The 72,089-nt window shown below is 37.7% G+C and overlaps 2 protein-coding genes across 5 annotated transcripts; both read right to left on the reverse strand.

Annotated features, from left to right (window-relative positions):
- Positions 1–408: 408 nt before the first annotated feature.
- On the reverse strand, positions 409–10,110 carry Gr58b (Gustatory receptor 58b). Of its 2 annotated transcripts, none has more exons than XM_072300267.1 (4): positions 9,709–10,110; positions 8,971–9,060; positions 8,199–8,286; positions 409–5,974 (listed from the first exon to the last, which is right to left on the reverse strand). In XM_072300267.1, the coding sequence occupies exons 1-3, from the start codon at positions 9,745–9,747 to the stop codon at positions 8,215–8,217; spliced, it is 201 nt and encodes a 66-aa protein (XP_072156368.1). In that variant the 5' UTR covers positions 9,748–10,110; the 3' UTR covers positions 409–5,974; positions 8,199–8,214. The 2 variants fall into 2 exon arrangements, with proteins under 2 accessions (XP_072156368.1, XP_072156369.1); XM_072300268.1 differs by lacking the exon at positions 409–5,974 and adding an exon at positions 7,108–7,254.
- A 25,132-nt stretch (positions 10,111–35,242) lies between these two features.
- resilin lies at positions 35,243–44,422 on the reverse strand. Of its 3 annotated transcripts, XM_072300265.1 has the most exons (5): positions 44,148–44,422; positions 37,786–39,441; positions 36,253–36,667; positions 36,057–36,222; positions 35,243–35,707 (listed from the first exon to the last, which is right to left on the reverse strand). In XM_072300265.1, the coding sequence occupies exons 1-5, from the start codon at positions 44,151–44,153 to the stop codon at positions 35,362–35,364; spliced, it is 2,589 nt and encodes an 862-aa protein (XP_072156366.1). In that variant the 5' UTR covers positions 44,154–44,422; the 3' UTR covers positions 35,243–35,361. The 3 variants fall into 3 exon arrangements, with proteins under 3 accessions (XP_072156366.1, XP_018903315.2, XP_018903316.2); XM_019047770.2 differs by having other exon boundaries at positions 36,057–36,667; positions 44,148–44,421; XM_019047771.2 differs by having other exon boundaries at positions 36,057–36,649; positions 44,148–44,406.
- Between the last annotated feature and the right edge of the window lie 27,667 nt (positions 44,423–72,089).

The following is a 72,089-nucleotide window of genomic DNA, read 5'->3' on the forward strand; positions in this document are numbered from 1 at the left end:
AGAGTTCGAAAGTGACCTTTAGGTTTCTAGCTTTGCGTTAAAGTCTCCGTGGAGGTCAGCCGATAATTTGATTTTGTCCACACGTACCATTGATTTACCTTCTGCATGCAGATCATTTTGGGTACATTTTTTCTGTTTTATGACCACTGTGACTTGTTCATGCGAAATCACTACCATTTTGATTATTTTTTTTTAAAATTTGCTCAACTGTTTCTTTTGTGCTATATTCTAAACTAGTAGCACTCAAAAACTAATTACATTTCTATTATCTATGGAAAAAATATAAGGGGAGCTTTGTCTCCCTCTCTTATCTTCACACCACGCCACTGCCTGTGTCTAAGAGAATAGACTATGAAAAAAAAGAAAAGAAAAAAAAAAGATGATGAGCGAGGAAGTTTCTAAGACTGATCACAGTTAAGTAAGGTTCATTCCATTTATAATAAATGCCATTGAACACAAGTCCATCTTGATGCAGGTACAAACAGGATTGCCATGCAAATATTTATTCTAAAAATAAATACTAAGTATCAACGAAACATTTTTTTCAATAAACAACATTTTGTTTAAATAGGTAAAATACAATTTTTTTATGAAGCATTCTCATTTTGAACTTACGTTTGATAAGGCGTTGAGAAAGGTTGTGCGCACTCTGTATACGTTCCCTTATCTAATAACTCAATCTAACAGCTTTGATTGCTTTGAGTTTTCCTTTTTCCGTGTAATATGTATGGGCTTTTGCCTACGTAGATAAATGTATAACTTGTGACAATGTATATGTTTCACCTTTTAAACGGGGGATCATACGCCCAGTGAATTTTTGAACGATTAGTGATAAAAATGATAAAGTGACGGATACACGGCCTGATTTCCTGTCCGGTATGTAAATGCACGGTTCATTCAAAACAGACTGGAAACTAAGTTAGCCAGTGGAAACTCAAATTATTCTATGTCTCAATCATGGAGGAATAGTGCAACCTCTCCAGCACGGAGAAACAGCCTCCAAAAAGAGGCCACAGTCCCTTGTTCAGATACACAGGACAATGCCTCACACCGATCTGACTTTACGGTACTTATCTCTGTGTCTCCCGATAAGAAAATTAAAGAAATAAAATTTGATGACGTTTTCAACGAGATCAAGTATAAAACTAATCTCCGTAAAGGGCCCGGTTTTGACCTGATCTCGGGGATCATTGTAAAACAATTACCCGCAATTGCCATCAAGAAACTTGTTTTCCTGTACAATGCGGTCATCAAATTGCAGTATGTTCCTCTTCAGTGGAAAAAAGCTGAGATTATTGTGATTGCATAAAATCAAAGCACTTTGATCTTAATAAACCCACCAAAAAAAAAAAAAAAAAAAAAAAAAAAAAAAAAAAAAAAAAAAAAATATATATAGAAAGTTGAACCCAAAATGTATAGATATTCCGATGTGTAAATATTGCCTTAATTATGGACATACCAGGAGATTTTGTTTTGTAGGAATAACGTGTATAATTTGTAACGGACCTCATTTCAGCTCAGAATGCCCCATTTCCTTGAAAGCGAAAGAAGAAAAGACCAACATTACTCCAAAGTGTCTGCATTGTAAGGAGTCCCACTTCACCACATGGAAGGGATGTAAATTTTATAAAAAGTTAAGGAAAGAGAAATTAGAGAAATATAATCAACAAAAGGAATTAAAGCAACACCCTGTGAATGAGGAAGGGACCTCAAGTACTTACAATTTCTTTTACTTTAATAGTGAATAGCATTTTTAAGAAATTTTAAATTTTAAATTTTTTCCTATTTCTTAGGGGAAAGTAGATAAAAACTCTTATAGAGTTATATTTTTCTGAAGTCTCACTAGAGATAGTTGATTTGATCAAAAATTTACCTAAACAGGTAAATAGTAGCTTTAAGATAGGGGAATTTTCCCCAGTATAGTTACTGTACTGGTTTTTTAACCTACCACTTTAAAGTAGAATCAGAATATTGTAAATTTTATATTTCAAATATTAAGTAGTGTCTTTTTGTAGTTAAAGAAGTAGTATTACCACTGTGAGTGTTTTTTGTAGCTTACTTTATCTTGTGAAAGCTATACTCCCCGATGATATGTCAATTGGCGATTCCGGATCTTCATTAGATTAGTTTTCTTTATTATTATCTAATAATGTAACTAATTATCTAATGAAGAATTTAAAAAAAAAAAAAAAAACCTCAAATATTCCCACCGAAGTAATGCCAGAGGGCGGTTCCGGTGTCAGCAAACGAGTCCTCAAACAGAAAAAATCATATTATATTAGACCTTAGTAAAATGCTTATCTAGAGCAATAAATATTTATTGTAATCTAGTGCATTGTATTTTGTTTCTTATTATTGTTGTAACCAATTATGTAATAACTTGACTCGATAATAAAAAAAAATCCACGGCCCTGCCACAGGGTTCCTTCAAAATTAATGCTCTTGGCGACGTTACTCGATAATACCAGTATGCGCCTATTTAAGGACAACAACATTTAGTTCAACACCTACGAAAATAAAAACAAAAGACCCATCAGGGTCATGTTTAAAGGACTTCACCAATCTATTGACATAGGTCAACTTATGGATGGCCTTGAATCAAAAGATTTCAAACTCATCTTTATCTGTTGTGCATATTGTTAAGAAAGGATGAAAAACAAATGCTCAATCAGCCAAAACACATACTAACAAACACGAAAGACTAAATTTCGCCGCTGATGCAGCCTACTTCCACCTACGATGAAAATAGGTAAAGAAGAGAAACCCGACTAAGATGTTAGGGGCCGATAAATTTTATGAAAACTTTGATTATTCTGTGTGCAATATATACTCTATTCGCCAAAATATTTTAACCATTCAGGGTTTCTTCAAAATTCTGAAAAGTGCGGCTAGATAAATCCGTTTCTATGTTTTACAATAGGAATAAGTCAGCTCACCCTCTCCGAATTTTTCTCAGGGGCCACTTACGAAGTCGACTTAACGATGGACCCGGAGTGTGCGGGAATTCAAGGTTTCAATGAAAAATAAGTACGTCAATGGACCACTAGACAAGGTACGCATTTCAGCATTCTGATTCATGTGTCTTCACCAAAATTGTACGTAGAATACGATGCGCACTACGAAAATTACCTAAATTAACTCCTTACGAAGATATTTAATGATTCTCGATGCGTGAATTCAAACCACCCGCTCTTAAAAACTCAATGCTCTACGTGATTCACATCGCGCGCTAAACGGTATCATGGCAGTTTTAAAAATCTGGCAACCTCCATTTTGACGCTTTAGCTCAGCTATAGCAAATTGCTCATAGTTTGAGCAACACATGGTAGGAAATGAACATTGCTCGATTGAGAAGCTTGCTGAAACCGTTGTAGTGCGCGATTTGACTTACGTAGAGCTTTGAGTTTCTTGTGAGCGGGCAGTTCAAATTCCTCGTAACTAATGTGAAATAAAAATGTTAATATATTCGTTAGGAGTTAGTTTCAGTAATTGTCGTTGCGCGAATCGTGTTCTACGTGAAATTCTGATTAAGAAACATGCATCAGAATCCTTAAATTCGTAACATGTCTAGTGGTCCATTCTGGCAGCAACATCCCTTTTACGCGGATGTCTACGAGTGCACGGCGTATCTTACTCACCTATTAAAATCACAATACCTGTTTACCATACTTTTCGTGCGATGACTTAAGCAAGTTACCCTACATATTAGGTTTTTTTGCATTTTTGATTTTTTTACCTGAAGAGAAATATAGAACTATTGATTTTTACTCTCATGTGAACGAAGCAAAGAACAAAGATATGAATTCAGTATCTCATACATCTGCAATCCCACCCGCTCCTTTGATGGAGAGAGGGGAAGAAAAAAAAAAAAACCTGATTACTTTTTTCTGCCTCTGTTACATTTTTGTCAACTTGTCTTAGCATTAATCTCTATTAATCTACCTAGATTTAGAGAAGAGAAAATTAAGAGTGAGAAAGTCCTGAAAAAAGAAATTAATAACGACAATGCCATTGAAATAATGCTAGAAAACAAAGAGAATTGGAAAATAGTAGAAAAAATGGTAATTAATATTATGAAAGTCAAACAATCAGTATATAACTCCACCGAAGAAATGCCAGAGTGCGGTTCCGGTGTGTCAGCAACAGAATAGCAACAAAAGTCCCGAACAGTCCATATAATGAATCAAATTATATTTAAGTGCCTTTTGTTTGTTGTATATATTATATATTTACGATACTAACTAGTATCTGTATCTATGTAATTGTATATCTGAATTTATGAAATAGACTTGTTAAATAAAAAATAAAAAAAAATTAATCTACCTAAGTTTTTTTTTTATTGCAGTCCTAGATGCAGGTAATTTTGACTCACATCCTGATAGGAGGCGAATTGATTGACTATACTTCATGCTCATGTTTGTACTTGTAGCTAAACATGTACTCTTGATGACTAAAAAGTTTTAGTATTTCAATTATCCAAGGCAACTTCAACCACCTTATCATTTACAAACATCGTAACATTATGCCGGTCTGCTTCATGTTCTAAACTCGCCAACAAGTAGAACTTGAATTGAGAGGCTGAAGCATGTACATTCCCGTAACGCAACCATCTAGTCTAATCACAGGATTGTTTAATTTTTTGTTTCATAAAGGACAATTCAAAAAAAAGATGCTTTATGAATAAAAAATATCTGAATCAGTGTGGGTGAATTTGTGTATCTTCGAACAATTATTTCTCCCTTTTTAAAAACAATTAGTGTCGACGAGAAGAGTTTATATGCTGTTACCTGAACTCCTAAGATACAAAACAGGATTTGGATTTATCACTCCTTAAAATGGAGAAAATACTCAAAGAAACCAGGAAGAAAACAATTATAACGGGAGACTTTAACGGCAGAGCAACTTCTTGGGGTGATTTAGACACGAACGACAGAGGAAAAACAGCAGAGGACTGGATGATCAGCAATAACCTCCAATGTTTAAATGATCTTCAAAATTCCATCCCCACTTTTGTTTGACATAGAGGGAGTTCGGTCATAGATCTAATTTCGACGACGAGAAGAGTTCTCCCGGGCCGTCGAGGGCGTGATAGGAACCAAAACCGCGATCGAAGACTAAGGATCCATTTCAGCACTTGTTTTTCAAGTGCCAAAAATGGATTCAGAACGTTCTATTTGCGAGGTTAGGACTTTTCCGTTAACAATTGACCCAGAGTCTCTTTCGTCACAATGATAGTAGCCACCACTGATGAAGAACTGACGCTCACTGGACTATTTATCTTTAAAATCATGATTTAAGAGGAGGAAAAGCGCAGAATACGCAACGAACGGAAGAACGAATCCCACAGATGCTTTAAGGTACAGAGATTGACCAACCACCCACACAACAAAATTGAAGATTTCCTTAAAAAATAACAGACCGAGTGCCAGAAAGTTGACTTTTAGCCATTCCTATAATGTTTTTATCCACAGGCAGTTTAGCACAGAAAACTTTCAGTTAGATCCGTCCACGTTTTACATGAACACGCACTTTACAAAACAGCCTGCTTTACAAAAGATTTATCTTTGACACTTTGCATGATACTGCACTTGTAGCAGCTCTATTATCGTTGTATCAATATTTAGTGCGTTAACTGTTAACAGTCTGATATATCTCACTCTTATCGGATTGTGATAATTCCGGAACACTCGTTGACGGGATAGGAGATTATACTCATATTAGATTAATGGGTATGTTATGCACTCAAGAGAAAAAACCGTTTGAATAGACTATCTAGGGGTAAAATGGGTGAAAAAAACCAACTGTTGAGTTGATATAGCAATGCGATGTCCGAGGTCGAGTTCAGCCAATCAGCAAACGCCGTTTCTCCTGCCTGGCTACCTCATCAGAGCTCGCCGAAAAGAGCGTTTTAAACGGGTCCCAATTTTGGCAATTTTAAAATTGGATTCCTCGCCATTTAAGGTCTTAAAAAAATCTGAAAAAGTCCCAAAACGATTATGCCAATCCGCAAGATCAGAAAATGAATGTCAAAAAAATGAATTACAAATAAATGGGTGTGACTGACCAATTAGCCCCTTCGGATTTATGTTTTTAACCATGACAACCCGTTAGCATTTGAAGGGTTTGGATGACAAAGCGAATACATGTAGTTTTTGAAATAATTGAGTATTAACGATTTCAAGGAAAACTAGTCTGAATTCATATTCTATGAAAAATTCGTTCCCAAATTCTAGTTTTTTAGAATTAAAAAGTCAGTTTGAAGTTTTGAACTTTCTTTCTGCTACGAGGATCCATGTAATTTCGAAACCTCAAACACGTATTTCTCGAAATAGCAAAAACTACTCCTATGCGCCTTGTCCTCCAAGCCCCTCATTTCAAGTTGCGTAATTTTCTCTGTTATTATATTTCTTACCAGAGAACTAAGTCACTCTCTGTGAATTTACCTTATTATGAAAAATATACTGAACAATATCAGGTGTTAGTGATGTTTAGTTTTCTGTTTCAAAAATAAAATATTAGAGAGAACTGGGCAAAGTCGACACAGAGCCGAATTTGCCATAAGCTAGTTAAAAGTCAAAAATAAAGATGACGCGTATAAATTGTGCTCGCGATTTGATTAGTGTTAAATATTGGTATTCAGCTGATGAGTTGATCTTCGAACTTTCCGTTGCATTGAACGCTCTACTCTGAGTATTTTCAAGAGGAAACATGTAACGTGATGCTTTAATTCGTATCATGTTTAGTGACCTATTACTGTTTCATATGGACCTCGTTGAGCAGAAAGGAACCAAGCCACATCAGCTATTGCCAATTTAACAATGCAATTTAATTTTTGACCTGAAAACGGTTGTACGGATTTTTGTGAATTTTTTTTCTGCATTGCACGAAGCAAATCCCTTAAAATGTTCAAAAGAATCTGCACAAACATTCTCTCGTAAAATCATTTCAATAATCAGTCTGCGGGGTGATAATTGATATTGATAGACAAAAACTAAATTGCCCGGTTAGATTTGGCCCGGTAAAATATAAAATTGGTGATGTGGTTTGATTCCTTTCTGCTAAGTACGGTCCATTTATTCGTTTCATTTAATCTTATGTATTTCTTTCCTATCAGGAAGAACTTTTTTTCATTTTTGTTTTTCAAACTTAATTTATTGATTATAAGAGTGACAAACTAAACAGCTCATCAAATATATTGATTTTCTCCTTCCTGCTTCGAAAACGTTGAGCATTCTTCTCTTCTGTCAATTGTTTCTATTCGTAAATGTCACAAAAAACTCTAATTAATTTAAATTAGTCATTAGCACGAACCAGACAAAACAAAATATGTTATTCATTAATAAAAAAAGACCACATTCTCTCCGTTTCTCATGAGTCATTTCACAATCGTCTACAATCATCGGCAAAATTTAATGGTACAGTCATTTTTTATCTGATAGCATTTAAATCGACCATTTTTACTCCTTCAATGTAGCCAACGGCTCCCAGGTAACTCTGCATGCACAATTGCATACACAGCAAGTTTAAGGCAAACTGGCAACGCGACTATGAGTGAATCGAAAAATGCTGGCTGGATATATTCACGCTTTTTGTGACACATTGATGGCAAATTATTGAGTGATTATTCCAAATGAAATCACTCAATTCCTCCGTGAACACACTCTCCTGACTATTTCGAAAGCCTAATTCAAATTTTGCTGATCTCTAATTCCGACATGGTGAATCTTCGCTTATGTATATTATTTAGAAAAAGAAAGAAGAAAAAATTATTTGTGTTTTGTAATTCCCCTATTCATTGAGAGATATACGTGTGATTTTTGTCAATTCCCTACAATTGTTCAAATATTTTTTTAGAAAACAGGAAGGTATTTCAAAATTTCCCGTTAAGAAAACACGTTATTGGTGGTTTTGAAAGTATGCAACAATGTTAAAGTTATACATTCTTCAGCTATAGCCGTCGATTTGTAGCGTGATTCAGTAAATACTGAAGGTTTTTACAACGAATTGATTGCGATCATTGATACGGTCTACGAATTGAACTTTGACCAATATTCAATACGTATATTCAACTTTGACCATATGACTGTGGGCACTTGTTATACATACTAATATTAAAAACATAGCAATGAGACCGATTTAAGAAAGTAGATCTGGATCTAAATTTGAATACTGAACAATCAAATGGTTCCATTACCCACCTTACTATGCAAGACTTCATTCGTAGCTGTCACCAGGGTTTGAGAACTGCAGTAGAATCAGTAGATTTGTGAAAACGCCTTTCAGAAACTGGAACATGACAATTTTATAAGTAAATTTGCGTTCTCGTATTTCAGGGATGTACATTTTGAATTCTTTAAAAAATGAGGTGATGATAGTATAGTTCTTTCTGATGATTTAATTTAAGAGGTGTGTTCTTAAGAGTCAAAATTGGCTAAAAAACCGGGCCCCTAAAGAATGAATATCTGTGTATCTTAGTTTGTGGCGTTGAAAATGTAACACCATCTTTAATAGGTATTTTAGAGGATAAAACGTTTGCATTAATTTTTATTAGATTTGGTTCTCGCTCTCCGAGGAACATTCTATAAAAATGGCATGCAATGATATCAGACAGTATTCTTTTGAAAACAAATCGAATGAAAGGAAAAATGTGAAAGCAGTGCAATCATCATGTCTCTGTTTCTCGTTTAATCATCGATATATACTGAGTGGTTTGAAAAATGCAGCCATGCAAAATCGTGAATCCACATTTCATCAAAAGGCTCAGTTCGTTTACTATCAAGCTTACCGTCTGAGTAACTTTACTAGTTCCTCATCTTTGATCAAAATACGAGGACATTTCCTGAATTAAGAGTCCAATATATGGGCTGTAATAATGAATTATCTGATATTTCATTAAATTAGGAATATTTTATTGATTGCAGATCGTCTGAAAGTGGATCAATATTTTCGATACATTTTTCTAATACTCACAGAGACAAATGTTGGAAGTTCTAGTTTCAAAAACCCGCTGATGGTAAAAGATATTGTCTTGTCTCTTAGTTCCATCAAAAATAATTTTAACTGAAACATTCATGAAACTACCAATGAAATTTGAGTCATGAAAATCATTCCAAAGTTAAATGAATGCACCCCCTTCGAAGGTCAAAATTTCATTGCGTGCACTTTGATTAAACCTCACTCGATGTAACATTTTAATACTCTCAAAAACAAATCCCAGTTTTAGATCAAAATTAACATGACGCATATAATAAAAGTAAGTAAATTTTAATGAAGAGTTTTTCTTATTTATTTTTTCTTATTAAAATCCGTAATACATTTTTCTTTGAAAATTTATTTTTTATAAGAACCCTTCCTTTGCGGCTAAGATAAACACGTGCGCATTTCTTGAGCATCAGTACCTGTCCCTCGCATTGAATATTTTAAAATGGTTGTAGGATATCGTATATTTCCAAAATTGAATTAAGCATCAATCAGTAACTAGGATTTTGCATGTATTCTAAGAATACAACTTTGAAAGGAAAATACTTTGGCAAAAAGCGCATCAAAGTGCGACTTTCAGGTGATTCTCTCTTGCAATAACGTTTAGGCTTCAATGCGATAAAATTCATAGTAAAGCTCAAGGGGCCAACGTCATTATTTTTGTACGTAACTCAATATTTGGTCTTATCATTTCATTCACTTAAATCCTTTTTCATTTTAGGTACTTACTTGCTCTCTGACTGAAGTAGCGATGCCCGGTGAATTCATTAAGGCTTGAACATTGAGTACTAACGTCTGCGTCTATTTTATGCGAAAAAAATCAGAATTCTTGTGATATACTTCAATGTTAAAAAACAAGCATGAGGAAAACTGTCACGCATAAGCGCGAAATAAGAGGAGTTTTTGTTATTCGTGCACTAAAAGAAATGATGATAACTATAAAAGAACAAAGAATGATAAAAGAACGGAATTTAAGGACCGAAATGTTTGAATTGTATTGGAAATTTAGATTTGTAAGTTACATTAAGTTAAACGAAGAGAGATGCCAGAAGGGTGGACATGGCATACATGCGGGGCATGGGTCAAGATGGAGGAAGACCCCGAAAAACCTACAGCTTACGCTTTTATAGACTTTTTTACGTCACCGTTGAAGAGGCAACAAAGCTACACGTGATTGGCTGTCTGTAATCAATTGGAGCTATCATTTGTGAGTGTGGTCATTAGATTTATGGGTGATGGCTCGATGATAGCGCTAAAAACTGGAAATGAAACTGAAAAATACTTAAATCCAGCCATCACAAATGATCAGAGGAAAAATATGTGAACATGGGAATATGAATGAAAAATTAGTTGCGGTGCTTAAAGGACACGTGACTATAATATGCGGTTGGATCTTCGTTTCTGGAGGAGAATGTTGATCAGGATCTTGAAAGTGGATTTTAAACAAACCCACAGCGATAAAAATAGAAAAATCTCTCGAAATCTTGCCACGGTTATAGGACATTTCGTCAACGATTTTTTGTCCGCGCACCTGTTTTTTCCAATAATTTACGTCCACGCGTTTTTTCGGCACCGGAGTTTTGGTTCACGTGCCATTTGAGACCCAAAACAAAGTTAATTGGCCCACATGTAAATACAAACGACAATTGCTCACGACGTTTTTGGATGAAAATGTAAAGTGTCTTGGAAGAATGAGGGTTTGCTTGTTTTTTTGTTTTGTCTGTTTGGTCCAACGGAGAATAATATATACTTATGAGAGTTTTGGTAAAAATGGGGGTGCGTCAATTTCATGAGACAAAATTCACTAAAACTCTCTACACCTCTTTGGTGTAACAGGACTTAATTATCTTTCAGGATTTTCCTACCTTGTTATACCTGAACCGGATAAACCTCTATATTTCCCTCAGTTAAAGGCTCTTAGATTTTTCCAGTGTACGATAAGTATCTTGATTTATTTTGCGAGGAAAGATCTACATATACTTTTAAAGGATGCTTGTCATTCTTAATACGTTCAATTTCGTATAACACTGTGCAACACCTCTGTTGTGAAATGGTTGCTTCAGGCGCCGCCGCACGGCACGCGGGCGGCCAGCGCGAAACGCACATTGGCGCCTACAAACCTAAGTCGATACTTCAAGCATTGTGCAATGCGTGAAGTATCCACTTAGGTTTGTAGGCGCCAGTGAGCCTCTCGCGCTGGCAGCACGCCGCGCCGCTCCGCTCTGTTAGGCTTTAATATTTAAACTCGCGTTGGCAGCGTTTTTAACTCATGATTTTGAAATGGTTGCACACTCTGCATTGATTATTCTCATTTAAATTGATGGGGGAAAATAAAAAACGTATCAATTCATGAAAGGAGAATAATGATATAATGTGTGTTTTTTAGATATTGGTGGCTCCGTGTCAACTTTAATGATTTCCAAAGCACTTTAATTTTTTCTTTGGCTTAAAATTGCTCTCGAGACGTTCCACTTTTCAAAAATTTTCCGAGGCAGTCCCCTCAGACCCCCCCTTAACTCAAGTTTTATATCCTCCTGGGCCCCCTTCCCACATAAAATTCCTAGTTCCGCCCATGCTCACTGGAAGAAAAAAAACAAAAAAAAAACACACATTGAATCGTCTAGAGTCCAGACTCTTGGAAACATTGACAAGAAAAAATACTCTTGATTCAATCAGATTTAAGCTTAAATCAAAAAGAAATCCGCTCAAATTAAGAGGCTTGGTTCTTGATTTAAGCTTAAATCTGATTGAATCAAGAGTATTTTTTCTTGTCGATGTTTTTAAGAGTCTGGACTCTAGATCCAATGTGTTTTTTTTTCCAGTGCATGCCATACATTTTTCCGGTTCTCTGCCATTTGATAAACTGTACCTGAACATGCCTTTATTTTTAAGTAATTTAAAAATATTAAAATGCCTAATTTTAAATTTAAAAGGCATTTTTAGATATAATTTTGATATTCAATGGTGAAAATCGAAATATTCAGACTTGCATGTCCCAAAATCCAATGAAAATATATTCATGTATCTTTGAGCACTCTCGTTGGTGGACTCCATCTTAAAAATTATTACCTAGAGGCATACCCTTGAACAGAGCTACATGAACTTCGGCGAAAAAAAGTAAAATAAAATCTAAACTCTGCTAATTTTTTTCTAACTGAGTTAAGACAACTCTTTTTAAATGAAAATTCCTCGGGGTAAAGACTTTACTTTGCGTATATACTCCCAAGTAAGCTCATCTCGTTGACTCTTACAATGCATCTAAAGATATAGTTAGTTAGTTAGTATATATTAGAACATTTAGCGTCACAGGCTTTTAACGTCTTTACAGAGAATTTTGAAAATGGGAGTATGTACGAAAAATTAGATTTTTAAATTAAGAGAGGTGAAGAGTTTCAGAATTTTGGTAATAATCTAATTGAAAATGGATTCATTTCTCATGAGAACTGCCACCTGGTGGTGGAATTCGTGAACTAGCGGTTCGAATGTCACATCGAAGCGCCCATTAAACGAGACTCTTAAGTCTTAACCCGAGTTGATACGGACCTCCCACATTTGATCGGTGCCAGGAGTGCAGATCAGGAGCCAGCCCCCCCCCTGTAACGAAGAATCAAATTCTCCGTTTTAAGTTTTTTTTAAAAAAATGAACAGCTGTTTGTTTCACGCGAAGGAAGGAGTGAGTCATGCAGAGCGCGGCGGCGGAGTCGGGCCGAGACCGAGCGGCGCCCGGCGCGATCAGCTGATGGCGGTAAATAAAATTCAAAACAAATTGCCTCTCCTCTCTTGTCGTAGCTCACACACACATACACAAATTTCCTGTTTTTTGAACTTTCCAAAATTGTACGTTTTACTATGAAAAGGGGCATTTTTCCAAATTTTAAATATTTGAACGCCTGGGCAAAATTTTCCCAAGCTGAACTATGTAAATATCAGGTCAAACTTTAAATTTCATGTATCAAAATTTTCAGTACAAATGTGAAGATCGCGTTCCAAGAACTTGGAAGCGATTTGGTGGGCTTATGAGTCAAAATGTGATCCTACATCCTCGATCCTCCTCTCTCCTCTCTCTTCTATTCTACATCTTTTCGGCTGAGGTGCACGTTAGTGAGTCGCATCTCGCCGAGCGAACTGTCCACTTCATTTTCCTCTTTTTTCTTCTCCTGAGCTGAGGTGCACGTTAGTGAGTCGCATCTCGCCCAGTTTCACTCTTCCTCCCCTCTCACTTCGATCCTGTATCCTGTACTCCTGGAATCTAAAGCCTAGAGGTGCACGTTAGTGAGTAGCATTTCGGCTTCCCTTTTATTTTAATTTCATTTGTAAAATATTTCCTAACGTATAAGCCTAGAGGTGCACGTTAGTGAGTAGCATTTCGGCTTCCCTTTTATTTTGATTTCATTTCCAGGATTTTATCGTCATTTGTAAAATATTTCCTAACGCATAAGCCTAGAGGTGCACGTTAGTGAGTAGCATTTCGGCTTCCGTTTTATTTTGATTTCATTTTTAGGATTTTATCGTCGATTGTAAAGTATTTCCTAACGTATAAGCCTTGAGGTGCACGTTAGTGAGTGGCATTTCGGCTAAATTATTATCAACATTTCGAGTGTAGGTTGAGTAGGATCCTCACAAATTTAGCTAATAAACGGACATTCTTTTTGTAAATTTGAGACACAAGAGTTTGATCATTCTTCCCCTCTTTCAAACTCTCGCATTTTTAAAATTGGCGCCCGAATCCAGGATCCCGGCGAGCTCATTCCGGCAACTACAGTAACGTTGGCTTATCTTATACCAGAGGACGTATGTGCCTCTGAAGAAACGGGATTTGCCTCGTTACAAAGTGGCAGCCCGCGAACTGGGACTTCTTTTGAACCTTTTCTAAATTTGTACCCCTGAATGTCTTGTTAGCTAAACTTGTGAGTCTGGCATACGCGAATGTGTCATTACGAGAAATTTTAATTTTGAATTTTCTACGAATTTTGAAACTTAATTTTTGAAACCTTTGAATTTGAAATTTTTTGAAAAAATTTTGAAACCAATCATTTTATTTACGAACACTGCGCTTTCAAATTTTTGTTTTTGCTGGAGTATCATTTGTGCGAGGAAGTTTAAGTCGTTACATGATTTATTTCCTTAAATTTTCTTTACTGTCTTTTCGGGAATTTTGAAAGCCGCATTAACTTTTTTCCATTTTTCTCTCCTCGTGATTGCCGGTTGTGTTTTAAATTTTACAAACTACGATGGATGCTGAACGGAAACGCGTGAACGGTTTAAGAAGAAATGCTTTAATAGAAGAACTTGACGGCTACAATCTCGATACCACGGGCAATGTGAACATCTTAAGAAATCGATTGCTCCAATACTTAGCAGATCAGATAACCGCCGATGATGCAGGACCGCAAGTTCTTCCAAATTTAAACGATGTCCTCAACGCGATCGGTTCTCTCTCAGCTAACATTGACCAGCGATTCCAACACCGCGATGAGGAGTTGGAAGCCCGCATGAAAAGGATTGAAGATGCGATCAATGTACTTGAAGCTCACAGTACTTCTGATGAAAATACTCCCGTTCTCTCACCTTCGGATCCTCATCAGCTTAGCTCAGGGGAGAAAAGCAAATTGAATCAAGGTAAACTGTGCGACATGGCCAGGAAATGGAACTTGAAATTTGACGGCAAAGAAGGGGCTGTTTCTTTTCTTGAAAGACTGAAGGAGTTACAACGCGCTTATGGCATTGAGGACCAGAAGATGCTTAACCTGCTGCCAGAGCTTTTTACCGGAACGGCAACGCTGTGGTACCGCAATAACTTCGCACAATGGTCTACTTGGAAGGAATTTTTGGACCATTTTGTCGAGTACTTCTTCCCTGGGAACTTCCATCGCCATTTAATGACGGAAATCCAGAATCGCACTCAAGGACCGAATGAGAAGGTGCGCGAATATTTTGAAGCCCTAGGAACCTTGATGCGTCGACATGGCAAGTTGACCGAAGATGAGCGGTATGAGTGGTTCTTCCACAATCTGCAGCCGGAGTACAAGCTATACGTCCGACGCCAGAATATTACGGACAAGAACTCCTTGCTTAAACTAGCCGTTGAATTCGAGGAGACTCGGGAAGAAAATTTGAAGTTTAGACCTCCACCGGAAGCCTCCAATTCCTATATGCCAGAGACCGCGTTTGGTGCAACCACGGGAAAATCTGCAAGCAAAGGGAAAGTAATGGCTGTTAATGGTAACACCGCGGAGCAAGGAAAGAAACCCCGGTATTGTCCAAATTGCAAGACTGAAGGCCACAATTGGAGACAATGCAAGGAACCAAGAAGATTGTACTGTTATGGCTGCGGTAAAGATGGCGTAACTCGGCGAGTCTGCGGATGCAGCGAACCCAAAGAGAGAACTGGAAATGATTCGGGAAACGGAAATCAGGTTTAAATTTCGCGGGAAAATTTAAACCGAGCTGCCAACCCCCGCAGATTGAAAATCACCAAGTAGAAGAAGATCATCAAATTTATTTTGACGCTGAAGACCGCGAACCTGCTCATGAGAAGCCGAACTTAAGTACTCTTGAACCTAACGATGTGGAAAATTGCAAGTCCAGGATGGGACCTGACCGTCTTGGAGGTGGCTCGAAGCCAGGATTGAATCGGCTGAGAGGAATTGGTACCTCGTTTCATCGGGATGGCCCAGTTTTTAAGAAGATTTGCAATTTTATGAATTTTGGCTGCGGAGTTTTATGGTGCTTAATCATGATTGCAGCGTGTTGTTGGTACGCGCGGGCTCTTCATTCAGGTCAAACCAGTTTGACAAACCAAAATCTGCAAGAAGAGGACTGTTCTCAATGTTGGGTAACACCTGAGTACCCTCGATGTTTTGATTGCCTCAACGATTGTGAATGGCATGATTTTGGAGATCTTGAAGATGATCAGAATTTTTTTGAAGCTGAAACCTGGCTAGAAGAAGAAGAGGATTTTCAAACTGCCGATGGGGCCAACCTGAAAGTTCAAGCTGAAAATATTGACAATTTTAGAGTGGCAGTGAACATCGATGGAGAAACTTTCCCTGGATTGATTGACACAGGCTCGACTCATACTTTTCTGAACCTGAAAATGGCAGAAATTCTACGGAAGAGAGGCCGTCTTGCGAGTTTTGGGCCGCAATTAAATTTCTCCGTAGCAGATGGGAGTCGCCACTCCACGTCAGAAACTTATGAGGTAGAATGTCGAGTCCACGGTCGGAAAAGGTTTTTAAAGTTGTACCTAATTAATAATCTTAATGAAATGGTTCTCATCGGTATGGATTCCCTGGAAAATTGGGACGTGTTGATTGACCCTGCAGCGACATCTCTGATATTGAAGGACGAGCCATGGGACCCTGGTGGGATTTGCGCTACAGCGGAAATACAAGCTAAAGATCCTCAACTTCTGCCGGAAATGGAGGAAAAGCGCAAACATCCGTTTCCTTCCGATGAATGGGCACTTGGGCAGAATTCAACAAATTTTTGCGAGCCGAACTAAAGAATTTTTCGGAGTTTCCTCATTTCCGAGGAGGAAGTGACCTGTAACGAAGAATCAAATTCTCCGTTTTAAGTTTTTTTTAAAAAAATGAACAGCTGTTTGTTTCACGCGAAGGAAGGAGTGAGTCATGCAGAGCGCGGCGGCGGAGTCGGGCCGAGACCGAGCGGCGCCCGGCGCGATCAGCTGATGGCGGTAAATAAAATTCAAAACAAATTGCCTCTCCTCTCTTGTCGTAGCTCACACACACATACACAAATTTCCTGTTTTTTGAACTTTCCAAAATTGTACGTTTTACTATGAAAAGGGGCATTTTTCCAAATTTTAAATATTTGAACGCCTGGGCAAAATTTTCCCAAGCTGAACTATGTAAATATCAGGTCAAACTTTAAATTTCATGTATCAAAATTTTCAGTACAAATGTGAAGATCGCGTTCCAAGAACTTGGAAGCGATTTGGTGGGCTTATGAGTCAAAATGTGATCCTACATCCTCGATCCTCCTCTCTCCTCTCTCTTCTATTCTACATCTTTTCGGCTGAGGTGCACGTTAGTGAGTCGCATCTCGCCGAGCGAACTGTCCACTTCATTTTCCTCTTTTTTCTTCTCCTGAGCTGAGGTGCACGTTAGTGAGTCGCATCTCGCCCAGTTTCACTCTTCCTCCCCTCTCACTTCGATCCTGTATCCTGTACTCCTGGAATCTAAAGCCTAGAGGTGCACGTTAGTGAGTAGCATTTCGGCTTCCCTTTTATTTTAATTTCATTTGTAAAATATTTCCTAACGTATAAGCCTAGAGGTGCACGTTAGTGAGTAGCATTTCGGCTTCCCTTTTATTTTGATTTCATTTCCAGGATTTTATCGTCATTTGTAAAATATTTCCTAACGCATAAGCCTAGAGGTGCACGTTAGTGAGTAGCATTTCGGCTTCCGTTTTATTTTGATTTCATTTTTAGGATTTTATCGTCATTTGTAAAATATTTCCTAACGCATAAGCCTAGAGGTGCACGTTAGTGAGTAGCATTTCGGCTTCCGTTTTATTTTGATTTCATTTTTAGGATTTTATCGTCGATTGTAAAGTATTTCCTAACGTATAAGCCTTGAGGTGCACGTTAGTGAGTGGCATTTCGGCTAAATTATTATCAACATTTCGAGTGTAGGTTGAGTAGGATCCTCACAAATTTAGCTAATAAACGGACATTCTTTTTGTAAATTTGAGACACAAGAGTTTGATCATTCTTCCCCTCTTTCAAACTCTCGCATTTTTAAAATTGGCGCCCGAATCCAGGATCCCGGCGAGCTCATTCCGGCAACTACAGTAACGTTGGCTTATCTTATACCAGAGGACGTATGTGCCTCTGAAGAAACGGGATTTGCCTCGTTACACCCCCCTCCCCCCCCCGACCCTCCGAATGCAGAGGGAGAGGAGGGAAGATAAATGTGAGCATCAATTTGTGCTATCGGCATCCATCATTGCGGCTGAAAAACACTTTCACACAATGCACGCGGCGAATTGCAGTCGCGTTGCGTACAGTGCAAGTGCATCAAGGCGCCGTAAATGCACCACGCTGATTTTCCGGCCGTGCAGCCTGTGTTGCCAAATTTTGGGGGAATTAAGCGCTAGCATTACATCTGTAAACGTATTGATGGCATTTGCAGGTAGAATTTGGCAACTCTGCTTGCTAAATATGTCACGAGGGCATCGGGACAAGTGAGTGATCGGGACGAGCATACTGCAGTACTGAAAAGAACGACTTAAACGCTTAATTTTTGCCGATGAAGCATTAACTTTTTAAAACAGTTGGGAACGTGTCTCCCCAAAAATTTCAGATACGTGCGCAATTCAAATCTATTTGAAAATCAAATGTGAAAAGTTAGAGTAGAACCATTCATAAGTTTCCTTAAACATTTTTGAAGGCATTTGAGGGAAGTTTAGCAGTGTTTGAAGGATGTTTCAACTTCAGAAATGTAGTCTTGAAAAAGATTAGTTCAAGTTTTGATTTCTTTCGTAACCTATACCCAAAATTTCCGAATAAAGCTGCACCTTTACAAGCTTTTCATACCCTCCAAAAACTGTATGACTACGAGACCCATAAAAATTGGTTCGAAGATCTAATGTTTTGCTAGGTCTATCGGACCAGTCTCCTGTAAATTGCCTCCAGAGACACAGGTTGGGAATTTTGACTGCTGGGTTCCATCGCTCAACCACTAAAATGTTCTTTTAATTGGTTGTTGAGTGACGTGTTGAAATATTAATTTGCAAACAAGCTAATATTTTCTGGTTAACTCGTTGTATAATGTACTGATAACCAATTTATTTTATGGTCAATAAAAGGTTGAACAAAGTCGCATTCTTCATAAGAAATGTTGAATCGTCAAAAGTAAAAGTTTCCATCATTGCTGAGCTACAAGTAGAGGTGACTATTTGTCTTTATTTGGGAATTTAGGTGTCTCATTTTGCTTTCATTCTTTTTATCAGGTCATCAAACTATGTTTTTATTTTTAAAAATAAAATAGTAAGGTATAAACTTACCTGTTTTTGAATACCAGAGCAAGCAGCAACAATGACGAAAATTCGAATCAACCTCAGCGAGGCGTCGTAGAAATAGTAAACCGTCGAAAGGAGTGATTGTCCCGATTCAAAGGACTTGTAGGACTGGAGCAGTTCTAAGGTGATAACCATAAAATCGTTACTGAAATACATAAATATCTGGAACGAAAAGTCGGTCTTCAACCTAAAACCGATGGAGCGGATGAAATTGTAGATGAAGCTTACTTGAATGACTTTGTCTTCGCTCAACGAGGAGTCTCTTGGGTCTGAAATTTGACGGGAAAGTTTTCTTTAATATTTATTAATTTTAAACATTTATTTTTTGATGTATGAATTAACATATTATTTAAATCATATTCAACAAGATTCAACAGTGATCAAACGAGGAAGTTTTTTTTATTTTTTTTTATTTATTTTTTTTTCTTAAATTTTATCTGCGAGGTGTTTTCTTGTTAGTCAACATCGTGATTGTCACCACCATCCCCACCGCCAACTCCAAGTTCTTGCTGCTTGAGTGTGAGTAAAAAAAATGTTGACGCTCACCCGATTGCCCATTGATACACCTATACTTGATCGTTGACATCTTTTACGTTCCCCCAGTTTGAGAATGGCGTTGAATTTTTTGACGCCGTGCGTAGATTCTACGCTCAAAAAATGCACACCTTGATCGCCAAGTTGTACAATTTTGTAAACTTACTGTAATCAAGTTTGATTGAATGGAGTGAAATTGCAATATTTCTACAAAGTTTGGTCATTAAATGTCAATTTCAAACAACCAATCAGACAACCGTCATTAACCCTTTCTTGCATAGTGGTACAATTGTTGTACCACCCATTACATAATTTTTTTGGCGGATCCGAAACGTGGCAACAAGGCGGTGCCGACTTGTATAGGTCCAGTAAGTGCTTCTCTCTAGCGGTGATTTTTTGTTTCACTCAAATCGGATGGCTAGTCCTATTTTTGTTAGTTTGTTACCATGAAAATGAGGATAAAACGGTCAGCTGGTCAGAGCTCGGGATTTTGGTTGTTTCATGTCGTTCAAATAACTTTTGATAAGTAAATTTTATATTTTCTGGTTCCTCATGATGCAGGCTTTCAATTTTTATCAGTTACAAAAATATGAAATTTTTTTGTTTTTTTCAAAACCGCGAATTTGTGGTGGTACATATATGGCCCACTAAGCAGCAGGGGCTCATGTAAACAACGTAACCTCAAACATAACTTGTTTTGTTTATCATTTTCTGGGGGTAGGGGGAGGAAAGAGGGGGGAGGGGGGGGGCTAATAGGAACATCTTAGTAAGGTCTGAACAAGCATCAAGCAGAATTAGGAAAGAGTTCAAAAATTTGGAAATTATTCTAACCAAGAACTAATTTTTATCGATTTCTCAAGAAATTACCTATTTCTAGCAGTTTTGAGGGGTAAGAAAGGTGGGTTTTGACTTGGTAAAACTTATAGAATTTGACAAAACATGATGTATGGACATGTCAGCATGCTTTTACCATGTAACTACTCCAATTTTGAAAAAAAAATAAAAAAATTTCATGCATTTGAACCCAGATTTCATGAAAAAATCAAGTTTTTCGGGGTCAGCAAACAGCATAATTGATGCTAAATTAAAAAAAAAAATTAATTTTCTCTCAAATTTTTGGTAAAATATGAAAGTAAAAGTATCAAATGAAGCGCTAAATGAGTAAAAACTATGAAAATATTTTTTCTTAGGTATTCTGGAGTCAAAATTTGAAGAAAAACCTTCACGCTCCTCAGTTTCTCAGGTAAAAAAAACACATAAAAAATGAAAATTTCGGTATTACATTCAACATTTGCTTATAAATGTAGCAGGAAGTAGTATATGTAACTGTTACTCTTATAATTTATCAGCAAAAATTATCTAAATTGCATATTTTCATCATTTTTAACAATTTTTAGCAGTTTCGCTCTATTGCACATAAGGAGGTCCTTGCTGCTTAGTGGTACACTTGTTGTACCACCATTTTTTGGGCACTTCCGGTGATCGGATCAATATGAAAAAATTCATGTGTCTTCAGGGAGCCTAAAGGAACATAGATATCAAAAGAAAATTGAAAAAAATCTAAAATTAAAAATTGGTGCAAGAAAGGGTTAATAAAAAAGGTAGGCAATTTGCAATGCAAAAAATAATTCAGCTTTTTTTCAATCTCGTAGCATAAATCTCTACAAGAGGTGCCCCTTCAATTACTAGATAAGCAAAATTCACTACTTTTACAATTCAGTAGCAATAATTGAATCGCTGGGTGCAAAAAGGGCATTTCATGGTCGCGGTATCTCAGAGTCTTTGATAGCGTTTCATTTGCATTATAATTAAAGCAAATGTGTGGAATACGTTAAAACTTTTACTGACATTTCCTAATGATTTTACAATGTTGAAAGCGAAAAATTTCAGAAAATTTACCCAATAGTTTCCTATCTAAAATATAAATTCGCGGTAGAAATTCTTAGAAATCGCAACCAAATAATGCCCTTTCTGCATACCCAACCTTCAATTTTTGTATGTAATCGTAATTTATTGAAAATTGCGCTATTTGTTTTGCACGGAGAAGAATCTATGGCTTTATAAACCTCAGTGGTTCATCCAATGTGAACATGTATGTAATACCACTAATGGTCGTAAATGAACTAATGATTCTCGGTCTGTGAACCATACTAAGGTATATATACCACCACTACGGTATATGTGCTATTATTATATGTTGCCTTAAGTACTACAGTAGCCGCTCGATAATTCGAAGCTTGATAATTCGAAAAGCTCGATACTTCGAAAAGCTCGATGATCCGACGGCGACACTGATCCTCTGGGGAAATCACGTCAATTCGAAAAATTTAGTGCATTTGATCGCTCGGTAATTCGAATTTTTCGGTGGGAAAACGGCTTGTGAAAAGCTCTGTAATTCGAAATATTTGTGCCGGGCGCTCTATAATTCGAAGTCTCGAGGCGGTGGTTGTTTTGATGTAAGTGCATACATATGTCAATGCCTGACGGACGGAGAACTGAGGAATTTACGATTATTAGCTCTAATTATCTGATTCGAATTATAGAGCGTTTGGTTCCACCACTTCGAATTATAGAGCTTATTTTAAACTGTCTTTATTTCGAATTTTTTCGTAACCACTCTCCATAATTCGAAATCTCGCCAATTCGAAAACTCGTTATTTCGAAGAAAATTCCCGGTTCTAATAACTTCGAATTATCGAGCGGCTACTGTATTAGTCGGGTTTCATATAAACCGCAAATTGGCCAGTTGCGCTGGTCACAGAATCGTATTTTGATGCTTGATTCTTGAGATTAGCTAAAAATAAGAAGACCTGTCCAAACAGCAACTGTCTACGTTAAATGTTAAGCGAGATATCGTCCTATGAAAAGTCGGGTTTATGACATCATCCGCATCGCGATGGAAGAAGCGGATAAAAATCGGTAAAAGACACTTAACTTTAAATGATGAAGATTGTAGCACCGACATAGGAAAACCCTTTGGCACCATCAAAGTAAAAAACTCGAGGAATAAGGAAATGTTAGGTATAACTCAGAATTTTTTGCGTATTTTCCGAGAAAAGTTCATTTGCAACTAGCAACCTCGAATGAGCCCTATGTTAACAATGTAAAAGCAACGTTAAACACCCAAAATCATGAGCTGAAAAACGGTGACTCCGCGAGTTCAAATATTAGAGCCGAACACAGAGTGGAGCGGCACGCGCACTGGCGCCTACACACCTAACAGGGATACTTCACGCCTTGCGTAATGCGTGAGGTATTCCTGTTAGGTTTGTAGGCGTCAATGCCCGTGTAGCGCTGGTTACCCTCGCCCGACGCGCCGCACAGAGCGGCATCCTTACGGACGAAGCGGACAAAAATCGGTAAAAGACACTGAGCTTTAAATAATGAAGATTGTAGCACCGACGTAGGAAAACCCATTGGCACTATCAAAGCAAAACACTCGAGGAATATAAGAAAATGTTATATCTTAGGGTTTTTTCGTATAGTTTTCGAGAAAAGTTGATTTGAGGTTGGCAACCTCGAATTAGCCATATTATGTTCACAATGTAAAAACAACGTGAAACACCCAAACTTTAACTTCAAATATCTCTGATAGTTGCAAAAAGTCGCAAGATCTTTTTCGTAGAATTAAAGTTGGTTATATCTAAGGATTATGAAAATGACAACCGACCGGGGCATTTTGCGTTTCGAGCGAGAAATCTTAATTTGAAGTTGACGCCTTTTTTCCGTGTAATTTTTATGGACCAATGATTCTCGATCCATTTCCGGCTCAATTTCTAGCTAACTTTGAAGTAGTTTTGAGCAAAAAATTTGGAAATGAAGCATCTTTGTGAGTCAGAAATATCTTTAAGATGACAAACTCCAAAAAAAAAAAAAAAAAAAAAAAAATATTCAGATGTCGAGTTGTGAATTTTTAATTTTTGTCCACAGAGGGCCGCACAGTGCGGCGTCGCGCAGTAGTGCATAACTTAGTATGTACCAGTGGCGTGGCGTGAATTGCGAAGTATCGATTGTTTTGCAATTTAAACGTATGGTAAAGAATCGATTATTAAGGTGTTCGTAGCGAACACCCTGTTCATCGATCATTTTCCATAGGTGTCAATGGCATAACAATCGATATATCGCAAAGCACGCCACGCCACTGGTATGTACAACTGCGGTACATGACGTCATAAATCGAGTTTTTCAAGGCGCGATATCTCGGTGAATGTTCAACGTAGAAATTTGCTGTTTAGGCAGATCTTATTATTTTAAGTTGATCTGCAAGATAAAGCATCAAAACACGATTTTGTGTCCAGCGCAACTGACCCATTGGTTTATAAGCCATAAGCTATTTCTCAGTGTGTTACCTGAGATCATGAAAATATCTTTAGGACCCCTCGCATATTCCGACTCTGTGAGGAAACGGCGGGCTTGGCCGTTGAGGACATCGAGTCGGTTGTAGAGAATGCAGAAGCAGTTGACGATCTGCATGAGGATGAATATGTTGCACGCGAAGACACCGGTCCGCAGGAAGTATTTCAGCTTCAGCTCGGGGATGAACTGCGCGCTGTCCTCCAAGATTGTCACCACCAAATAGAGCACCGATGATACGCAAACTGGAATCAGCGTGGGTGCTTTGTAAATTATGTTCAGTTTCAAGTCCTCTGGGTGTAGTCCTGGTTCTAGGAGTGTGTACTGTGAGTCCTGCCGAGAGATTTGGGCCAAGTGCTGCACTACCTTTTAAACCGATGAAAGTAATGATTTTATCACATCCCAAGTGGCATTGTCATCTACTTTCTTGGTGGCGCTCATCAAGAAAATGTCTACTTTCTAGACAGAACAATAATCTCGAAAGAAAATAGATACAAATTAGATCTAGAAAATAGAAAGAAAATACATTTTTTCCTTGCATTTGCTTAAAAGAAAACATTAAGAAATTGGCTAGAAAATAATTCAACTTTCAATAAATTTTCTATCTTTTTCCCAAATGGGAAGTTGACAGAGAGTAGACCTATGAAATAGATCCATTTTCTTTGGTCAGACTTTTGACTCGCAATGTTTTTTCTTTCTATTTTCTGGAGGACTCTCATTTTCTTTGTTTTTTCTGGAAATGTTCTTAATATTTGTACTCTAGAAAACAATTCTATTTTGCTACTTGGGTCTCGACGGCAAAACAGGTAAAATGTGTAACTCGGTTCCGGCGTTTCGAAATATCCGCTCCTATTTTATTTTTCAAAAGGAGACCGAGCCAATATCATGGCTTGAAATTTTCATAGAATATTCTGTATTATGATAAGAAAATTCACTGAAATTTGCAAAGAATGTCGTTCCGTAGTTGTCCGCATAGAAAATAAAGCATGACAAGAGGTCCGCAACACCGCTAACCGAGATACGCATTTCTGCACTTTCATCAATGATCTATCCGTAAACAGCGGACTCTCGGAAAACTTTGGACAGCATTCTGTTCTAATTTAAAATCTTCCAAATTTTTCGTGTAAAATGGTAAATCGGTACAGGGCCGGATTTAACTACTTCCCGCCCATGGGCTGCCTGTATTTTGCCGCCCCCTTCTCATTCGTTTTGAAACATCAATAAAAACCATCTAATGAACGTGCCAGCGGGGGAAGAGTGCATAAAACGCGTTTACTCGGGTTGAATACATTTTTTGGGAAAGCCCTGGCAACACTATTTGCAAAAGTTCACGGAACTTTGCGCGAAAGTTAAGTTTCGTAAACCTATCTCTGTGTGGACGAGGCCCTCCATTCATAGGAGATGAACGAAAAAATTATGAAAGAACAAACATTAATGTGGATTAATGATTTTAACTTCCGCCGCCGCGCTGCGCAGACCGCACCGTGTTTGGCGCAATGCGTGAAGTATTCACGCAGTCTTGTAGGCGCTATGCGTTTCACGCTGATCGCACTGTGTTTGTTGAAATGCGTGAAGTATTTATGCATTCTTGTAAGCGCTATCCGTGTCACGCTGACCGCAATGACCGCACTGTGTTTGATGCAATGCGTGAAGTATTCGGGAGATGAAGATAAAGATTTGGATGCATTTAAATCAAAAGGATTTACCATTAATGTGACATGAGCCCTGACATCCATTTATCCTTATGCATCTCAGGGCTCATGCCTGAATGGACATAGCTCCTTTTGATTTTATATGTTCATTTGGTGTGGTACGTGACTATGATATTAACTTTTTTATGACCTTAATAAATAAAAAACAGACCATAAAAATATCAAAGACAGAAAAAGCATGTTACTTTTTCAATGAATGGACGCGGTTTTAAGTGTAAAATACGATAAAGCGCCATACCCCTCTCCTAGTGGACCTAAACCTCTGCTACAGAGATGATGCATGTACCATCAAATTTGACAGTTTGTCAAGGATCGTTATGCATTGTTGCAAATTAAAACCACAATTTTTGCCTCATCCCTAAAGTCACCTACCTGCATGAGTATTTTTATTGCATATTTTTTAATGACAAACTAATCAACATCCATTCCTAAAAGCTTCCTTGATTTGTTTTCTCTGCATGAGATAAATTCTGAAACAAACTTTAAGGAATGATGTTGATTTTTCAGTTCCGAAAAAATTGGAGTGAAGATTTTTAAATACCTTAAACGATATACGTAGTTTGAGAGTCTTTTACTGTCGATATGCTGTTTCTAGACTGAACTAGAATAAGTAAGTAGTTTCGTATTGCAAAATGTAGACAATCCGGTGCACGACGTTTGCGCACACTTTTCGTACCGATAACGTTTGCGCACAAAATTCCGAATTTTCATTTGCGCACAGTTTTACCGATAACGTTTGCGCACACTGCACTATGTGGCAACGCTGCATTATACGGAGCATATTTATACGCACGCATTGTTTAAAACCGAACAGAGGGGGCGAGTAAACGAGTGATGAAACAGAAGTGAGTGAGTTTGAGAGTGTGTGTGAGGTTCAATTTTTTTCAATTTTTTTCTAGCGCGATAACTGGACTGTGAAAGGGACGGTAGGTCAGAAAATGTTACCTTTTTTGAATTCTCAACCTCATGGCGTATCAATTTCAATGGTGGTTCATTTAGATTTTCGGTTGCTTTTCTCTTCAGACTGGTTCTTATAAGCTGCAGCTCGATTTCTTTATCACTTGGTGGAGCATGTTGCGGTCTGTGTTCCTTGTTGGTCGTTTCAAGCAAAGTAGTCATCGGTACATCTGTTTTGATCGTAGCCCGGCACTCTTTTTTCGAACACCGCCAATGTATATTTTTTTTTTTAACGCGAAATTGTCGGAATTTATAGCCTTCGACTAGTATCATTGGTTTGCCTTTATTGCTTCTCATTATCTGAAAGCCCGTATCAGAACTCATTTTATTAAATTTTAACTGAAATACACTCACACACACTTGCGAATAAAGGAATAAAAACGGTTTAAAATATGCTGTCAAACAACTCACGATTATTAAAAACGATTATTATCATTAAAACTGTTTAAAACTCGAGCTAAAACACGTTAAAAAGTTGCACATTAAAACAATTTAAAATTCGGCACTGTGTTGACAGCAACGGTCCGCAGGTTACTGAGTTACTCCTTTCCAGACACACCTCTTCCTCCTTTTGTCGTGGACCTTCCTTATCACAACACGATAATGCACCTCGCCGACAATAACAAACCCGGGCCCGGTGTCCGGGTGATTCGCGTTGCGTAGGTGCAGCGTTGCCACATAGTGCAGTGTGCGCAAACGTTATCGGTAAAACTGTGCGCAAATGAAAATTCGGAATTTTGTGCGCAACCGTTATCGGTACGAAAAGTGTGCGCAAGTGTCGTGCAGCCAGACAATCTGTAACTTATCATTAAATTTTACGTACCTTGTCATGCCCTCGAAAATATGCGATGTTCGTAAAAATATTGACACTGGTCCCTACGTATTTTAGATAGACATAGGAAAACGTCATCGGCATGCGATTCAAAACGTGATCGTACAGTCTGCTATACAAATAAATGAGGGTGTAGAGGTGTCCAATACATAGTAGAGTCATCAACCGATTTCCTCCCTTTCCGGTCAAAAATCTTATCAATTTTTCATGCCTCATTTTTTTTCTTTTTTTACCTCCAGAAAGCCATTTTAATAATCTAATACAAACGTGAAAGTTGCTCAAAAAGAATGAAATATTTTAAGTACTCCACTATCAGTAAGAAAATATCTACGTAAATTGCTTACGTTATTTTAAAACGGGGACCTGAAATTAAACGATGAAACGTGGCTTTTGAAAAACATACTCAAAATAACCACTCATTGTTTCAACTGAAAACTCGTATCTTACGGTTAAATGACTATTTCACCTATTGCAGGCGTTAAATAAGAACCACAATCATTTCAAATGTGTATTGCTTGTCACACTCACAAATAAAATTTACTAAGATGCCGGTTCTTTATTTTACGCGTATGACACTCAAAACGTAAGTTCTGGTCTGATTCACGCGAGCTTCAATGTCGCATCTACGTTCCTGACTTGTCGGTTTGTACGAATCCTCACATTTTTTCATTCGACAAAAGCGCTTCTCATTACTCGTAGATGAAAATTGGCAACACTCGCCTTCAAAAGAATGAAAATTGATTCGATGATGGATGACAAAGAGGCTTATGTAGTGTTAAATCCAACTTGTTGAAAGGGAGACAGGGCGTGGAGAATCGACGTTGTCATATCTGAATTTTCCGAGGAAAAAATGGTCGTTTTAAGGAGATTGATCATCTCTTGAAGCTTCAAGTATTAACTTGCAGTCATGAGATTTTAAATTAATGTGTTGCAGGTACGTAAGAGAGACCAACGGTCTCAAACCGTCTGATAGTAGGCTCGACTAAAAATTGAACTAAACCGCTTGCAATTCATTGTTCAGGACACTAAAAAATGTCTTGGATATTACATCGTCTAATTCAAAATTGTGAAGAGATGGACCTCTTTTTCATGTACAAAATAATATTTTGCGCCCGATTCATGTTAATTTTTGGCTAGATAAAAGTCGCGTAATGTTGCATTTTCAGCCGACAATTCAGTGACCTGTACATGACAGATTAGAAGTTAAGCTTATACAACCTCTCATATGTTAAAAAGGAAGAGATACTTGTGTGTTCGTTAAGTACTTTATGAAAGGACAAACCGTGTCGCTGATGAAAATTGTGGAATACAACTATTCGTGCTCAGGAGATGTCCGTGTTGCATAAACAAAAATTGAAGGCGCTTTTGACGCGCTCGCCTTTAACAAAACATCTATAGAAGGACCCGTCATTGGGTGATGTAATATTCCGATAAAGAATAATTATTTTAGCTAAACAAAAGAATTTAAAAAAACCCCACAAATTTCTCCATATGTCACATCTCTTATACGTTTGATTTAATTTGTCTCGAACCTTTTGCTTTTGCGATACAACGAGAAAAGAATGAATGGACGCTTGAAAACAGTTAAACTCATCCGAGAGATACAAACTGATAAATAGTTAGTTTATTTACGAGTTAAGTTTTTTTTTACGTCTCTTCCTGGGTAAACCTAAATGCCAAGTAACTGGAAAAATGCACCCATAAACGCGATAAATTTGAAAATGCACAAAAAAGCACACGTTTTAAGGAGTAGACTTTTGACAATTCAAAAGTTCTCAACGTGAATATTGAGCAATTTCATGACACCAAAGTCAATTCAGTTTTCTTTCTCTCGTAAGCAGTTAAAAGACCCATTAATTTATTGTGAAAAATAGTTATCATAGTATTTTGTTCTATTCTCTGTTCATTTTATTGGTAACACAAGCTCCATTAACATCAACATTTTTTACGTGCTGAACTTCAACGTTTATCATTAAAATAATATGTACCAATACGACCGCCACACTTGCAAAACATGTCTGCTTGTGCACTATGAGACATTCGTATATTTGTCGCACTCAAAAAGTTAAATCAGTCATTTTGCCCATGTCTGAGCAAAAAGAATTGCCCGACGAAAGTAATAATGCATGGTTCTAGCGTTTAGCGTGGGGTGAGACTGTGAAAGCAAGCTATGTTCTCGCCTCACAAAAATATGGAGGTGATTCCTTAGGTTTTCAAACCTTTCATTTCAGCACAAAAGGTTGAGTCATAAGCGGTCTCTTTACAGTCACGTACAGTTGTAATTAGCGTAGTGATGATTTCTTTGTGCCGTTATTTATCTCATTGTTTAGTCCTGACTATCCAATTAACTCGCGGGTAGTTTCTCTCGCATTTCCTCTCAAAATTTGAAGTAACTCTGTGGCTTTCTGCATGACATCGCAATCATTTCGTAGCCTCCCACACGAAGGATACTGAAAAAAAAAGGAATCTAAAATTTTCGGCCAAGATGTATTCTTCCTTAAATCAAGAATTTTGGTGCTTAGTAATAAACTACTTTTTTGCTTAACTTGCGAATTTTTTTTTTTTTGTATCAAAAAAAATTCAGCTTAAACCAAGATAAACAAAATTCTTGGCAGCAAATTCAAGAATCATCATGCTTGAGCCAAGCACATTTTTTTTCAGTGTCCATTCCAAGGTCGCCAAACTGACTCAAACCATAGTACATTAGTTATAAAGTTGTACCTAAAAAATCTATGAGCAATGACTTTCAGGAGAGTAATCCAAAAATTCTTAAAAGAAACCAGTTCAAAAATCGGAAACAAACGCAATCTAAAAGATTGGGAGCTGTATACGGTGTTTTCTTAATATATTCACGACTGAGCTTTAAAAGCACGGATGCATCTCGTGCAAAACGGCAGTGGGATGAAGAGATCAGTTCATGATTTTATTTGTTTCGTTTGTTCCTAGTTGAAGCTGAGCAGCCAGCTCCTGGCTGGATATTAGAGTGAATGAACCTTTTGACCCGTTCGCTCGGTGAACTCCTCACGATTTGGAGCAAAAAATGGGATTGCTTCTCATTTGACTTTACTCGTTGCCACTTCGTTGGTCAAACCATTGATTTTATAAAACTTCCATCTATCAGCCCTGGAGGATACAATATCTAAAACTCCAAATTATATAGCAAAGCAGTCAACTATGAAAGTGCATGTTTTTTTTGTTTTTTGTTTTATCGGAATAGATGAACCTATCGTTCTTAGAACATCGGATGAACAATTTCAGAAACACGACTCCAATGTGAATAACTGTAAAAGATGGTCTATAAAAGAAGTTTTGGAGAGATTGTTTTGAATTTTTAAAAATTTAAATATCCCTAGTTTTTAAATTTCAACCAAAATTAATTAGATTCTTTTCAACATTTGACGATTTTTTGCGTATCCGATGTACTCTTTTTTTGAAAAAAGATAAAATAAAATTTTGTGAATATTTTTGAAAAAGTACGGGAAATTTACATAAAATGTTGAGAAAAGTGTTGGAAAATTTTTTAAGAATAATATAAGATTATACAGGTACGCTACATAATCGGAAAAACGCATTTTCGACTGTAAGCAGCGATTAGTTCCCCAGAAAATTCAGTTCCGAATTCCTGGCATGTCATAACCTTCCTGGAACAGTATACTGCGGTTACTGGGTTACCTGAGGATCACATGAACTACATGTCGCTTTAAGGGGCCAGTATTTCTGGCTTATTTTGGGAACATCATAGCATTTTGCATTGGTTCCACTTCGTAGGCCAATGGTTTCAGATAAGTCAATAATTGTGGTATTTATATACAAAATGTAGCTCATGTTTAGTCAGCTCCGTAATCGCATCTCAGCTAAAATATACTCAGCTACTAAATCAGCTCAGTAATCACTATTGTCCTTATTTATGAATGATTAATTATCCTTACTATTAAATTAGGATGTTTTTAACTTAAATGCTGCACATTAAAATGCAGCTAAGATTTCAATATTTCGTTTAAATTGCAAGAGAGTTTGAAAGTTATAGTAAAAAATCTGACATTACGGCCTAATTACGGTATACAACATGATTGTAGAATGGTGCTAGGCCCGAAAAGGTGAATAATTACTACAATTGAAGTTCCAAAGAACTACTTCGATACGTTTCAGCGCAAAAATGAGACGGTGCTATGAAAATGATATTTCTGATGTTGTACCAGTTTGTATCAATCATTAAAAGGATATCCCATTAATTTATGAAGAAATGAGTCAAAAATATTCATTATGTCACACACGTTAATAATTTATTTCATTCTGAACTTAAAGTTTGATGGCCTCAATGTTTGCTCAGACTCCAAAAGTTCACAGGCGGATCCACACACTTCGAACGAGAGAGTTCTAGAGAAGGGGGGGGGGGGGGGGCACTCTCCAGAACATTTTCGAAGTTTAAAAGCATCTAATATGCAGTTTGAGTCAATTTTGTCATGAATAATTATCAACTATAAGCTCCCACTTTTTTTTTCCTTACTTTCTTCCTTCTTTCTTTCTTTCTCAAAATGTCCCTCCTCTCACCCTCCGCCACACACTGGAGATCCAGCTATGGACTTTTCCCCCGATCAAGTATCCATTCCATTTCTGTTGTCCTCTTTTTATTATCTCTCCCGATCCTCTAAATTTTATATTCTTATTTTATACTGCCATCTTTCAAAATTTTCCAGTTTTTTCTCTTTCCTGTAAATTTTCGGGTTAAATTTGTTCGGGCCTCCAATGTTAAAGGCACCTTGTCAAAAACAAACAAATTCTACTTCTTGTTCCCTCTTTCTTCCTTCCCTCTTTCATCATCCTTTTTTAGATAGGGGAGGGGCGTATACCTTCTGCGCCGTCCTCCATGCGTCAATTTATGCAAAATTTTGGGTTACCAAAACTCCATCATGTCTAATTAAGGGTTTGAAGGACAAGGGGTATACGTGCGGTTTCCGAAAAAATTGAAAAATAAATGAATTCAAGTAGAACTAGTCTTCCTGCATGTTCTTTGAAAAATTTGCTCCTTAAGTCCACTTTTTAAGCATCATTAAGTCACTTTGAACTTTCCAACCGCCATAAGGATCCATGTAACTTCAAAACTGAAAACACGAATTTCTCAAAATAGCAAAACTGCATTTATGCGCCTTGTCCTCCGAGCCCTTCAATTTTCACTAATCAGATGAAGTGTTCAACAGACTTAAATCATTGCGTTAATCTCACCGTGGCGTAACTTAATGTGATTCAATGGTTGCCATTTTTTCAGTCAGAGCGACATGCGAGATATCGCATCAATTCGTTCCATAACTTCAGTTACTTTTCATTTTTTTCGAATTTACGATGAATTTCTTTGTCAAATTTAGTACATGAATTATTTAGTCTCACGACAACAAAAGTACGATCTCAAAATTCGAACGAAATAACAAGTAGCTGAAATTATGGAACGAATTGATGGCTCTGATACGAAAAATGGCAACCGTCGAATCACCTTAATATGTATAAGTAAAACGACTTGCACATTGCTGCATTATTTAGGCGCAACAGCGGATACGAAAGTTTTTAATTTCTCTCGAAGAGATTTTAAAATCAGGAGAGAAAAGCTGCAATTTGGCAATCATTGCAACGGTGCTTCTCAGACGTCGCGTGTGGGTGCACCATCATGCACCGCCCAACTAATTTGCTAATTTCTGGTTTACTGATTCTTTTTCTTTACGTGCAGCTTCTTATTGAGTCTTTAGGTCCGGCAGGTTCCCTCTCTGACTCAATTAATTTTTGGGAACATTTTCCGTGCAAGAAAATAACTTAGTCTGCAGCAAGCGTAAGTTTCTTTTAAAATACAATTTGAAATTAGGTGGAACTGCACAAAAAAATGGATTTATGTGCATGTACTGGAAAAGAAAACATCTTTCAAGGTAGTCAAATTTTCAGTTAGGTTATTTATATTTCAATTACGTTGAAACAAAAGACTTTTGGATTTTTGCGAAAGTCTCTCCAATGCCTAATACTAAGTTGGGAACAGCTCACCTAATTTTTGTATCACAACAGAGCATAAAGTTAAAATAAGTCAGAGAACTTTTGAGTAAATTTTTAGTAAACGTACAATTATCTACTTAAATAATTTAAACGATTTTACGGATGGTTTGGTGTAGCATTTGGAAGACTGAGGGGAAATAGAGCGATCCAATTGGAGGAACAAATGGTTTGGGCGCTTTTTGTATCTGGCTCAAACTTTTGTAGATCGTCTATCTATGTACTGATATCAATAACTAATAGCAGAGGTTGGTGGAATAAGGTAAATTTTTCGATGGACCGTACATATCAATAGAATTTCCATAGCTGATGTAGATTAAGTCATGTTAATATTGACTATCAGGCTCTGTGAGGCAGTTGCGAGTCGTAGTTTCAATAATTTTTACTTCATATTTGAATAGAAATGTCAGTATCAACGAAGCATAATTCATTTTTTGATAAGTATCCCGAGTAAAACTGTACATTCTCCAGTGTATAGGAACAAAAGTGTATAAACGGTAAGTTTATGATGAAAATATAGAGATCAATACAAACCGTTTCATTCATAGTAGCAATGAATGTGTATGATATAATGAGATTTGTACAACTAAGGCTCACGTCATACTAGTGATAACCATTAATCGTATGAAGAGAAATAAACAAAAGTTATGATCAATTCACTTTCATGCGAATGTTGAAGAATGGGAGAGACTTTAGTTTAAGCATATTCATTGATGAAAATTGAATTTCTTGTTTCAATCATAGAACATACACGAGGATGAAAAATCAAAGAACAATTTTTTGCGCTTGCAAACGACGGACAAATTTGTTTATTATTCTATCTATTTCCTATTTAAGTACAATTGACATTGATGAAAATTCAAGTGTATTCAGTAATTTTAACACATTTAATTAAACAACATTTATTTTCTGTTACTATTTACAGTTTTGTCTAGTAATTTCGTCACTTGACATTATCTTTCAATGAATCTTCGATAAAACGGTCAACGAAGTATAAAATGCGGAGAAACGATAATAGATTCAAAAATATTAATTATTTGAGTCTCAGCGACTACTCACTGTTTAAATAAAATATGTTTTTTAATTAGTGCGGCTGTTGCTTACTCAAAGGAAGTACACACAGCCGTGCTTTCAAGTAATAGAGACAGATTGTTTATTTCAAAATGGTAACTGTTTGGTAACTAATAATTAATTTTGTTTTCCTAGACTATATACAGTAAAACATCACATCAAAAACGAGTCTAAAGAAACTTTTTGACTCATACACCTAATGATTTTGAGGTCAGTTGGTTGTAATTAAAAAAACATCACGCATATAAATTTGATGTTTAAGATGGTAAAAATGTAGTGCCATAAAAATCAGAATAATTCATTTGAATTCAACATCGAACAAGGTTACTAACTCTGATTTTTAGTGATCCATTCATCATTTTTTGTCTCGATTTTTTTAGAAACAACCAACTTAAATGGCACAGGTTTGTACTACCATGCTACGAAAAAGAGCGTGGATATGATTGAGATACAAGCAGTATGTGTAAAAGTTTTTAGGTTGTATTAGGTAGTATGAAAATAGATGTGAAAATTTCTCTCGTACTTTTCCAACGGGTTAAAAGCTTAACTTTCTGCACACACTGCTCTTTTTCGTAGTATGGCAGTAAAGGGTAACAGTGCCCCTCAAATTCCAGCTCACCCTGGTGAGCTTATGGTAACCATCTAGCGTTTAATGGTTTCGGTGCCAAAACCATACCGATGAATAAATAAATATATAAAAAACGAAAATAACTGGCAGTTACAGCTTGGATCCTTGAAAACATGATGAGCTGTGAGCAAACTTTCGTGGCTCTCAGCCCAGTACATTTCCACAAGCTTATTCGAGCCGAACGGAGCGATCACAATTTACAACAAGCGAAATAATTGAAACTAGTACTGGTAACCTTCACTGGTCAGAGTGCCAGAGGTGGGCCCTCCCGCGGAGTACCCTCCCTGAGATCCGCCAGGTCTGGAACCCGGCCTGGAGCTGGAGTACCCTCCACTCGAGGTGAACGCGTCCTGGCCGTTGGGCGAGAAGTTATTCCGGCCTGGGGCGGGGTAGCCACCCTGACCTCCGCTGGAACCGCCGTAGCCACCCTGACTCCCACTGGAACCGCCGTAGCCACCCTGACTTCCGCTGGAACCACCGTAGCCTCCCGCGCCTCCACTGGAGCCACCGTAACCACCCTGGCTTCCACCTGCACCACCGTAGCCCCCGCCTGAGCTGTATCCAGATCTGTGAAAAAATACACGAGTCGTGTGAATACGTGTTGCGTTAATGTGGGAAGTAGAACACAAAAAAAACCTCTAATGAAATTTTTTGGTTCGTTTTTATTCGGGTTAAATTCACTTACGATTTCATTTATTAAGGATTGAGGCGACAGGATCGAAAAATGAAAATGTATCTTTTCAAAGACTAGTACCTCCCGTAGAAAATAGAATATTTAAAGGAAAAGCAGAATTGATAATATCGATAGGCAAAAAAAATTAACTTAATATTATGAAAATATTGTACGGAAATTGGTCTATGAGTCTTCAGCTGTAGCACTAAAGAAATCTAAGAACAGTAACGAAGTTTAACATACCCTCCTTGTCCTGCTTGACTTCCGGGGTAGCCGCCTTGACTGCCAGAAGAGTATCCTCCTTGACCGCCGGACAGAGATCCGCCTGATCCACCTGAGGGGTAACCTCCTTGACTACCCCCGAATCCACCCTGACCGCCTCCGTAGCCTCCTTGGCCTCCTTGGCTACCTCCGTAACCGCCTTGGCCTCCTTGGCTACCTCCATAGCCGCCCTGGCCTCCCTGGCTACCTCCGTAACCTCCTTGGCTTCCTTGGCTACCACCATAGCCGCCTTGGCCTCCTTGGCTACCTCCATAACCACCCTGACCACCTTGGCTACCTCCGTAACCGCCCTGCCCTCCTTGTCCGCCAGCACCGCCACCCTGTCCGCCGAAACCGCCAGCACCACCAGCAGCTCCCGTGTCCTCGTAACGGACTTTGGGTCGGTATCCGTCCTTGTCCGCTTCGTAGTCAACAATCTGCTTCCTTCCGTCGGGTAGGAGGACGTTGTAGGAACCTTGGGTGAAGTCTCCATCGCGAGATTCTGAGTGGCCGAACTCTTGACCGCTGGCCGGGTCGTTCACCTCGTAACTGAACTCGTACTTGGCCGGCTCCGTCTGGAAGTAGAAACGAGACTACGCTTGGTATTTCAGACTATGAACTCACATATGGACTGCATTTTACAATTAGGAACTGCAACTTCTGTCTCATCCGTAAAACCACTTATGTGCATGGAAAAAGTAATGGTGCATACGTTGTTTCAAAACTGATCTAGAAATTAAAGTTCCGAATCGCATGACGAGGTTCAGCTAGTCCAATAAGCGTCTCACAGAATTAAAGGGTGTTACAGATGGTGGAGTCAAGTGACTTGTCTCGCAATTTTGAGGAAAACGCGTTTAAAATCGAAAATTTACAAAAAGAGTTGTAGTAAAAAGAAACTCTAAGCTCGAATATCGAGGCAAAAATGACCTGCATTCCTCAACGTCTTTCATTAGGAGTGCATACTCCAAAGCTAAATTTACACACAATGACTACCCATTATAAATATATCGAGAGTAAAATGGTATGAACTCAACTTTTTTATGTCATGTGCTTTAATTCTGTATAGTTCCTGATCTGTTGAGTTGAGTCCAATTCGTGCATTCTCAAAATAGATGTGCTGAAATTTTCTGAGATTTTAAAGGGAATTCATGAAAAGATAATAATGAAATTTTTAAACTATCAATCTTAATGACATTTTTTACGCACTTTTTCTCCACTCGATAAAATTGATTTAATACAATATCTTAAAGTGAGGATGCCATCATAAGACGCTGATTGGACTCAAACTTCGGACACGCCTGCAATTAATTCTATGCTGGATGAAATGAAAACATTTGTCTGACATATCAATGGTGAACATAAAAAATTCTGCCTTGGTCGTGAGCTCTAGAATTTCCGCTAGTTTCTTACTAATTTTCTTCTTCAAAAGAAAATTGGACGTAATTCTGCCAAACGGAACTATGTGCACAATGGCGTGAGCCCTGTTATGCATATATTCTAATGGGTCTCAGAGCTCATGTATTAATGAATATAGTTCCATTTGATAGAAATACGTCCAATTAGAAAGTCGTTTTCATGTACGATTTATATATTTCTTTATCAAAATATTCATCTCCAGGAAGATTACTTGGCCCCAAAATTCCGCAAAGACTGCTTCGATTTCATCCACAGGATAATTTATGGGATAATTTCTACTATTTTTAAAGCTTACCGATTGCTCTTCATCACCACCATAGCCTCCTGCGCCACCAGCTCCACCAGCACCGCCATAACTGCCTCCAGCACCTGCTCCACCAGCTCCGCCGTAGCCACCTCCAGCTCCGGCACCGTTTCCACCATAGCCGCCTCCAGCTCCACCACTGCTGCCTCCATAACCACCCTGAGATCCAGCGCCACCTCCATACGATCCACCAGCTGCACCACCATTTCCACCATATCCACTTGATGCTCCGGCACCGCCTCCACTATAGCTGCTTCCAGCTCCACTGCTACTTCCTCCATAGCTACCACCGGCTCCGGTTCCGATAGGACTGACTCCTCCGTAACCGCCAGCACCAGTGCTACTGACTCCATAGCCTCCTGCACCTCCGGGTCTACTTCCACCGTAACCGCCACTGCCAGAAGCTCCACTGCTAGGAGCTCCATAGGACGAAGACGGTCGCCCAACTCCACCACTCGGGGCTCCGTAAGAAGAGGAGGGTGATTGCCCGCCACTACCGGAAGGCCTCCGAGAGCCACCGTAACTTCCACCTCCTTGTCCGTTTCTGCTCGGGGGACCGTAAGATGACGATGGTCGAGGTCTGCCATTACCAGAGGGTGGGCCGTAAGAGGACGATGGGCGACCTCCATTGGACTGACCGTTACTGGCGTAGCTAGGTGCTCCGTAGGAAGAAGAAGGAGATCCGAAACTTGAGGAAGCAGTAGGGCTGCCGTAAGAAGAGGATGGTCCACCGAAGGACGATGAGGGTGCACCGTAAGAGCCAGACGGGGAACCGAAGTTCGAAGGAGAGGTAGGTGCGCCGTAGGAAGGAGACGGGGAGCCGAAACCTGAGGATGGAGATCCGAAAGTTGCGGTGGTCGGTGTGCCATAGGAGGAGGAAGGTCCACCAGCACCCGGGGCACCATAGGTTGAGGATGGTCCACCAGCACTTGGGGCGCCGTAGCCAGAGGACGGGGTTGAACCTGCACCGAAACCACTCGTCGGTGTTCCGTAAGAGGGAGACGGTCTGCCTGCGCTATTGGAACCACCTTGGCTTGGGGGTCCGTAACTGCTGGATGGTCGGCTTGATCCGAAGCCACTGGGGGCTCCGTAACTAGAGGAAGGAGATCCGAATGAGGTAGAGGGTGACGAACCAGAGGGTGCACCATAGCTTGGAGATGGACTGGAACCACCTGCAGCTCCTGCTGAGCTGTAGCCATTGGTTCCACTTGAGCCGGATCCGAATCCAGGAGCACCGTAGCTCGACGATGGCGACCCAGCTCCGGGTGCTCCGTAACTGCCCGATGGGGATCCCGCACTAGGTGCACCGTAACTTGCGGAGGGTGTAGGAGCTCCGTAACTGGATGACGGGGTCGATCCGAAACCGGCTGAGGGCGCTCCGTAAGTGCTCGACGGGCTCCCGAAGCCGGTGGATGGGGCGCCGTAGCCGCCGCTACCTCCGCCGTTGGACCCTAGTCCTGGGGCGCCGTACGACGAGGAGGGTTTCTGGCCGCTGCTGCCTCCACCAAAACCGCTGGGAGATCCATAAGAAGATCCGGACCCGGTACTGCCGTACCCGTTTTGAGCGGAGGGTGGGAGGTATTGGTTGTTTACGGGCGGCTCGGCCCTTGAGATGGCTATGGTCGCTAGGACCAAAACCAACTTTATCTGAAACAAGCGAGAAAGTAGGAATTTTAGTTTACAAGTATATCCAGTAAATGGTAATAGTATATCCTTTTTTCATCAGTGTAAAAAAAATTGAATGATAAATCGTTTATTGTATATTCCAAAGTATGATTTTATCTTTTGAAAAATTTGAGCTGTACCTGATAATAACATAAGGAAACAAGATAAGAAAGAAAAGCTTATCAATAAAATTGAAGGTATTGAGCAAAATATACCATACCTCTACAGTCTACCGGGAATATTTTTAATCCTTAAATGTAAGTCTATACTTTTTTTTTCATTCTTTTTCTTTCTTTTCTTCGATACGGAACTTTGGCTCTGGAGAGGTCTTTTGGTGGGGTGTAAAATAAGGATAAAATGTTTAACATTATTCTTGGATGCCGTGACCGTCTTTCAACCCACCAAACGCGGTAAAACTCCTCCCTAAATGTTTTTTTCGTACAGCTTAATACGGCTTCGACGTGGTAGATGCGTAATTAATTTTATTAAAGTAGATAAAATAAAAGATCTCATTCATTCATTCAAGTTTTCCATAGATTAGAATAAACCAAAAATGAAATGGAAATATGCCTATCTTAATTAGTAGTCCTTGGATTAGTAGGCCCACAACCAAAAAATAGTTTGGCAGACTCAATGCAGTTATATTTTTCGACGGCTCGATGATTTTAGCACAATGTTTTAGATTCAACTGTAAAATGTCAAATTCTCATGACTACTTAACTGTTAGATTTCAATTATTGATAAGAAACAATTAAGGCGTGATTTGGCAGAAAAATATTGACGGTATTGAGGTAACGTTCCATTCAGAGAGCTGATTTCATAGGGAATGATATGCATAAAACATTGCCTGCGCGCAAGTGACATTTAATCATGCAGATGTTTTTCCGTTAAAGTCAAGGTCAAAGATTTTAGTCAATCGATTCCGTAGTTATTAGTAATTTAACGTGATTGAATTTTGATCCCGGAATGTCATACGAGCAAAGTTGCCACTACGCTGCACTGATTAGAGCGGACAGCGTACGATCTCATTACACAGTAGGAAGTACGAGTAGGTGAGCAGCTATGCATCAATTGGTTTGCGAGTAAAATTACAACTTACAGGAAACTGTGGCCAAGGCAAAACTATGAAGTTTATGAAGTTGAATTATGAAGTTTTGGAAGCAATATGCATGAATGTTTTTCTCTGTCAATTTATTCAAGTAAGATTACTTTTGAAACTAGTGATTAATAATATCATTGCGTTACTGAGCGGAAAGGTTGTGCGATCAAGTCAAGGTTGTTCAAAAAAAAGCTCAAAATCAGATGGAAAAGATGAGACCAACAAATTAAAAGAAAAGAGTTGTTGAAAAATAATTAAGAGGTCGACAGCTTATTTAAATTGAGGCTTTTTTCTTTAGGCGGTTTTACGATTTCGTCGTTTACTTGCATACATTTAAAATTATGAAATAAAACATGATGAAAAAGTTGGCCTGACACTAAAAAATTAAAGTAATTATCGTTAGATATTGTGTAAATTTACTAAAAAATTAAAATTTATTCAGCAACTGATTAAATGATAAAGTTTTTGAGCACTCAGAATATTTTTAACTCAAATAATCTTATAAACTAGAAATGGTTTTCCTGCAATTTCTGCATCTTATAGTGCCCTTTTTAATTCAAGAGAGAGTCAAAAATACTGGAAATTTCTAAATAATGCCTTTTATTGTTATTTTGGAACCATTTTGCCAGAGAATCAGTCATATCAAGTACAATCAAAACAACACTATCCATGTGAAATATTTCGATCCCCTCATCAAATCGTCCTCTCTGTGTTATTATGACCTTAAACAAATCAACATACAAGACCATTTCTTGTTTCCTTCGAATACATCGTTTTGCAGAATTAGAAGAAGTATAAGTCTTGATCGCAGTTTTGAATACTAACGTCACGTTTAAAATTTAATTTGATTATGATTTCCCAGTGAAAATCGAGCCATAAATTTGCATATTCATGGATAAAGTGTTTCATACGGCATGACATGGAAATTGTACAAGAAGACTATAGCGATATTTATCTAAGTCGAACCATCAATGATGACTCAGATTGATGTGACAACAGCATTGCTGTAAAAAAAACTTTTTTAGTCAGAATTATCAAGTTTGGGCAAATGGTATCCGTGTGTGATCAACTGAAAAGGACGGGACTTTAAAAGAAATGCCTATAAGCTATGATAGATAATTGTCAAAATTTACGATTTTTTTCACGATTGCAAAGAGTCTATATAACAATTAATTTACTTAATTAATTTAATGAACAGTTTAGTGAGGAACAGATCATTAAAAGTGCTGTATTATGGATGGTAAAAAAGTCATCTGAATCTGCTGAAGTCGATTTATAGTTATTTCTACTTTCTTAACCGTGCGTTGAAGTCTTTGTACTCATTTACTGGCACGATAATGAGACTAAAGCTTTTTCAACAGGAATTATGGATGGCAAAAAGTCATGTGAATCTGTTGAAGTCATTGCATAATTTGTCTGCTTTCTTAACCGTGCGTCAAAGTCTTTTTCTCATTCACTGACACGATAATGAGGCTTAAGCTTCTTTAACAGAAATGTAAGTTTCAAGCAGTTTTTACAAGGATTATGTATTCAATTTTAAAGAAAAGTAGAGGGGTATGTGATCGAATACGACCTTCCAATTTTTGTAGTTCAAACATTATTAGAAATTTTATACGGTTAAACACACCGAAAAAAATGATATGCTGTTTTAGCATCTAGGATGTCAAAAATGTGTGTGGTGATCCCAAGATGCTGCCTTTACTGCCCCCTCAGTTGAATTTGCATTCACAGGATGTAAAATTAACTGCGGGGGCAGTAAAAGCAGCATCTTGGGATCACCAGACACATTTTTGACATCCTAGATGCTAAAACAGCATATTATTTTTTTCGGTGCATTGCCTTGATTTTTTTAAACAGAATTTATATTTTGAGAGTTGCAACAAAATTAAATGGTCATTTAGAAATCAAGTGTCACTACGATTGAAATTAACGAAAATATGGTTGAAAAAGTGTACTGATATTGATTTCTTTTCATTTTAATGCTTTAATGTGGCGCCTTTCATTAGGAAAGGCTACCTGATATATGGCAAAGGGTCATATTTAAAGCACCACAAGATATTTTATACTCAAAATTTTACGAAAATTTGTTGAGCATCTTAAGTAAGTCTAAAATACCTAATCGTGTATGGTGAAATATGTCAGTTTACTTTAGAATCAGTGGATTTGAACTCCACGTTTGCAAGAGGAAAAAGATATGACATTGAATTATAATCGATCGTCCTCCTAGAAAATAAGAAGAAACGACCTGATACATTTAGTAATAAAATCAGAGTTTGACTCGTTAAATTTTTCTTTTTTGGATGCACTGTACTTTAAATAATTTAGCTTACTAAAAAGATTTATTCTATAGTTAAAAAGCAAAGTGTGATTCATTTTTTGGCCGATCTGACTCAAGATGGCTTTGGTTCCTTGCTGGGTGGAAAAGGTCAATTGCCGCGTAAAGAAACTCTTTACCTTAATACCCATGAATTAATTTCAATATGTTTCATGTTTGTTTTCCTATACTTTACTTGAAAATTTGCTCGAAAAAGTGCACCGTGGTGCTAACTATCTCATCATGTTGATTTATTCATTTGATATGAGACATTTCTCGGGAGTAAAACTAAATAGTAAGTGCATATAATTGATCAAAAAGGGGCTCATACAACCATGCTTACTTCAATTTGATTAGAAAGGGAGGAAAAAACGGAAAGCAGAAAAAAACAAATCACCGTGGTAAACATCATTCCGAGAGGAATGTGCGAGTTTAAAGTTGGGCTGATGAAATTTTTGAAAAGATCTTCCTATCTTATAAGTTCAAAAGAGGTACCGCTAAGAAAACATAATTTCGGAGGCAAAAGGTTGTGCTCATATACATGCGCACAAATTTAGTTAAAAAAACAATGCTTGCTCTCACGAGATAATTTATTAACGTAACTTTTCACTTGCATCTAGTTCAAAACATATCCACAAATTTCGCCAATGGCCTTTCAAAACTTCAGCAAGTAAATTGAACTGATAAAAATTCTGAAAATAATCGTCCAATTTTACTCCAATGCGCTCAAAATTATACCAAAACAAAAAAATACAATTTTACGGTTTTAGAAGAAAATGGAAGGTACGTAAACTCCACATGAAAGCTTAGTGTCAGAAATTTCCACAAGTTTCACCATGAACAACTCAAAAGCACTATATTTTCTACTGAGTAGAAGTACGATTCGTAGATCTACGAAAGAAATCGCGAAATTGGAAATTTATGCATTTTGAAGCTTGAAACATGCATTAAGTTGAGAGAACTCTTTTTTTCAAATTTTTCACAAATTTCACCAACCTATCCCCGAAAAACGAATGAATTTTTGCATTATGCGAAAAATTTATACATTTTTAGCTTGATACATGCATTCATTGGCGAGAACTTTTTTTTTTTTAAATTTTTCACAAATTCACCAACTTATCCCCGAAAATTGAAAGAATGTTTGCATCATGCGAAAAAGTATGCATTGCTAGCTTGATACATGCACTAATTTGCGAGAGCTTTTTTTTTTAATTTTTCACAAATTTCACGATCCCATCCCCGAAAAACGAAAGTGTAATCCAGGGTGCCGCCTACCTTCATACTACGGACTAGATTTGAGCGACTGTCGGGACGGCGCAAGTCGTCACACAAAACAAACACAATTGTAACACTGCGAATGAGTCGAAAGATGGGGGAGAAGATGCTTTTATACAAGATTAAGATTGCATACACACCAGCACAGCCTCTCACGCACTCACACAGAGGCGGCCCGACTGGAGCATCCTCCGGGCCACCCCTTCCACGCCGGAGTTCACTACACCGCACGAACCCGGTGCGCTCACTCTTTCATCTTCAATTTTCAAGGACGCCTTTTCGCGCCATCCACAGTCCGCCGCCCGCCCGCGGAGTTGCCGAGCGAAATTTTGAATTTTTTTAATAAAAAAAAAAATTCTAGCCATACCCAGATCCGGGAGCACTGAAAAAAAAATCTCGGTGTACTTACTAAGAAAAGGGTAAAATTACCAAGAATTCAGGGTTCTATTTGATCCCAATTTTTTCTTGGTAAAATTACAATTTATGGAATTGGTAATTTTACCAAGAAATCTCGGTAAAATGATTGACTTTCTCGGTAATTTTACTGGACCCCGGTAAAAACGCCAATATTTTTTTATCGATTGTGGTAGAAGTACCGAGATTAAATGGCAAAGTTACCGGGAATTGATTACCAATAAAAGTGGTATTCTTACCTGAAAAAAAACAAAAAAAAACAGTAAAAATACCGGTTTTTAGGTAAGCTTACCAGTCTATCTTGGTAAAATTACCAATAATTGGTAAAAAAAGTGAGATGATAAAGGTACCAACGGACCTTGGTAAAAACGCCGATAATTTTTTTTCAGTGAGGGGGAGCGTAGGAGGCGTACGTCCCCCCCCCCCCCACCGTTCGCCCCATTAATTGGAGGAAGATAAAGGAAACACCTTTTAAAAAAAGGAATGGAGGAAAGAAAAGCAATGGACGCTTAGATTTGGTAATTGCTCATAACGAAATTGACTCAAACTGTATATTAGATGTTTTAAAATTTTGAAAATTCTCTGAAAAGAGCCTCTCGGACCCCCTTACATCCCCCTTGTTTGAAGTGTCTGGATTTGCCTATGTTTCGAGCTTGATGAATGGGAACCCCTTGGATAGAGTACCTGTATAAAGGAAGAGTGTGGATATGTCCGTAATTTAGGAGCTTAGGTTCGAACAGGCCATAGAGCTCTTACGGCTCCAAGGCGCGGCAACTGATGAACTTAAAGTATCCAGAATTATCACACTCTTATAATATAAAATTACATAAGAGTAAACGCGTAATGCCTGTGGCGCAGGCCTCCCGTTTACCGGATAAAAAAATCCCGGATAGAAATCTCCCTATTCCGAATAATTATTCGGAATAGGGAGATTTCTCCCTTCTGGGATATTCTATCGGAAGATTTGCAAATCGAGAATTTTTCCGGAAGATTTGCGAATCGGGAATTTTTTCGGAAGATTTACAAACGAGAATGTTTCCGAAAGATTTACAAATCGAGAGTTTTTCCGGAAGATTTTGAAGAATATGCCGCAAGATTGCGGAAATTTTCCCGGATGATTTTGTTTTGACGTGCGGGAGGCTTGCTGTGGCGTGAAGCTCTTCGAAGGGGTGGGACCGTAAAGCGGTCAAATGCCGCACCCCCACTTTATTATAAGAATCGTCGTTCCAACAATGATGAAAGTTAGTATACGATTTTGTTTCTTGCATAAATATCCTCTGTTTCGCGGGAAAACGTTCTTTATTTACATTCTTGGCCATTTTGGTTTGACGCTGGAATTTGATGATTGGCAGCGGTTGTTATCGTGTGGGAAGGTTGGTTAGCTTTTTAAGCCCTAAAAACTCCGTGTTTTGACGTGTCCATACTCTTCCCATGCAGGTATTCTAAGCGTGGTTATGGCTTCATGTGTAGACTTGCCCGTTTCTGGATATGAAGGGAAAGTTTACAGGCTTTTCCGGCTGCATTTTACTTTTTTGGGAAACTTTGACAGGAAAATACACACGTACATGTGTACAAGATGGTCACACAAACTTCGAGGACCCACCCGGAATGTTCCTGGGAGCTTTTGCCGTTCCTCGTTTTACTCGGGAAACTTAAGTAAATACACACACCCTGGAAAAAAACCATATTGGATCTAGAGTCCAGACTCTTAAAAACATTTACAAGAAAAAGTACTTTTGATTCAATCAGAATCTAGCTTAAATCAAAAACCAAGCCTCTTAATTTAAGCGGATTTCGTTTTGATTCTAGCAAAAATCCGATTGAATCAAGAGTATTTTTTCTTGTCAATGTTTTCAAGAGTCTGAACTCTAGATCCAATGTGTTTTTTTTCCAGTGTGCACCATAAATTGTCGCTCCTCTGACTAATAAGAACGTGTCTTCATTTACAAGTGAGCCCGGGAAAGCATAGAGTTATACGGAGAACAGGGCTCACGAGGATATTGAGATACGCCCTTACACCAAAGTTGCGACGATGTATGAACAAGTACATGGTAATCAGTCACGCTTTGAAGGAGCATCGGGGATTTTCCGGGGATTTTCCGGGAAATTTCCTATTCCCATTCTTGGTACTTTATACTTTCTCGGAAAACTATGATCTCTGCTTATAGACTAAAGAGATACGTAGCACTTCGGATAGTACCTATATACAGGAGAGTATTGCCATCTCTGTACCGCTCTCTGATTGGTTCATCGGTTTTAGACTATCATGGAGATCCGAAGTTGGCCCAATGAGAACAAACCCGACCCAGAGGAACTTGCATTATCGGCTGAGAAATGAATGCTAATCACACTCAAAGCTAATTTTCGGCACAAATATTCATCAAAGTTCGATCTGAACAATTCAGAAGTTGGATACAAAAAAATTCCCATCCCATCCAAAATCATGTCTAGAGGCTGAGGTTTTTTTACATTGGGCCAAGTTTGGGGCTCCATGATAGCCGACCAATCAGAGAGCGGCACACTTTTTCTGTAATAAAAGGATTGAGTTGACAATACTCTCCCGTATACAGGTACTGTATAGAAAAAATGCGGATATAAGAAAATTTGGCAACGTCTGAAGGCTCATACGGCGTTCTTCCTCAACGAGAATGCATTAAAACTGTTTCCAAGTTTAATACAGGAGCTCTATTTTATCTAATGGTGCATGAAATATTTCGGCGCGGCAACACTGTGCGGCTGATTGAGCTGTTCTAATGAGATAAGTCGGTGACTAGGCCGGGGTCCCACCATCCGGCCGGGGCCCAAAGTTCCGAGCCGTGGTTAAGTATGCAAAATGAGACCTAATGATATAATAACCCGGCTCCCGCCCTAAAAGGGCCTGCGCGAGCATTCACGCGTCTTTGCTCGCTAGGAGGAGCCACCGAGCCGGGCTCCGTGGAGGTGTTAATTTCCCAGGCATCGCCCTCCACTCGAGTCCAAGCCTCAGATTAGCGAACGCAGTTAGGGTTTATACAAGAAACCCAGAAAAATGGTGGGCGTAATGGACCACTAAACAGAGCGAGAGTTGGAACTGTGGGAGACATATTTTCCGTCAAATATTTAGTTAGTTTGTAACACAAATACACTAAATAGCCCTAATAAATTACCCAAAAAACACAAGAATACTGAAAAAAAAAAACACACATTGGATCTAGAGTCTAGACTTCTAAAAACATCAACAAGAAAAAATACTCTTGATTCAATCAGATTTAAGCTTAAATCAAGAACCAAGCCTCTTAATTTGAGCAGATTTCCTTTTGATTTAAGCTTAAATCTGATTGAATCAAGAGTATTTTTACTTGTCAATGTTTTCAAGAGTCTGGACTCTAAATCCGATGTGTTTTTTTTTTTCTTCCAGTGAACAACAGATAACTACGGCCAATGAACAACGAAACTAAAAGCTGAATTAAACACTGAATTATCAAGACTGATCTCACAAAATTACCACTGAGAATGTTAGTTTTCGACTTGAAAAATAAAATATGAGGGGAAATAGGCAACACATGATGAACTTAGTTTCATGGGAATTCGTCGATTGCTGTTATGACTTCTTGCTCAGTGTCGGGTAGTAAATCATCAAAATTTGTTTTCTGAATGGAGAAAAGTTATATGAGTCTAAACATTAACTTGATTTCAATGTTGCTTTTAAAAAGATAATCAATGATTTCTTACCACTCATCCCACTCCAAAAGATTTCAATCATAGGTAAGTTCATCATTAATATTCATATAACTTATTTTTATGTGAAAACGTCTTATTCGCCTATTTGATATCAAACACCGAAAATTTGCAATGTTTCTTTCACAACTATTTGGAATCGCGTCAAAGGCTTATAAACACGTGTGTCAAAACATGTGAAATCTGTAAATTAAAAGTACTAATGATTCGGACGCTTAGTATATAAGCAATAAAAAAAATACACTATTTCATAAACTAAAGTGCTGCTCATAATGTCGATCATTTAATTTCTGAATGATGGAATACTTCCAGACAAAAAACTTTTTGGTGAGCGAAGCTAATTTCTAAGTATTTTTTCAACTCCTTGTTCCTGCAGTGGGAGGACAATTGCCTGTGGACACGCATACAGCCATAAATTGCTCCCACTGGGCTTTATACACAAGTGCTGGACACCACAAGATGCGCGTTACCCACCTATGGAAAAACCACGTAACTGTATGATGTTTCGCATTACAGATATGTGTTTTATGACTGATTGTGAGCTCGGTAGCACGGTAGCTTGAGGTTGGTTACTAACCGTATGACCTGCAATGCAAAACAGCTGTTCATCCGACTCCCTTATAACGAGCGCTTTTTATTATCTTGTCTCTGAGCCTCTTCAGTTGGAAAGCAAGGTACATTTGACTATCCGCGTTCATTTGAAAGTCAACATTCTAGGGATCTGAAAAAATCGAAGCTTTTAGATTTGATGTAATCAGTATGGGCTCCACAAAGATTAACATTGTACGAAACTACTGTAATATTAATTTACAAATTTGCGATTTTGCGTTGAGCATGATGTAGAATGTGCGTGTTTTTACACGGTATATAAATTGATAAAACGGACGTTTTTTGAAGATTAAATGAAACCTAAAGACAAATATTTATTGGAATGTTCTAAGTTTTGGAATTTTCTCAGTTTCACTTCATAAGGGAGAATCACGTATTCCAAAAAAATTGACGGTGCGGTGCTGTGGTCATTCACAAAGTAAGTAACGCTCGATTGGAGGAGGGGGGGGGGGTCGAGGAACGTCCTTGAGTTTTTTTTGTCAAAAGATTAGAACCTATACGTCACAAAAGCTTTACAAAGGGGATAAAGGGGGGGGGGGTCAATTAAAAAATCAGGTATTTAGAGTCGCATATAATTTATGAACGGCCAGCACGTAAACTTTGTGCGTGAAAAACTTTTTACATTTACTAAAACAATTCTCAGGATTTTTGGTTTCTTCCCAGGGCTACCAGGGTGACAAGTTAAGAAATAATAGTAGTAGAATAGAGATGAAACATATTATTTTTCGTGCGGTTAGGACTGATAAGCGTGGATACGTTCACCCCTGAAGAGTTGCAGCCTTTTCGCCGTCTGATGACGGAGACGTCCAAGGTCACCGTTTAGTTCATTTGGACAAAAGTTTCACAGCTTTGACCGCTTGATTTGTGACAATTGAGAAACGCTTCAGATTGAACAGATAAGCTAGCGTCACATTGCGTCAAATGTCGCGGTGACCAGTGCAGACAAGATCACGACACAGCGCGGTCTAAAGACTGAGCCTGAAAATCTCTATGTAACTAGAGCAGACTCAAATATAAACAATTTTATGCGAAATTTTATTAAAACGAAATATTTTAAACTTCAAAAATATTCCTATGAATATGTGTTTTTTATTTGATTTATTTTTGTCGGAGGTAAAAGTAAACCCTAATGAGCTTGACAGTCAATGGACCACTGAACGAGGTACACATTTAAGCATTCTGCAGCAATGTTTCCTCTTTAAATGCGATTCGCGCAACGAAAATAACTTATCGTAACGTCAAAGTAAATCAACAATGTTTTTATTTAGGAATGGGTACGAAAGTTTTGAATTTTTCACTCTCAAGAAAATCAAGTCTTTTATTTGAATAAAATCGCGCACCACATCGGATTTAGCTGACTTCTCAATCTAGCAATGTTCCCTCCGCATCCTGCGTTTTTTTAAGTTTAACCACCCTGCAACACCTGAACTGAAGCGCCAAAGTTGAAGTTTTCATATTTTTATACCGGAGAGTGTCACGGTAACTTTCAGTCTGCGATCCAACGAGAGTGGATTAAATTGTTAATTCTGTGAGCAGGAAGTTTGAATTAATGGATCGAGACACGTTAATATCTTGATTATAAGTTAATTTCAGTTATTTTCGTCGGGCCAATCGTGTTCTGCATAAAATTTTGATGAGGACAGATGTAGCTAAATGCTTAAATTTGAACTTTGTTCAGAAGTCCATTGCACTCGAAAATCGGCAGTCAATGTCTTTAAGATTTTTCATATATCTGGAGACTTTAACGCAGGACTAGAAAAAACAACGAATTACGCTTCATTGTTAGATGTGGGAATGAAATGTTTGAAACTATCCTTTCGAATTCTAAGAGTGTACCTTCTTTGAAATAAAGCTTTGTATCTTTTTCCAGAAGTATATAAAAAATAATATGGGAATCTAAAGTAACCTAGCGTGTAATTCCGATACTTACTTGTATTACTTCCTTCAAGAATATTGAACAAAATCTAAATTATAGAATCATTGTTGGATTATCATGTATACCGTGGCCCGAATACGAAAGAAATAAGATTAATTCGTCGTCTTCTGGACGAAAGAACGTAACTTCATTTCAATGTTGGCAAATTTCCCCTCGCAAAGTGCCAATTAATCAAGAGAATCTTGGGCATTTCTGACTGAAAAATTCCCTGATTTTTCTCTAGATTTTAATAAAAAAACAGGCCAATGTTGGATAAAAATTGCTTACATACATTTTTGTAAAATAAATTAATTGTTCGAGTCGATTTGGCAACCTTAGAATGGAGTTACGTTCCTTCGTGCTGGAAACGACGAATTGACAGTTTCTTGGAAATTTAAAAAAAATTGACCGATATGGCAACCGGTCTCCACTACGAATGCAAGATTCTACACGGTTTTATACATAAAAAGAGATGGGATCGCGTCGGGAGTGCTCGATGAGTGAAAGGTGTAAAACGGTGGCTTGTCTTTTAATCTTGCTGGGTTTAAGAGTCCCGTTTCTGGTACATTGTTGGCCAAAAAATGAGCTTTATTTTATGGTCGATTAATATGATATCCATGCCGCAAAATCTATGTTAGTGTCATTTCATCTAACTTAACTCTTATAATCCCCCGGCCTTGAGAAAAAGTTTACTACCGATAATCAAGTACTTTACAGCAAGCTGTGAGTTTCTATAATTACTTTTGTCCGACTACTTCAGTTTTAATCCTTTCATTTCTGTTAGCTCCTCAAATATGTTCAGTTAGATAGGAGCTTCTTAATTAGTTGGCTCTTCATAGTGTTAAGGCTTAGACTGGACGTTTTTCGTGATTTTTGATCAACTCTTTTTTGAAGTCCTTTTCTCCGTTCCCTCCCTCATTATTCTGTTGGCTCCCTGACGTACTCTTCATTCCCCTTTCTATTCAAGTTTGTAATCTTATTTGGAATCACGCATAAAAATATAAAATATTTTTTTCCGAATTGATATACTGTGGAGGCCAAAAATCTAGGAGCCAATCAGAAATTGATGCATTTTGAGAAGCGAGCGAACAATACCGTTTATCTGCAAACCGACAATTTTGCAGAATGAAGAGAAAACTTCGCTATTTTTGTAATTTTAAGGTTGGATTTGCAATTGTTTCAAATATTACAGCGTCATTGAAGCGCCTCTTCATAGAAATTGAAAAAAACTAAAGTTATCATCTTGCGTATTTTATATAAAATCGCTATCTCATTTTTGCCAAAATTATCAGTTACAGTGGCGTGGCGTGCTTTGCAATATATCGATTGATCTGTCATTTAAACTTAGGGAAAACGATCGATTAATAGCAGGGTGTTCGCAGCGAACACCATAAAAATCATTCTTTACCACAGATTCAAATGGGGAAATATCGATAATTGATCATTCACGCCGCGCCACTGATCAGGTAGGAGGAATTGTTCGTTAGCCCTCGTTGTGTCTTAACTCCAGGTACAAAGGGACTCTATTTCAGTCCAAGCGTTCCAAATTCAGGCCGGAGTATGCGTAAGACAGTAGCTAATGACCGCTAGAGGGTGAGGTTGAGAACACGAAAATCAAGTCAAGGTGAAGCTCAAATCAAGGTCCGAAAGTTGAAGACCACTCGAGATCAAAACGAGAAAAAATGCACGTGAAGACTCAAGAGGCACTGACAGTTACATAATGGACCCTCCGTCGCGGAGTGTGCACGTGAAAGCGAAATTAGAACGAACCACGAAATTCAGAAGTTCAGGCCCCGGACGACTAACCTCTCAAACGTCTCAATACATTGCCCCAATGACGAAAGGGCTTAGCTTAATTTTCACATGAGCCCTGTTTTACATGTGAATCCATGCTTCCTGCGGCTCATGCGGACATCGAGACACTCCCTTACGCTAGAGGAGCCACGAATGTGACGTGTGAAGTCGGAGGGAGGGAGATCAACAAATATAGGGATCAACTACTAGTGACGTGTTGCGGTGGTGTGGTATGGCTTCTCCGGCCTGATTTTTGAAATCTATAGACAAAGCTATAGACAAATAAGCTAGAGAGGAGTTGTTGGAAGCTCATGGTTGCAATGTGAACAAAGGAGGTAAGTAATAGACGAACGGAAACCCACGAGAGACGCTATTGTTAGTCTATCATTTCCCCCTTAGTCTATTACAATCATCGGTTTCAACTATTGTTCCATTTACCTCTTGTCTTCTTCGTCTTTCACTATGTCTATGAATTTTAATAATCAGCTTGCTGCGAAGCAGACAAAAAGTAGGTTTAATAATTCTCAGAGCTGTGGCAGAGAGTAGGATTTTGTGAGTAAACCAGTCTACTTCGCGAATAGTGACTGTCGAATATCGATCCAGACTGTCAAACTTTTTTTCGTGATTCGTCAAACTCCAGTGTTCCATCGGACTCGTTTAAGCAGAATTATAATTTTTAGGAGGGTTTTCTCAGCATTCTTTTCATTTTTTTCCAAAAAAATTAAGGTAAATTTATGAGGCAGCTTTCGAGGTTTTTGCCTCAGAAAAACCTATGAAAAAACGGGTGGAAAAAACCGAAATTGAAATTTTAAACCTCCCCTTTAAAATATTTTAAAATCGAAAGGTTATCGTAAGAGAGGCGAGGCTATAGGGGTTGATCTTAAGCAGAATCAGAAGTCTCATTGCTCTCAGAAGACGGCAACGCCCTGTGCCTCCATTTCAATCCATTATGAATAATAATCGATCCTAGGTGAGACAATCTGCTTCGATAAATATCGATTCTTTTACTTGCACTTAAATGGATGGAACTGAATACAGCCAACTTTCGCGAATCACCATACCGTGCATTTATATATGAGAGGAAAGATGCTAGTCATGAATAGAAATGGGCCGCATTATCGCAAGAATTTTTACCGATTGGTGTGTTCCTTAAGTGATTAAAAAATAATTATAACACAAATGAATCTTCCTAAGAAACGCGTGGGAAGGTGTTCATATGAATAGATTTTGCTTGAAAAAAAATTCATATTTCAATGTCTTGACCTTGTAAATATGCTTTGATCCTTTCCGCTAGGCGCTGTCCAAGAGTCAATTGGTAATTTTAAGCCTACAGTAATGGCAAAGCCGGTTCATGTCTTCAGCCTCAACTATGTAAAGATAATTTGCAAATTACAGAAATATTCCTCAAACATGGGCGATTTTTGCGGAAACACTTTAACAAATAAGTAAATGTTAATCACCAAAAGCTCTCTTAAGAATCATCCATCCTATACTCTGTTACTCTAATTACTGAGAAAAATTATACCAATTTGCAAATCTTAGACAGTCTCTTCAATTTGCGGATAATCTTTAACAATTTTAGATGTACAATTTCGTAAGATTTATCTCACTGTTTTATGAGCAATAGTTGAGGCAAGGATGAGACAACGAGAAGGTCTTTTATGGTGGAGTAATAAACATGAAAAATCAGTAATTAGCCTTGTATTAGAAACTTGCGACTTGACTAACTAATAACCTATAGATTGCACTTCGAACAAGTATATTGGCATGATCACGAAACTCTATTTTTAAATCTATAATATTCCAGGCATCAACCGCGCAGGCTCCAAACGTTGACGTTAATTTTTGTGCGAAGTAGTATTCCGCTTCGTTAAACGTCTGAGACTCTTCAGAGAGGATCAGGTTCGAATGTGGTTTTACGCCCTTCGGCGTTTTGCAGAAAGTCGTAAAAAATGCGGGATGTTAATGAAATAAACGTCGACGAGCCCCATTCTGCGGATCCACAGCCTCTCATACTGCAGTGTTAAGGAAGAACGCCGTAGGAGCCTTCAGATGTTGCCAAATTTCCCCAGACAAATTCCGAATTTGAGGGAAAATTTAGGCACATTTTTCTCCCAATTTTTCAGAGAATGTTGTTCGTAAGTGGATCTAACGAGTCTGAAAATACCAAGGGAATATATTCATGATTTTCCTAGAAAATAAATATTTTTGGAGAGGAAATTTGGCAACACTCGAATGTTCATACGACATTCTTACTGAACACGGCAGTATAGCCGATAATTCACGCACTCGTTTTCTGTAGCACCCCAAGCGATGCGATACTTATCGCGAGTTGTCAAAATAATTTGCTCGAGTACGAACTTGCACGGAGTTGAAGAAGTCAAGTCTTCTTTGCTATTCAGGAGAGTGGTGGTCATTGGTAGATTCAGCAAATTGGCAACATTGTCTTTTCTCCGTTTAAACCTATGGAAATGTATCGAATATTGGAGGGGCCAGGTGCTCCGACAAGAATCGATTATTCAGCATAGGTTTAAATAGAGGAAATCCGGTGTTGCCAACTTAGGTGAGACCTCAGACGAAATACCATGACCTGAACTTGGTAGGGCTTTGTAATTCGTCAACGATCATTTATATATTGTATAATATAATAAAAATAGTCATACTCGATCAACATATGATGCTAGTTTAATTAATTTTCTTTTCTTTTTTTCTTTCTCCATAATCTTTCTTATTGTCTTCGTCTTTTAGTAGCTATACCAATGACACGCAAAATTAACGGACCAGGATCAGAAGAAAAAATCCAATACTTACGCGTTGTGGCGCGTGCACAAAACTGCAGCAAGGTGGTCAAGTTTAACCAAGAATATTTTTAAAAGATTTTCGCTTAACTTTACCAAATGATGAAATCTATTGTCAATTTTTTTGTAGGGATGAATAACTTTTATTAGAAATTATGCAGATTACAAAAGTGTGCATCAATAACTAAGCGCCTAGTTTAAAAACAATATTTAACTCGGCAAATTAAAAAAGAAGAAAGAAACAGTATTGCATCGTAGAATAAGTATTTCCCGCTTCAAAAAAAAATTTTAAATGGAAAAAAATGATTTTTTGTCGTTGTTTATTCTGATATTTTTGATAACGACTTATGTGTAAAGTTTTGAACAGCTTGGATTCCAACAACAAAAATACCCATACTTTGGTGACGTTTCCAGTTAATCTTCCCATGATTGGCAAATAATATGCATAAAAAATATTGTAAACTAGAAGGCCCCCTGGCCGCTACACGGCCCAACCCCCAGGAGGTGTTTCGCGCCCTCCAAGGCCCGCTTCGCGGAACTGCGAGACCGACCAAATATGTGTGTAGCACGCTATGAACGCTATGACAAAAAATGAAAATCCAGGGGGATAGAGAGCTGATAGAGATAAAGCCTTGAGTCAAGTCAGTTTGTAAACGTTTTTTCGAAGAACATCTTCTTAGAATTGGGATATTTGTCAAAAAGGCCATTAAAGTAAGAATATTCTCCGCAACAATTGATTTCACTGAAAATTAAGACATCATGAACAGTCATATCTAAACTGTTTTACCTGATAGAAGAACACGGGATCCTCGCTTTCAGTTCATCTAAACAATTACATGATTTGCCTTACCTCGTACCCTCAAACCGTTTGCAATCTTCTTTCCTCATTCCTGTATTTCACGTTTTTCTAGGAACAACTTGGCGTCATTCCGGCGCCGCGGTCCATACAATGTCTAGGACCTGGATTGTATAACCTAATAGCACGGTTGATCATCATTATTTGGTCGACACCCTGTCCATTACCTCAGGCCATTGGGTGCTAATTTATATATCAGCGGAACAATACGGTTGATACATTCCGTGCAGTGCAACACTGTTTCGGGCTCATTTTCGCGGGAATGGGGTCCAATTTGCCGAGTGTTTAAGAGCTTCAAGTTCGATTTAACCTGCTAAGCTATCCTTTTGACCTAAAGTTGCCTTATTTAGCTCAGGTTAGGTTCTGAAACTTTTGCTTCGATTAGAGGATCTGGAATTGATAAGGCGCTCGGCAAAATAAAAATGGTGGTCTCCGACGCGACGGGAGTCGGAGTATCCTTCAACATATCCGAGAGTCACGTCAGGGAATATTTGAAAATCATTCATAAACTAAGATAAGAAAATGATAATTTTTTTTTAAGAAAATTGAAGAATAAAAAATTAAAATACTACTCTAACTTTACTAAACTTTTCAATATATCTTTCTCTCTTTTTTTACTAAAAGCATAATTTTTGTACTAAATTCCTTGAGGCTGGAAACTTATTTTTAGATTATATACAAAATTTCTTAAAATACTGTGGATGCCGCAACGTTGTATGCACCAGGCAGTTAATTACGAAGCTCTTTTTACAAAATACCTTTAATCAGTTGGGTTACATTTTGCAGTAAGGAGCCACAATTTCTGGCCCATTTTTGAAACAACGTACAGCCATGGGTTTTCTTATGTAGACACGTGCTTTTATGGGAGAGCCAGAGACAGTGGTTCCTTATTACAAAATGTAATTCAGTTGATTGGCCAACAGATGCGACCTAGCATTAGTCTCAACGCTTTGATGCAACTATTCGTGCTTAAGGGACGTCTAGGTTGCATACTTCAAAAAATGAAGGAGTTTAAATTTTTCTCGCCATTACAATGATGACATGCGCTGCACCGTGCCGCAAGTATTGATCTGATTAGAATTACATATTTTCCTATAATGATTACACGCTCCTGCATTTTCTTTCATGTCAGTGCACTTATATTATCATTTCATCTTCAAAGTCAAGTTAATATTTAATACTATATATTAGTCGTAAAAATCGACCTTTTTTGTTCAAATAGTGTTCGTTTCTTCCATTCGTGCACTTTGAGAATAACATTGACTTATGTTTCTGAGCGGTTGTTTAAAGTTGATAATTGTTTTCTTATATAATTAGGTTTAAAAATATGACTGTTAGTTCCACATGTACCGATGTTCTTCATTCTTGGACTGTTCCTGCATTTGAGATAAAGCTTGGTTCTATTCCTAGTAGGTTAAATAAGCTTTTTACAGCTAACCGATTAGGAGTTTATTTCAGTAGATGTTCAGAAATTTGTGTAGTTAATAATAGATTTACACCTATCATGGTTGAAGTAATTTCAAGTCAAAGTTCACGGGAAAAATGAAATTGCTGATTTAACAAATTTGTAGTTAAAATGGACGTATTTATGCTCAAAGGAACTATGTGCATAGGGATTGCATGCGACATAGTTCCTTTTAGCATAAATACGTCGAAATAAGTGTCCGACATGTTCCAATGTAGACTTTACAATGAAATAAATGCTAATTTAACTGCCCCTGGGTTAAATGAGCTTTCCAATTTTGTAAAATGTGCATTTGAAACATGTCGAATATATTTTTTAACAATTTAATTGTTAGATCAGAAATCCATTTTCCGTGTTTTGCAATTCAAAATAATGCAATTTTCACGATAGAAACGATTAATATTTTAAATCATTTACACAAGTTTGAATTTGAACTGATCAGAATAAACAAAACCTATGTTTCCCTGCTGTTTTGAAGAGTGTATACTTTTGTTACCCGTACCATTACCTCGGCAACATCGTCGAAAAGGTGAGAATTTTCGGTCCGTCACTATTTAATTACTGTTAGGACACCGGACGAGAATTCGATATCCTATTTCGCCTCGCATCAACGCTAGCACGGGTCGCATCAGCTGAAATTTAGTGTGGTCACGGGTCAGGGATGCGCGCTTCAGAGCAATCTTAAGTCTTTGCTCTGAATGAAAGTTGCCCGTCGGACAATTGAATTCCACCTCCGGTTTGGCGCACGGCTTTTAATGAGTTTTACAAAGGCTGTCCTTGAAAGCCGTGACCAATGCTCATAGACATCGAAATAACATATCCTAGAATTTCATGGGCTCATCGTGTAATCTGACCAACCTTGGGATAAGGTGCCTTAGGGCTCGAGTTCAAAGCCTTCTGGAGGAGTTATTTTTGTAGAGTTTGGCCAAAATATGGCGATTCTTTTTCTTCATTATTATGATGGCTAATTTATTGGAAGTAAAATTAATTTTTGTTCCAAGAAAAGGCGTTATACTCTGATCAGTTAACAAAAGACTTATAAAACTGTCATAACTTTTGTGTGGCGTGTCGTAATGCCAAAGTGTTTCTGAAACGCTATCATAAAGAGAAGTACCGGTGTCTTTTGCATTTTTTGGCACTGGGATTTTTTTTATAGACAGTTATGTACATAAATAAATTACTATGCACTTTGTTTGAACTATCAAAGTTTGAGATTATATTTCAATAATTCAACAATTACTTAGAACTCGTTAATATTATCCTTATTTTCAAACCATGTTTATGTTTTTTTTTTTTTTTTTTTTTTTTTTTTTTTTTTTTTTTTTTTTTTTTTTTTAAGGAGCATGTTAGCGCCACAGATGAATGCAATTTGTGTGTGGAAAATTTATCCTTACACCTTTCTCAATCACAATTAATGTAGAGCAGATGGGTCTACTGAAAAAATTGAATTATGTTCATGAACTGATTCTACGCACATTTTAAAGAGCACTAGACTGATAAAAAACACATGTTTTAATAGATCAAAATTAAGGTCTGGGACAAATGCAATACAATATGTTGTATATTTTGAGCTACCCTCAGATTCCCAAGAGTGCATGTATATACGAAAAAGAAGAAGTAATTTCCAACTTGTGAATTATTGTGGTCACGTGCTCAAGAGGACAGGCCGAACGACACCTATTTTCTTGCATTTTTATATTTCGTTGATGAGTCCGTGGGTACCAATTACGGTGACACTTATCAATTCGAATCAAATGAAGCGTGCCAGGAGCCTCGAAAGCATGACATAAGTGTCGTGCAATGTTGTCAAATGGAATTCGCACGCATTGTGCTTCACATATTTTTATTCAGATATTAAGGGTAGTATCTTCCGACCGCCTCTTCCTATTCTCCCCAACCTTAACCCTTGAGTGGAGTTCCTAATCGATCGCGTGAAACTGTGTCACACATCGGACATTTTCAGCCTAAAACTTGATAGATTGGAATTTTAAATCACCTCCTCTTGTAAAAATCCTGTTACTCAGTGGCTAATTTAAACATTTTGGAATTTGCACGCAGAAAGAACTTTACAAGAAAACTGCCAAATCGGCCTAAACACGGAATCCTACGATTTTCTTAGGGATGAATGAGGGTCTTCCCAGACACTCAAAATTGGTCGTATTTTATGCGTAACCCCCAAGGAATAGGGGAAGGGGGGAGGGGAGTCAAAAACTTTAAAGCTTTAAAACTTTACAACTTTAAAATGTTTACGTTTACCTTACTTTTTACGTTTTTAAATTTCAAACTTCAACACTCCTCACATTCAATTTCACTGATTAGCTCACACTTATTTGAAATATTTTCGAATTGCTTCGCTTTTCGTTTCAAATACCACAAAGTTACAAAAGTATACTATTATACAGATAAAAGTCAGGATTTCTCTCTGCGTGTAAGACTACAAATTGTCTAAAGTTTGATACAACGCGTGAATTTGCAAATTTTAGGTGAAGAGTTAGACTCTGCAAATGCTGTCATAGTGGTTTTTGTGCAATTTTTTGTGAAAAACACCCTCCTCAAAGCTCTAATGTAAGTATTTGATAGCTATTTTATAGATGATAAATTTCAGGAATTTCTCACTATCTCTTCAACACTGTAAAACAATCCTAAAGCTCTCTTGTCCCGTCAATGTGTCCCGGGGTTCGATGGTTGTCATCCTGAGTTGTTGAGGTCTTGGTCCTCTACGCGCCGTGAAGGATGTAGCGATTTTATCTCTAGGTCAACAGATGAGCCTCTTGGATAATTTGTTCATTCGTTCATCTGTTTGTTTGCTTGTTTTTAAACTTAACGAAAGCTGCCTTTTTTTTAATTATGCGAGGAGGGAGTTAATTGCGTTTTCCTTGAAACTTCGCAGGATCCCCAGATAAGAGACATTCGATGCCTGAATCTGGATTTTTATCGATCGTGCGATAATCAACTGGACCTAGTTTCGCTGAACGGGATCAACCCACAACTTGGGAATCAAGGTTTCAAAGTTTTATTTTTCTAGAGGATCCAATGTAAAACATCACTAAAAAAATAATCTTTTTGCCGCCAAGAAATACTTTTTCTTAAATCGAGAATTTTGCTGCTTAATATAAACTACTTTTTTGCCTAACCCAAACCTCACTTTCCTCGTATCAAGAAAAATTCAGCTTAAATTAAGATGAAAAAAAATATTGGCGGCAAATTCAAGAATCATTAAGCTTGAGTCAAGCACATTTTTCTTTAGTGATGAATAAATAATCTTAGTTTCACAAAGTAATTGATCGCTGAAAATTCGGAATCGAGATTAAAATGTTCATCCTAATTTTACAAATGTGATGGTATTGATCGCTAAACTGTGTTCAAGCGGGAGTTACGCCAAATAAATGAGTTGCATGTACACGAGAATAAAAAACACTTAAGTGACAATGGAGTTTAATGGAGCCTTGGGTGGTTTTTGCGAGCACTTCTAGCTTATAACGATATCTCTCTCGTTCCGCTTCTCCAATATCGTGTATGAGTCCCTCTACTTCCTATCCAACAATTTGACGGCGGAAATGCTAAAGCGCGTATAGTTCGTTTACATGATTAGAAAGAACCATATCAAAACTAAATACTTGGAATTTTCACGATAAATTCTTCGCACGTAGAGGAAAACTCAGGAAAGTTTACACAGGAGAAATGAAGTGTTGACTTGGTTTCACCTCTAAACTTTTATAAACTTCTGAAACTTCATGAAAAGTAATCAGGCCGATGGTGAAACTGCAAAAATGAGTATATCAAGGTGGCGGTGTTTGAAATCTCCGCTACTTTTATTTTTCTTAAAAGGAGACACCACCAACGTCATGACTTGAAGTTTTCATACAATATTCTCTATGAAGAAAAGAAAATTCACTAACATTTTCAAAAACATGAAGTTTAGTAGTTTTCCTCGTAGAAAGTGTATGATAAAGATATGAAAAGTATAATAAGAAGTTGCAACGCCGCAAACCAAGACACACATTTCTGTAGTTTCCCCATCGAAAAATAACTTAATTTTACACATTGTTTTACAGATATAATAGTCCCTCAAACCAAGTAAGAAACAAACTTTTTTATTGAAAAAGCGCTCGGTTTCTTCCCGCGGAATAAATTCCATTTAATGCTGCATTTTCACTTTTTCAGCTTGCTTACCCTTTCCTGTGATACAAAGGGTGAAATTCAATGCGAATAAATCGGGCGCGGAGAGCAGTGGAAACTGCATTAATGATGCTGCCAAGTCAGGGCAGTAAGATATGTTCGACGATTGGCCTTTTTTCCAGAAAACGGTGACCGAAGGCGTGCGAAAAAGGAAACAGCCAAGTCCTAAAAAGGCATTTGACAACTCTATTCTTATTCTATTCTAATTCTATTCTTTAGGCGAAACACGACGGTGATTAAATTGAGTTTTAGTGTCGAAGACGAACATCGAAGTGCGTGCGTAAACTGAGGAGCTAGGAAAATGTGCCTTGTTGCCACGTAGGACGCATCACTTAACACTATCAAAAATATCGAATTACACAGAAAAACATGCAAAAATACAGGTTTGTTAAGGTCTTTTCCAAAGAAATCACTTATATAATACCACATGAGTGTTTCAAAAGAATTCTGCCATAGAAGCTCTTCGATGGTTTAAAGGCTGGTCATGTTTTATTAGTTCCATCCAAGTGACTTATGGCGATAGAAGTAAACCTCAATAAAATAATGAGTGACTTTGAGGACACCCAGCAGTACAGCTCATCATGCCAGATTTGAAAACGTATTAAGTTTGTTAGACTGTATTGGTTTCATTTGGTGAAACCTGTTTCATCATTTTGATCAATTTTTTTATTTGTAAGAGCAATTCACTTTCTTCCCATGGATCAAACGTTTTTCTACATGGAGTAAAATTTTATTTTGAGTCAGCAGAAATTACAGTTCATAATGCACGGGCGAGAGTTCTCGTTGAGTCAACAGGAAATCTCCTAGTTTTCAACGGTTTGTCTGCTAATTGCGGAAGAGACTCCCTGTCACTTTATTAAGAGATTTTCGACCAGAAATTAACAAAATCGGATTAAAACAGTATTCTACAGTATCGCATTCTTTTGCCATAAAATGGGAGAAATTTCTTATTAAACCCGAAAAATAAAAAAAAAATGCGATGTTTTCTTAAACAATTGTGCCGAATTTGAAAACTTTTTTTTCACAAATTGTATTTTAATATGATACAACTAATACAACAACATGTCCTGTTTTTATCAAAAGAATGAAATTAAATGAAATTAATCAAAGGTAAAAAGTAACGTTCAATAATCATACATTTAAAACAATTTCAGGGGAAAAAATTTTGCGATGGTTTCTGTTACTTTTTACACCAAACTTGTTTAAGACGCATATCGACGGCGTGAGTCCGCAATCACATATCTCGTTTGCCTGAGAATCTCCGCCTCTATGTAATTTTTTTAAATGGGAACAAATTGACATCATTCCTTGAATTTTTTGCAGAATTTTCTTCGCATAGAGGAGATAATTTCCGGCAGTTTTAAAGAATTGCCGTTGATTAGTTTTCCGTTTAAAAAATAAAGTATGACAGGAAGTCTGCGACGTTGCAAACCGAGTGATGTGATTGTCGACTTACACCGTCGATATGCAGGGTGCTGGCACTGCAGGCAAATCAACGGATTTGACAATCGGTTTCTATGAATTTTGAACACAGATTATTTATACTGGACTACTTTGCAACCGACAAGTTGGCAGCGACCTTGAGAAGGCCCCTCCAGACCTATATCTGTCAAGCAAACACGAGATTTCGGGTCCGGGCGCTGTTTCGCCATTTCATCGCTCCTCTGAAGTTAAGGCGTGACGGCATTCTATAATGAGCCCACTTCTCCGTTTAACTCCACGGCCTCCAGGGCTCACATAAAAATGAGAGATGCGTCGTTACTTTACCGTGGAGACGATTTTCATCATCTCCAAATGCACGATTTGAGAATTGTTTCGACGCAACTGAAGTGCATGCATGCAATCCTTCAAATAATTATCAATTAACGACATTGCACCAGGACTGAATACTCGCACTCATAACCATTGTTGTCGTTTTAAATAGAATTCAGTATATTCCTGCATTGATGAGAAGTTTGAATGCTTATCATTGGCGACGGCAACACTGCCGAGCTAAGGAAGAACGCTGTATGAGCCATCAGGCGTTGTCAAATTTCCTTCGAAAAACAACGAATTTGCAGAAAAATTTGTGAATATATCTCCTACGATTTTCCGGAGGATTTTTTTCGAAATTTGATCTAAAAAGTCTAAACATTTCATGGAAAAATATTCATAACTTTTTTCAAAATTTGACATTTTCAGAGAGGAAATTTGGCAACATTCGAATACTCATACGGCGTTCTTCCTTAGCACAGCAGAACATGGGCCACAGTTTAATTGCACACTTCTTGAAATTATTTGAACAACACTTGGGATATATCAATTGTGTAAGTTCAAGAAATACTCGTACAAAATGTATTTCGTAAATTAGAAAACTAGAAGTGCCCCCTGACTGTTTCAGATCCTCAAAAGTTTAATTTGCGTCGATATCTTGCCTGGGCCATAATTAGAAAAGTTGGAGAACGAGCTTCTCAAAAATCAATACATCTAAGTGCTACTTGGACAAATAATGAAAAATTGGATACCTGGAAAGCTTAGGGTTAAGTAAATGAAGTTTTGATAAAATATAAATTCTAAATTGGAATATCAAGAATTTTACAGTGTTGTTGTGTTGTTTATTACGATATTTTGAGTAGCGATCAGCGCAACATCGTAACAGTCGATGCGGCAGACCGATTCCTTGGAGACTTAAACGCAAGGTAAGAAAAAATGAACAATATCCTTTGTCAAACGGTTGCCATATTTGTGAATTTTTTGCTCTCTTTCCTGCAGTGGTTCGTGATCAGACCTGCTAAATTCTTGATATGGTATGAGATAAAAGTTCTTCATGAACTTTTCTGTGGATTTATAAATTAATATTGAACATTACTGTATTGAATCTGTAGTGAAAAAATGAACCAAAGCCACGTGAATTCGTAATTTTTTACTGATCTATATATTTTATCTATATTTTTGATCTGATGATGACTGACAAGGTAAAAAGCCTTCAGGAATAAAAAGTTTTACAGATTTACATAGCTTTGGTTCATTTATACTCCTCCATTTATACTCCATTTATACTCTTTTGAATTTTTTTTTTTTTTTTTTTTTTTTTTTTTTTTTTTTTTTTAAATAAAATCAAGATAAGAGGCCCAGAAATATGAAAAGCTTAACTTTGAAATCTTGCGGAAAAATATATCGCCAATCCAGTTCCAGAGTTTTCTACTAAACTCTTCATTATTTGTTGCGGCCTGTCTTATCGACCCATTAAAATTCTACGAAATTTTATCTTGCATCTCTGTTTTTGCCTCATTTGCAGTGTATGCATATAGGTGACGAAGAAAGAATGACGTCGAGACCAACTAACCGACTTACTGTACTATCGTCTCACGGAAGAACGCCGTATGATCATTACACTGTTGCCAAATGTCTCCCACCAAAATATGCACTTTAACGGAGAGCAATGAACATTTTCTTTGAAAATTTGCAAATACTTTAAATTCAACTGTGAATAAAACTTTCTGAAAAATTGGAAGATAAGTATTCGCAAGTTTTCCAGGAAATTCGAATTTTATTATGGACGTTTCGGCAATGCTTCAATGTTTGTACGAAGTTTTTTTTAGCACGGCCGTGTACCGTCATGTGCACAACTCGCGCACGCGTTATCCACGATTTGAGCACAACAGGGCGTTTAGGAGGGGTCATTTATTTGTCCGGTGAAGATGTCTGTCTGTCAACATAGGTGATGGCGCATCGAGGAAAATTGAGGAAACATGCGTTACATTCCGTAATCGAGACCCGGTGTTAACTGCAACCTCCATTCTGCCCCACTGAGGGAAAATGCCATATTAGCCTCTGGGTGTTGCCAAATTTCCTTTGATTAAACGCGCATTTTCAGGAAAATTCGGGACTATTTTTCTCCCAGTTTTTCAGAGAAATTTATTCGCAACTGGTTCTGAAATATGTGAAAATTTTAAAGTGAAATATTCATTACTTTTCTCAAAAAATACTGTTTTATCTAGGGAAATTTAGCAACAGCCGAACTTTCATACAACGTTTTGTCTCATCACTGTGGCACTGCAGTTGTTGCGACTTAGGTTTGCGTCACCAAAAAATCAGACTGCTTTCAGCTTTAAGGTGCGCTTAAAGTGCAACTGTTGCTAGCGTCCTTTCTCTCACGTGTTGCGGTAGAATATCTTCCTTGGGGTGAGTGCGTGAAAATGACTACTTGAATGGTGGATTTATGATCTCAATAATCTTCAAAGCTAAGTTTTTGTTTTTATTCTCTTTTTTCCGATGCCTTACATCTGTCGCAATGATATAGCTGAGTGAGATAAATCTCAGGTAATTAAATATTACATGTAATAATTATGTGCTTCAAAGCTAATTTTTTTGATTGATGAAACCACTTGGGGATGGATAATATTTTAAAATTGTTGTCTCGAAATATTTTGATTATTTAATCGTTTCCACCGACTCATTTAATAAATCTTAAGATACTGTTATCAGAGTAAATATCAGAAAATATTTAAATCATGAGAGAAGAGAAAAGATAAATAGAAGATATAAAAGATAAAGGCTCTTATTACTTCAATGAAAGTTTCAAATAGCATCTATATCGAATGAGCATGATGGGAATAAATCGAGCCTTTAACCGCCAAAATCATCCGAATAGAAGAAGGCATGATCTCAATTTATGACAATTTCTCAAATAACGCATGTTTAATCAATGAGTCCATTTGTGGATATCTTAAGTGTCTCGATAGAAAAATACAGCGGAGAATAGGTAACAAGCCTTTTAAGAACCTTTATCCTATTGGAAGTGCGCGGGACAACACGCAGACAACTTATATTTGTCTTTATGAATAAAAATGCTGTGAAAAGGGTCTAAATATCTATACCGTCGTTCTAGAAATGATTGAGGCATAAAAAATCAATTGTTCTTGGGAGATTTGAATTAAAGGTCCGTGGCTCTTAAGTATCCTCACTGCTCGAATAAACCGTATTGCTCAAACGCTTTCAATTAATTGCTTACATAAGAAACGGATGAGACTGAGGAACAGCGTTCAACTGGGAGATTACCATCATTGCCATATCAGTAAACTTATTATGATGGAAAACCGATACATTGCGTGGATTTTACATACATTTCTATGTGGTTTTTCTTTATTTAATGAAAATAATAATGTCAGTATAACACTTGAGAGTGCATTAATTTTTTAGAAAAAGATTGCAATTATACAGTTTATCAATTTATGAAGAGGTATCATTATTATACGTTAACATGTATTATAATCAAGTCACCGAAATATTTACTCACTTAAAAAACCGAGTTATTGGTAAATCCACCACTTAGCAATGGATGCAGTTCCTTTCCATTAAAAACGTGTAATTTAACCAAAAAAAATTCTAAATTCTTCTTGTGCACTTTGTTGTTAGGCAGCACTTTTCCATGGCCCTGGGTATTCCGAAGGAAATTTTGAATTCATTTCTATGGAGAAATATTAAATAATAATTATAAACAAATATTTATTTCCAAAACGTTAGGAAGTACTCTAGCAAAATCTAAAAACCCCTTTTTTCGACCGAACTCGTCAAAATTTGCACAACTTAATTTTTTTAAATTGTCCCTATTTTAGTAGAGTCACATATCGACGATGAAATTCCCAAACCGCGTGTCTCCTTTGCAATGTTTAAAAATCTCCGATCAAATTTGATTTGTTTGAGGAGAACAAATCAACGTCATTCCTTGAAATTTTCACGGAAGTTCCTCGCGCATAGGAGAAAATATCATGGAAATTTGTTATGAGTGACGCTGAATGTAAAATGAAGTATGATAGGAAGTCTGCTGCGTCGCAAACCGAGATACTTGGTCTTGTAGTTTCGCCGTCGATATATATAGCTGATAGAAATGATAATTCACAATTGAAGAAAGAAATCAGGCAACTAAGATGAACCCAAAGCAAGAACGGTACCGTACCGAGTATTTTCAATTAATGAATAGATTTTGTGACAGCCGACAATATTAAATCATGATTCCCTCGGATTAATTCAGCGTCTAGCTATGTAGTGAAGTTATCACGTTATCACATTTGTTTTTGTCACGCCGGCTGTTTAAGGTTAAATGCGCCATTGCGTCATTTTCATACTGGCCTATTTATAGTTGCTCCGATTTATTTCGCGGGTTCATGATGGAGTGGCAGCAGTTTGTCTTGTGAAAGCCTCGCGTACGTTGACGCTTGAGCAAAGGAAAATCAGATGATCGGAGCCTCATGATTTGCATGAGCGCGCTCTATTGGTTGGTTATTGAAATTTGATTGAAAGTTTGTCAAATCGTTGGCGAAAGTGCAAAACCACGTACCATCGTTTACGACGTTGCAGACCTCCTGTCTCAAACTTCGAAGCTCAAAAGAAGCCCTCAAAGCTGAGGACACAATGAGGGGGATCTTCGCGCTACGCTGCCGCAACGCTTAAACGCCGTAAACGACATTTTACATTTTTTTGAAACAAAGTATCATAGCAGAAAAACTTGTGTACCTTGGGGAAGTGTTCTTACAGAATTTTTTCGCAAATGCTGTCAAGAACTTAACCTGAAAATTTGAAATGCATGGGTAAAACAGTTTGTTTTTTAAAAGTGTTCAGTTCAAAAAAACGAGGGAAAATCTTGATGGATTTACGGCGTTCTTGCTTACCACGGCAGCGTAGTGAAGGACCACTTTTCCTATTCCAACGTTTAAGTCCCCGAAAATATTCAAACAAAGTCGGTGCGGAACCATGGAACACATGGAACCATCACACCATGGAATCTACTGAGACAATATTGTATTTAGCAAATGGGTGGTTTTTATACGAGGATTAAGAATAAACAAGTGGTGCGGAATATAACAAAATAATATGAATTATGCAAACGATAATCCGGGTATCGGAACTTGGCTGTTTTGAAAACGCCTTCAAATGCGGCGTGATACCTCACGCATTCCGGAGAGTTCAAATAGTTGTATCATTGCGCCGTAAGAATGTGACGGAAGATTACAATTGAAATAGCCTTTTTGCAAGCTGGCCTTTTCGATTTCATTCGACATTTTTGCAGTCATCAATGCATAGCTTAAGTGCGCTTTAGCTAGAATTGTATTTAGCAAATGGGTGGTTTTTATACGAGGATTAAGAATAAACAAGTGGTACGGAATATAACAAAATAATATGAACTATGCAAAACGATAATCCGGGTATCGGAACTTGGCTGTTTTGAAAACGCCTTCAAATGCGGCGCGATACCTCACGCATTCCGGAGAGTTCAAATAGTTGTATCATTGCGCCGTAAGAATGTGACGGAAGATTACAATTGAAATAGCCTTTTTGCAAGCTGGGCTTTTCGATTTCATTCGACATTTTTGCAGTCATCAATGCATAGCTTAAGTGCGCTTCAGCTAGAATTATTTCATTTCCTAGATCATCCCTGAATAAACTTAGTACTCTTGAGTAGGTTTAGCCATAGTGGTGATGTTTTCTAGTTGGCAACACTGACTTTGCTCCCTTTAAATATGTTAAAGAAATCGTTTACAGATGAATTTTAGAATTATTTTACAAGAGTTAAACGGGTTTCTTTAGAAGGAAAACTTACTATATATTAAAACGTATCTTATGGTATGGATTTTGGCTTGAAATTTTGACACAATTTCCCTTCTTGAGAGTATTGAAAATAAGCGTTGAACACCCAAAACTGAAATTTGGTATCCATTTCGACACAAATTGGCCACTCACGCTGGTCTAAGAGTCGTGTTTTGATTTTTGATTCTTGTAGATTAGCTAAAAATAATAAGATCTGTTTAAACAGCAGCTTTCTACGTCAAATATTAACCGAGATATCGCGCCTTGAAAAACTCGATTTATGACGTCATCCACCGCGGTAATGCATACCATATCATGCACTACCGCGGTGGATGACGTCAAAATTAGGACTTTTCAAAGGGCTTTATCTCGGTTTATATTCAACGTAGAAAGTTGCTGTTTGGACGGATCATATTATTTTTAGCTAATCTACAAGAATCAAGCATCATACACAATTCTGTGACCAGCACGACTGGTCCATTGATTATTTCCTTGCAAAAACAATGCTACTTTCCCCCTCAGGGCACATTATACCTGATTTCGATTCATTTAATATCCTGTAAAGTTGCAATACACCGAAGAGTGGCACAAAGCCAGACTATCGTGACATTAATGTCTCCGTAGATATCTTCAAATTTCGACCCAAAGAACTTGTGTTTGTGATTTGCGTGGCCCCGGGGCTTTACCTCTTTGGCAATCCGTTCAAAAGTGCAGCTCGCTTTTATTTTTTATTTTTTTGCTGCAGCATTGTGACTCATGGCGCTAACGTGGCGTCAACTGAAAAATTGCAGCGGGAGAAATGCATCATCTAGTGATCGGGCAAGCTGCGGAGGGTCTCCGCTCTGAATGCGAACTAATGAACCTCATTTACACCGGTGGCGGTGTTGCCGAGAAGTGGAGGAAATTAAATTATTCCGTGACCGATAACTCTTGAAGAGAGAGGCTTCAAAACCTGGTGTGCACCATCAAATGTTACTAAGAGTGATTGTGGAGCTCCTAGCTGTAAAATTACTCAAATGTCTTCACGTTTGTGAAATTTTACCCAGAAATGTTCTTTGATTTCGGTATTATTATAACGACAAGAACTGATACTTTTAGGCTAAAAGATTCCTAGTAAATAAATGAAACAATGCCCAAAAGCTTTTCCGATGGTATCGAGTTTCTTTTCTTTTTCAATCGATGGTGAAATTGCAATATCACGTATCTTGGTTCGCGCCTCTGCGAGCTTCCTATTAAGTCTCACTTTTAACTAACAAAATGACTAACTTACTGTGATTCATTTTTCTTTACCCTCTCATAAATATTCCCCCAAAAAATAGCACAAAAATGTCGCGTAATCTCTGAAAGGGTTGTAAGCATCGAAATCATAAATTATGGACGTAAATTTTGATACGTCGCAACCAAGATACGTAGTTTTGTAATTTTACCGTCGAAGCGTGCAAGAGAATTTTCTTTTACGCCACTCTTGAGTAGATAATACCTTAAACGGCACTCACGGTCGCATGACCGTGTGCATAGGTACGAGGAGGAAAAAATCAAAACGCCTTCATATTTTCGTGTATGCAACACGGACATCCGTAGAGCAGTAATAGTTGTATCAAGGCGCCGTGACCGATTTCGCCTTAATTGCAGTTGATATGAGCAACTGAGCAAACCTTTATTTCTAAAATGATATCCTCGCGATGATTTTCTTTCAAAATTGGTAAGTTGATCTCAAAGGATTGATCAAACACAAACAAAATAGGATGTAGTCTCTTTTATTGCCCTTAATGAAAGAGACGTTTAATATCGCACCGCATTCACACCTTTTATATTACGTGGGAATTAATCAGTGTGCGTAAAACCCGATGCCGATTCGATTTGATTGAATCTACAACAAAGCTAAAGATTTGATCAATACTTTATAGAAAAAGTATAAACAAGGAAGTTGTGAACGTGAAAAAATTTGTCAAAAGTTGTCTCTGACATCGAATTCTACGTAGGAATAAAACGTCAATCTTCTTTTCCTCGTCTCAAACTTGATGCGGCTTCTTGCGTTTCTATTAAACTAGGTCCAAACATTTTTTTTTTTTCAAATTTTCTTGTTACCAATTCTTCCAAAAAATGAGTATCAAACCATTAAGCGCAGTCCAAATCAGTATAAAATTGAAGGATGATAGTCAGAGGCTACGAGGCATAAGGTACTTGGCAACCGCGCGCTGAAAAGTCAAGCTCTTGGGCACGAGGGTCTGATTTTTTTAGCGGCAAAATAAATCTTAATTAATAAACACGTGTCGGAGCTAATGATATGGATGTATTTCTGTCAAACGGAACTATGTGCATTATGACATGAGCCCTGAGACCCATAAGAATATATGCATAACAGGGCTCACGTCATGATGCACATAGTTCCGTTTGACAGAAATACGTCCATATAAGCATGGAGCATGGAGTAATTGTCGATCAGGTAAATAACGGGTGACAGACCGCAAGCGTACAGTGGAATCAGTTCACGCTTCCAGTTGGAGACAAAGTCGTGCAGAGCTTCTCTGACAAAGACCATCTGAGATCACGCGACCGGTCCGCGTCTCCCGAAGAAGTTCTTTCTTCAGATTTTCTTGGCCTGTTAAAAACGCCGGTAGATAGTTAA

Source organism: Bemisia tabaci, chromosome 5, assembly GCF_918797505.1.
Source record: "Bemisia tabaci chromosome 5, PGI_BMITA_v3".
Lineage (NCBI taxonomy): Eukaryota > Metazoa > Arthropoda > Insecta > Hemiptera > Aleyrodidae > Bemisia > Bemisia tabaci.

Coding starts and splice junctions, on each gene's coding strand:
- resilin (XM_019047770.2), bottom strand. Junction 36,668..37,785: donor GTGGTGATGAAGAGCAATCG/GTAAGCTTTAAA, acceptor TACCAAGCGTAG/TCTCGTTTCTACTTCCAGAC. Junction 35,708..36,056: donor AGTCAAGCAGGACAAGGAGG/GTATGTTAAACT, acceptor ATTTTTTCACAG/ATCTGGATACAGCTCAGGCG.
- Gr58b (XM_072300267.1), bottom strand. CDS start 9,747: ATGAATTCACCGGGCATCGCTACTTCAGTCAGAGAGCAA. Junction 9,061..9,708: donor CTACTTCAGTCAGAGAGCAA/GTAAGTACCTAA, acceptor TGAATGTTTCAG/TTAAAATTATTTTTGATGGA. Junction 8,287..8,970: donor AACTTCCAACATTTGTCTCT/GTGAGTATTAGA, acceptor GTCATGTTCCAG/TTTCTGAAAGGCGTTTTCAC.